Source organism: Anarhichas minor, unplaced genomic scaffold (assembly GCF_050575085.1).
Source record: "Anarhichas minor isolate MPS153535 unplaced genomic scaffold, ASM5057508v1 ptg000068l, whole genome shotgun sequence".
NCBI lineage: Eukaryota > Metazoa > Chordata > Actinopteri > Perciformes > Anarhichadidae > Anarhichas > Anarhichas minor.
This window is the reverse complement of record NW_027466514.1, coordinates 159,948-232,036: the sequence shown is the minus strand read 5'-3', so window position 1 is coordinate 232,036 and position 72,089 is coordinate 159,948. Positions and strand designations below refer to the sequence as shown.

At 43.0% G+C, this 72,089-nt stretch overlaps 3 protein-coding genes and 2 long non-coding RNA genes across 5 annotated transcripts in view; 4 read left to right on the top strand and 1 right to left on the bottom strand.

Moving 5' to 3' along the window:
* LOC142934370 (uncharacterized) overlaps positions 1 to 2,963 on the top strand; it is a 4,601-nt gene extending 1,638 nt beyond the window's left edge. Inside the window, exon 3 of the long non-coding RNA XR_012947720.1 lies at positions 2,642 to 2,963. This is a non-coding gene — a long non-coding RNA (uncharacterized LOC142934370). The remainder of the gene's footprint in view (positions 1 to 2,641) is intronic.
* Positions 2,964 to 23,285: 20,322 nt separating this feature from the next.
* On the top strand, positions 23,286 to 29,360 carry LOC142934344 (protein NLRC3-like). The gene is made up of 5 exons (XM_076078892.1): positions 23,286 to 25,168; positions 25,266 to 25,439; positions 25,589 to 25,762; positions 27,569 to 27,615; positions 27,755 to 29,360. The coding sequence occupies exons 1-5, from the start codon at positions 23,286 to 23,288 to the stop codon at positions 28,357 to 28,359; spliced, it is 2,883 nt and encodes a 960-aa protein (XP_075935007.1). The 3' UTR covers positions 28,360 to 29,360.
* Positions 29,361 to 35,963: 6,603 nt separating this feature from the next.
* LOC142934369 (uncharacterized) lies at positions 35,964 to 40,041 on the top strand. The gene is made up of 4 exons (XR_012947719.1): positions 35,964 to 36,839; positions 36,946 to 37,090; positions 39,871 to 39,952; positions 40,028 to 40,041. It is a non-coding gene; the product is annotated as an uncharacterized LOC142934369 (long non-coding RNA).
* Positions 40,042 to 40,046: 5 nt separating this feature from the next.
* LOC142934365 (protein NLRC3-like) lies at positions 40,047 to 51,315 on the top strand. The gene is made up of 8 exons (XM_076078917.1): positions 40,047 to 40,183; positions 44,717 to 44,795; positions 44,951 to 45,176; positions 45,319 to 47,134; positions 47,231 to 47,404; positions 47,555 to 47,728; positions 49,533 to 49,579; positions 49,719 to 51,315. The coding sequence occupies exons 1-8, from the start codon at positions 40,116 to 40,118 to the stop codon at positions 50,312 to 50,314; spliced, it is 3,180 nt and encodes a 1,059-aa protein (XP_075935032.1). The 5' UTR covers positions 40,047 to 40,115; the 3' UTR covers positions 50,315 to 51,315.
* Positions 51,316 to 55,090: 3,775 nt separating this feature from the next.
* On the bottom strand, positions 55,091 to 69,875 carry gramd2b (GRAM domain containing 2B). The gene is given in 14 exon segments (XM_076078930.1): positions 55,091 to 55,132; positions 57,222 to 57,303; positions 57,742 to 57,846; positions 58,223 to 58,298; positions 58,763 to 58,921; positions 59,118 to 59,214; positions 59,533 to 59,622; positions 60,308 to 60,379; positions 60,481 to 60,576; positions 60,896 to 60,999; positions 61,776 to 61,845; positions 67,653 to 67,740; positions 68,499 to 68,618; positions 69,787 to 69,875. Coding segments are annotated over 14 exon segments (1,290 nt in total).
* Positions 69,876 to 72,089: the final 2,214 nt, after the last annotated feature.

The following is a 72,089-nucleotide window of genomic DNA, read 5'->3' as shown; positions in this document are numbered from 1 at the left end:
ATAGAATTTGTCACTGGTCTTTAAAGGCCTTGTGTATATTTGACAACAATACATCTTGTTTACATATTTATATTGATATTGTAACTTCAGGTTTTTAATATTATCTATGTGTACATCCGTTTCCTGCCACTTATCCAGATTGCATTAGTGGACCACATTATTATTTAACTGTTAGAATTCTAGTAATTCTGCTTTTATAGCTAAAAACAGTTCTCATTAAATCTACATGGAATGTTCCTTCTGAACCCGTTTAACACCAAAACCAGACATAGTTTGTTAAATGAGTGTAAAGTCAGATTAGTTTGAGTTGTTGAAACACATCAGACTACAGTAATGAAAGAACGGTCAACACCGATCAGAGCCTCGTGACATCACTGAGTGAGAAACATGTGATCAAGACCTTTATAGTTCCTAGTCTCTGATCTGTGATCATGTTTCATTGTAAACAACCAATCAGAGGAGAGCTAGTAACGTTAGCAGCACCGCTAACGGCTAACCAACGGGAGGAGAGCTAGTAACGTTAGCAGCACCGCTAACGGCTAACCAACGGGAGGAGAGCTAGTAACGTTAGCAGCACCGCTAACGGCTAACCAACGGGAGGAGAGCTAGTAACGTTAGCAGCACCGTTAACGGCTAACTAACAGGAGAGCTAGTAACGTTAGCAGCACCGTTAACGGCTAACCAACGGGAGGAGAGCTAGTAACGTTAGCAGCACCGCTAACGGCTAACCAACAGGAGGAGAGCTAGTAACGTTAGCAGCACCGCTAACGGCTAACTAACAGGAGAGCTAGTAACGTTAGCAGCACCGTTAACGGCTAACCAACAGGAGGAGAGCTAGTAACGTTAGCAGCACCGCTAACGGCTAACCAACGGGAGGAGAGCTAGTAACGTTAGCAGCACCGTTAACGGCTAACCAACAGGAGGAGAGCTAGTAACGTTAGCAGCACTGCTAACGGCTAACCAACGGGAGGAGAGCTAGTAACGTTAGCAGCACCGTTAACGGCTAACCAACAGGAGGAGAGCTAGTAACGTTAGCAGCACCGCCAACGGCTAACTAACAGGAGAGCTAGTAACGTTAGCAGCACCGTTAACGGCTAACCAACAGGAGGAGAGCTAGTAATGTTAGCAGCACCGCTAACGGCTGACCAACAGGAGGAGAGCTAGTAACGTTAGCAGCACCGCTAACGGCTAACCAACAGGAGGTTCACTTCAGTTACATTATGATGCCTTCAGGCTCTGCTCAGTGAACATGAGTACTGGCTGAAGGTACATTATAACGTTATCATGATGTGTTCACATGTCATCTGTAAAATGTAGTTTTGGTGATGAACTTGAATAAATCCAGTAGTTTGAAGGAGATGTTTTCACATGAATATAAAATAGATATTAGAGATGAATTATGAGCTGTTTAACTTCTAACACGAGCTATAAGAACATTATTATACTTCAGTAAACATAATAATAAAAATATTTATTATAATCAATTCATTTCTTTTTAATTTCCTTCTCAGTTGAATTGTGATAGAGATGACTTTATTGTCCCGAAGGACATTTGGACACAGAGAGTGTCTGCTGTTAAACAAATACAAAAATAACGTGTAGCCAGTCTTGGCTCGTCCTGACTTTAAGAGACTTTGAGGATCTTAAGTTACTCTTCTGTTCCTTAACGTAAACTAAAAGACACGCGATGCTTTACTTTGAAATCCGGACCGGAAGTACTGCTTGGAGGGATGTACGGTAGCTTTAGAGCGGACGATGACGTCATACGGTACCTATGAAACTTCATTTAGATTAGAACCAGAACTCAGTGGTTATATTTATTATTACTGTTATGATTATGATTGTTATGATTATAGTTTTTGTTTTATTATTATTACTAACGTACTTTAACTCCTAGAGATTTAACCTGATGGACTTCAGATCCGATCAATCTGCTCTTGAGACCTTTACAGTGAAAAGTGATAAAAAGATCATAAAGTTATGAACTATGAACAGGTGACATGTCACAATAAAGGATGCACACTACATTGTGACAACACATCAGTAAACATCTGCAGATGAGAGCTCACAGTGTTTCATTGAAGGGTTCAACTAACAGCCAGTTGAGCCCACTTTCCTCTCTCAGCCTCTGGATTCACTGCCGGTCCTTTTCTCTGGACTCCTCACTCGTCTCCTCTGCCAACGTGTTCTACTAGATTACTGTCAGACCTCCAGGAGACAGAGAGTTTAGAGAGCTGCTTTTACTTTGACAGTCTGTTATCTTACAAACACTGAAGCACGTTCACAGCTTACGTTTCTTCCTGTTTGTAGCTGCTTCCTGCTCTGACTGGATGTAGTAGACGTGGAAACAGAGGAACATTTCAAACGTTGAAGAGCTTTTCAAAGTCACTCAAATAGAAGTGAAAAGTGACGTCATCCCCAAAGAAAGGCCAATAAAAAGCCAGATGAAGAGTCTTCCTCTAGTCTTCAAACAAGCCAACAGACTGAAGAGCATTGTGAACGTCATCTCTTAGAGAGGACTCTGCAGCTCAGAGTGACAACAACATGGAAACTGTCCCATGAGTGTCTTTAGTATTGAGGTGAATGAGCTGTGTGTGTTTGTCATGATGAAGAGAAATAATGTTGTTGTGTTTGTGTGAAGGTGTGGACTCTGCTATGAATCAGTGTGAGGACAGAGAGGAGGGAGTCCCTCCCTCTAAGACCAGACACACCAAAGCTCAGAGGTGAGATGACCATCTCTACCTGTCCATGACTCAAAGTCTTTCATTCACTGACTCTGGTTCTACACATGTGACCAGGAGCCATCAGGGACCACACTGTCCTGGACCTGGACCTGGACCTGGACCTGAACCTGGACCTGAACATGAACCTAAATCTGGTCCTGGACCCAGCTGTGTGTCCATGAAGAGTGACCAGTCTATGGGTCATCCTATAGTCTTCAAAGATGGACGCCACTCTGTTGATGAAAGGTGAGAATTTCATACTGATGATGATGATGATGATGAGATGATGATGATGATGATGATGATAACTTTATTTAAATAGCACCTTTTCAAAATAAAGTGACAAAGTGCTTCACAATAAAACGTGAAAGCAAATAAGAAACACAATCAAACCGTAAAATAAGATTTAAATAAATAAAATGCGTCAGATGTAAAATGAGTCAAACAGTAAAAGTGAGTCTTCAGAAGAGGTTTAAAGAGGAACCTGAATGTTCCGGCCTTAGATTAGCAGGAAGAGAGTTCCACAGCTGAGGGGCCGGACAGCAAAGGCCCGTTAGTACGGTGTGGTGTAGAACTATATGATGGTACGAGTGAGGGCTATAATACTGAAATCAGGAAATGTGAGGAGAGAAGGTTTGTCTTTGGAGTATTTATTCTCTGTGCAGAGAAGGTTCAGTCATCCCACTGAGCTCCTGTGTGCAGTCTGAGGGATGAAGAGCCCCGTGTGCAGGTTTCTACATCTTATAGAGGACCAGTGCACAAGGGTGGGGGGGTAGGAATTCTCAAGTTAAGTTTACTTACTAGTAAGAATTGATTTTTTTCCAAAATATTCAAGTAAATTTTACTTGAATATTTCTTCCTTAGACATAAAATGTACTTAGCCTTTGATAGTAATCTTTACTCAGGCTACCTTTGCATCTAATTACAAAACTCCAGTAAAATCAATTCAGTGTTTCATGTATATTTAACTAGCTTTACTTTACTTTTTCTATTGAGAAATATTAAGTAATATTTACACAATATATCTTTTATCTACTACTTCTCTACACAACTGTTCAAATATGAATGTTGCATTTTTTAAACTGGGCTACTGTTATTTAATGAAATCGTCTTAACATCAGGCTTCTACACAACATCTTTAAACTGCAGCAGCTTTACTTGTTAACTGGTGAAAGAGGTCACTGCTGACAGACACACAAATACCAACATATAGAATCTGGTTGGCATTGCCAGACAAAACATTTCTAAATCAGTGCTGCCAATAAGAAATTTAAGGACACAAACGTTTAGTCATTTAACAAACGCTTTTAATTTGATACGATGGGTATTGCTTGACAACACTTAGATACGCAGATGAAGCCCATGAGCAGAAGGCGGGCCTTTGCCACACTTTGACAGTCATCAAGAACCTCTCTTCCCTCCATGACGACGAACACATCGTCAGGAGTGAAGCCTTTCTGTGTTGTGTCGTGTCTTGCATGCGGCAGTTCTGTTGAAGTGATGAGGAAGGATGCTCCGTGGACACTGTTCTTGCTGGTATAATAAAGTTTATTATAAACAAGCAACACATGCCATTACGGACGTCTAGATCGTCCGGAGGTCTCAAGTCGAATCCGAAAGTCCCTGCTTCTAGGGCGCTCGCTTCATCTTTATATAGGGTACATGTCATGTTTACATCTGGGCGGAACGCAAGAGAATGTATGGGGCCTCCTCATTCTACACATCCACCCTTCTGCCCCTGGTCTCCTGCACATCTGGTTTTCATCTAAGACAACTACACTTGGGGTCTTCGCTGTATCGTGTAAGGCCTGAAAATATACCACATATTCCCCCCTTCGAGACTTACACAAAGTCTCGAAAAAATAACAGAAGAGACATACAAGTGTATGATCATGACAAAATTAACAACCCGTCCTTTTTAACATTAAAGCAACGGTACGGAGTATATAAAAGTGAGAGTGAAAAACCTGTTAGGCAGCTAATTTTTCTTGAAATCCATTAAACAATGTAAACAGGAAAATTCTCTCACGGTCCCTCTGCCAAGGCAACCATAAGTAATACTCCAAAACACTGAAATGAGAAATTTAGCAATTTGTGTAAGGAAATGACTTAAGCAAATACATATGGAACACTCAGCAAATCAAAACAAAACAATGTCCAAAGTCAGGCTGGTCGACCCATCGCACCTTTCTATGGACCTTTTCCTGCCTACCCCACTGTCCCTAAACATCGAGAAAAAGAAAACATCCGAGGTCCCATTATATTTAGAAACCATCATTTCCCAAGCATTTAATATACAAAGACGAAAATTCATTTTTAATAATACTAATGTAACATTTCAGTGAAGACATAAGACTGTATAACGCTGCAGTTTCTCAGCAGCCGTGACTCAGGTGTAGTATCGAAGATGTCTTGAATCTGGATGTTGTATCGCCAGTCCACGTTCAGAGTCCTTCAGATTTTCATGTTTTCATGTTTGAAGTGTCTGAATCCATTCAGCCCCTCGGAGTCCCTGACAATCCACCACCCTCACAGTGGTCTTCCCCCAATATGTTCTAGAATGAAAGAAAAGAAGGCCAGTATCTTTTGCATACAGAACAGATACACATTAAAACATCAAACACTGAATAATACCACTTCTATAAGTAAAATGTGAGATTATAACTCATAATGTCCATTAATCATTTTGTTCATTTGTTTCCATACCCCCCCCTTCGAGACTAAATAAAGTCTCGAAAGAGCAAAACCAAATCAACACTACAAACTACGCAAGCAATAACAGAGGTAAATAATAGGATTATAATCATGAGATATTCAAAATGGATATTCCTCCACCACTTCGATCTTTATTGCGTCATCCTCATCCATGTCCGTGTCAGCTTCGTGTAATAATGGCATCAGAGTTTGATCGCCGGGTAGCACAACTCCAACCCATCTAATTATCATTGCCTTTGCAAAGGTCAACAACAGCGTACAAAAACAAAACATCATACACAACGACAGAACGAGCGCTACCACAATCTGAACTAACACTGCTCCTAGTGGCCCCAATTTATCCTGCAACCAAGCATTTGCAGACCATCCTGCGTCTTCTGACGGACCAAACGCATCTCTTATGAGCTTCAATGCCTCTATGACACTAGTCATATTATCAGAACTATCAGGAATCAACGTATAGCAAGCCTCCCCTGTTAAGTTCAAAGTCATACAAAGGCCCCCTTGTTTGGCCAAAATGTAGTCAAGAGCCATGTCATGCTTTAGCAACGTCAGTCTGTGGCTTCTCTGAGTGTTTGACAAAAATTCGAAACCTCTTATGGTTTCGTTCGCAAAGCCCTGCAAGGTGTAGGTAATGTTGTCGATGTGATCTGCCAAGAATGTCACCCCATACCATGGAAATAATCCTATACCCCACTTTTCTCCTATACTTATTCTCCAATGGTAAGATTCCAAATTGTGAAACTGTGCCAACGCACGTTTCATTCTACTATGTGAAGCGACATCAGATTGGCCCCCGTCTGGCCCCACTCCCTTCTGGATAGTAAGAACCTCATATGGAAGTTTCAACAGTGCCATATAACAGCATCCTGTCCACCCATATGGTAGAAATATGTATGCCTTATCACCACAGACCCACCAAATATCCTTAAAATTCCCTATAGTCACATTCCCCGGCAATATCTGGTTATATACCCTTAAAATTGTCTTCTTTTTGTTTTTTGGTATCTGAAAAGATGCTTCATACGAATCATTCCTATTCCCATGTTCCATTGTACCCAAGTCCATCATATATTTATCACAATCTGATAACCCCATAAACGTTCCTGGCCCATTATGAGTTGTATTTGAACAAAAACAGCTGTTAGCTCCCACTGATGTCACCTCCATTATATCAGGGACCGCTGTTCTGATATCTTCATGCTGATCAAGTAAATTTACATATGATAATTCCGTCAACCAAGAACAAGTAAATCTAGGTCTAAACAGATGCACTGACCAAGACATCAGTGCATCTCCTGCTGACTGCTGGTGATACAACAGCCATGATAATGCATAACTTTGACACATAGTGGTAAGTGGTTCTGGTATCGTCTCTAAAATTGAAGGCCATGAATTCGGCGATAGGACTTTCACCAGACATGGACCATCCGTTTTCACAACCGATCTTACAGAGTGGGTTATTTGCTGGAACCATAAGTTCCTACCTGCCCAAGGGTCTGCAATTTGTAACACCGAAGGATCAAATCCAAATGCCTTCCATTTAGTGTCTCTCTTTTGTACTGTATGGTATTGATCCATCATGTACTCTGGTGCCTGATCAGAGTCACCAAAGTTATTATCTACGTTTGAAATAGTCCTCTGAGCTGTCATGGATGACTCTCCATGCTTCTCTTCCATCCTTTGTTCTCTAACTTCAACCATGTCATTACTGTTGTTCACGCTAGGCTCTATTTTTGATATTAGCTTCTGGGTTGCATTAATCACTTCCTTAAATGTCCTAGATGTCATATTATATGTCCGCGTTATGTTTACAAATGTCGTGGGTGCCACAGATGTTGTCACTGTTGTAGCATTCATCCCCTTTGTAGTCATAGCTAGAGTAGTAGTCTGAGTAGTTGTATGAATATTCTTAGTTGTTTCTGGAACTAACGTAACAAGTTTCCTCTGTGTACTAATCACCCTTGGAGTGGTTACTGTAGTAACCTGTTTCTGAACCCCTTTAGTACTTGTAGAAATTTCAATAGGCCCCGAATCTCTTATCTTGAGTGACATTCTACGAGTTACACGACCTTCGATCCAATAATTTTGATATGGAACAAATTTGAACTCCGGTTCTACATAAGAACACACGTATTCTCCTTCGTCTTCCCGAGTAACGTTACGCAGGACAAGGGAACAATCATCTTTAATTTTCACCCACCTCACCTCATTAAACAAAATATACTTCCTTTGTTCACGAGGCACAAGGTCATCTTCAGGTCTTGGCAACAACAAATCTTCACCACGACTATTTTCCCATTTGGGAGGCAAGTTACCACCAGTGTTCCATCTCCCACATTGACAAGGAAGGTAAACTGTTCCTCCTAACCTAGCTCTGATCACAGTACTCAAAGGAGGCGACGTCATAGATACCACCTGAGGCGCCTTTGTAATTACATGTGATGCATTTATACTTTCAATAGCTTTTGCCATTGAAAGAGTAGATTTCTCTTCCATTTTCCCAGCTTTCGTCTGGAGAATTGATGTCCTCGTTGTCAATTCTCTTGTTTCCCCAACATCTTGGAAGTCTATTCTCTTATTCCCCCCTAGTATCACTAGAGACACTATGCGAACTCTAAATTCTACCTCGGACCGCTCACTTCCAATATGTCGATCGTAAAAAGAACACCTGTAATCACCCCGATCTTTCAGTTGAGGCTTATGTACATAGAGACTACAGTCTCCCTCAACCTTCACTCTCCTTTTGTCATTAAGTAATGTATATTTCCCTAATGGTAATGCCTCTGACAGAACTAGGATCCTACCATGACCATCTTCCCACTGAACTCCGAGTTCCCCTTTACCACTATTTTCTTCTGTACACTGACATGGAAGCTGAGCTGACTCCCCCAAGGTTACTTCAACCCTGGTTCTAGTAACGGTCTGGTTTGACTCTTCTCCTAACTGGTCTCGGGCTCCTTTGTCTAACTGGATCCCTGGGTTGTCCTGCAGCGGAGTCACCGCCCTTTGATATCTCTGGCGCTTTGCAGGCAACTGAAATAGGTCCTGCTGGTTCTGGGACATGTTGAAAGACAATGTCTCTAAATCTTCTTTCCTGTCCGTCAACTGCCGAGTCATTTCTCGCAGCATCAGGAATATGTACAGAAACATCAACATTGTCCACAACCTGGACGACCTCTCCTTCTGAATTCTGACTCTGGGGATTTTCATGCATCTCCCTCTCTGATGTGTGTTCTTCCACATTGTCTTCGGGCTCTCTTGAGCCTTCAACATCTTGGATCGGTGATTGTGGCGCCTCTTCACTTGGTGCTTTAACACAATGTGATAAATGATACCACGTGGGAGACCCTTTAACCTGGACCGCGGTCCCGGTACTGCGAACTACTTCAAATGGTCCTTCACGGCGTTCGTTATACCACTTCCGTCTAAACACCTTCACGAACACCTTGTCTCCAGGTAGCACTGTGATCCTTTTTTGCTCATTGAGCTTCTCCTGCACCTCCTCCTTAGTTTGCCTGTCAGACACATATGTGGATATCCTTTTATGTAGATTAACCATGTATGTAACATACGTTTGCATTTCATCTTCTAAAAGGGCCAAACTTGGGCCTTTCCCACTTGTTCGCAGACAAGGCATTGGCATCAGTCTTCCTGTAACCAACTCATGAGGTGTCATATGTAAATCGCGGAGCTCAATAGAGCGACATACCATTAACGCCAATGGAAGCGCTGCTATCCAATTTAATCCCGTGTGCTGGCATATTTTGACAATACGATTTTTCAGAACACCATTCATTCTTTCGCACATCCCTTGACTTTGCGGATGATAGACTGCACCCAGACGTTGTTTAATTCCAAGTTTTTGCAAAATCAATTTCACCGTCTTATCTACAAACTCTTTCCCATTGTCTGAGGATATTCGATCTGGAAGTCCCCACCTGCTTATGACCTCTCTGCATAAGAACTTGGCAACCGATTGAGCATCTTTTCGTTTTGTTGGACAAGCCTCAGGCCTTCGTGAAAATCTATCCACAACGACTAGCATGTACCTTTTCCCTTCAATCGGTTTTATCATGTCAACATAGTCCACAACTAGTTCACGCATAGGACCCCTTGGAGTTGGGATGTGGCCAGGAGGAACCATCACTCCCCTCCGAACATTGTTTTTCAGACAGATAGTGCACCTGCCTATGACATAATCAATCTGTTCAAGCAAACATGGTGCCCAGAAACCATACTCTTTTGTAATTTTTCTCTTAACTTCCCCCCTTGCAACATGAGCTAAACCATGCGCCTCCTGAATCATCAGACCCAACAGGTCTGGAGGTGATAGTATCAGCCCCTCATGATTCCTCCAAAGTCCAGTAGAATCGCGGGTGGCACCTCGGTCTAGCCACAACTGTTTGTCCATTTCAGGAGCGGATTCCTGCATTAAAATCACATCTTTGAACGTAATTTTGTCTTCCAAGTTCACTTCATGTGTGACGAGAAGAACTTTGCCCAATTTATCTGCTCCTGTGACTGCTTTTGCAGCTTCATCAGCCGCTCTATTCCCTTGTGAAACCCTTGATGCATCCTTCTTATGCGCCGCACATTTAGCTATTGCTATTTCTTTAGGCTTCATCATAGCATGCAACAATTTCATGATCTGTGCGTGATGTTGTATCGATGAACCATCCGTTTTCTTAAACCCTCGGTTTTTCCACACTGCTCCAAACAAATGGCACACATTATGTGCATATGCGGAGTCAGTATATATCGTCACTCGCTTCCCTTCTGCCAACAAACATGCTTCAGTTAGCCCCACCAGCTCAGCAAGTTGTGCAGATGCAGGCTGTGGTATCCTTTCAGCCTTCTCAACTGCAAATCCAGTTCCTTGGGCTTTTACTATCGCATAGCCAGCCCTCAATTTATCGCCCACACGATAACAAGACCCATCAGTCCAATACTCCAGGTCCACTACATGCAATGGGAGAGCTTGTAAATCTGATCTAAGTCTAGAGTACCTCTCTGCTTCTTGAACACAATCGTGTGGCTCACCGTCTTCTGGAGTTGGCAAATTCTCAGCTGGATTTACCGTAGCACACCTTGCTAGAGTAACATCTTCCTGCTCTAAGAGCCTATGATAGTCTCTGAGCCTAGACATAGTCAAGTTGTTCTTACCATAATTCAAAATATTTCTGAGACTATGATGTGTAAGAATTGTTACTGGATAACCCATTGTTACAGATGATGCTTTATTGTACATTAGAGAAACTCCCACCATAGCTCTGTAACACAGTGGTAACCCTAGCTCCACTTCTGAATAAGCCGTGGAGTAGTACGAAATAGGTTGAGGACTCATCCCCGTACCCGTTGGTTGACAAAGAACTGCACATGCATGTTTACCCCCAGTAGAAGTAGATACATATAACACAAAATTCTTAGAGTAGTCTGGAATTGCTAGCGCCGGAGCCTCTTGCAACTTCTTTTTCGTCGTTTCAAATGCCAAAAGGCCATCGTGTGTCCAGGTCAGATTACAGTGTAGCTTAGCATTCCCAGTATCTTTAATCATAGCTCTCAATGGCCCTGTCAAGCTAGCATAATCCTCAACCCATGCTGAAGAATACCCTGCAATACCAAGAAATGTCATCATCTCTCGAACTGTTCTGGGTTTTGGAGCCTTGCGAATAGCCTCCACATGACTCTCAGAGATGCTTCTGTGTCCCTGCGTTATTGTTTGACCCAAATAAGTTACCTTCTCCTTACAATACTGCAGTTTCTTCAGAGAGGCCTTGTGACCCTTCTCTGCCAGTATTTGTAGCAATTTAGTTGAGTCCTTATGACATGTCTCCTCATCCGGTGAACAAATGATGATGTCGTCCACATATTGAATTACATTACTTGTTAATACCTGCTCTATTCCCTCCAAATCGTCTTTCACTATTTTATTGAAAATGTGAGGACTATGTTTGAACCCTTGTGGCAGTCTCTCATACTCATAAGATTGTCCATTGTACGTGAACCCGAATAAGCTTTGGCTTTCCCTACTAAGTGGAACACTGAAAAACGCACCACATAAATCTAACACTGTGAAATGTGTCGCATTTGGCGGAAGTTGGGCTAACAAAGTATGTGGATCCGGTACTTCTGCTTGAAAATCAATCACCACTTCATTGACCGCTCTTAAATCATGTGTCAGGCGATATGAATTATCTGGCTTCTTTATTGGCAACAAAGGCGTGTTGCTCTGCGGGTCCTGTGTTATTCTTAAAACACCTGCCTTCAAAAGTCCTTCAATCTGTGGTTCAATTCCTCGGATTGCCTCTTCACTCAGTGGATACTGGTTCTTCCAAGGTGGTTTGACTCCTGGTCGGAGTTCAACTCTTACTGGTTGAGCTGACTTCACAAGACCAATATCAGTACTATGCCGAGCCCACAAACCTTCTGGAACTTGTTGTAGCATCTCTTCTCTCATTGGGTCTGAGTCCATCTTAGTACTGCAGATTGGCTCATGTGTCATTCGCACAGCATGTGGCTGTCCTTGTCCTTGAGCAGAGATCATGATCTTAATGAACCTCTGATCCTCGCTCTTCCAGATGGCAAGATTCTCTGTTACTGGTGTAAAAACAGCTTCTTCTGCCTCCGCCATCATTTCTCCCACTTGCTTCGGCGTATGTTCTTCACACACCCACAAGGTCACATGTGGCACTCTCTTCTCGATATCAAACTCTTTGTCCAAATAGTCATTTCTGTGTATCTTCATAGCTGCTCCTTGTGGTCCCAAAATTATACAGCCCGAATTTAGTTGAACTTGTTTTGGTTGTTGACTCAACCATTCTTCTGCGTATGCTTGAGCATCTTTTTTGAAATACTTGAGCGTGCAGTGAAATGGATACTCTGGAAGCTTCGCGTCGGGCATATTTACGATGATAAACTTTTCCCACAACTTAACTGGCTCAAGAAAATCTTCATTAAGATTTCCGATCCAACATACTGTAGAAGCTTCAGCCTCTGTTGTCATCAATAATTGGTGAACACTCTCGTTTGGCATTTCAACCTGACAGCCGTCTGGTTTACACTTTATTGTACACCCCAATTTACACATAGCATCTCTTCCCAAAAGTGCAATAGGTGTATGTTCTGATACCAATATGGGTAACGTAATCTTCTTCTTTTTATAGCTGAGCTCGATTGGTTTTGTGAGAGGAACTAGCTGTTTTACTCCCTCGAACCCGATTGTCCGAATCAATTGATCAGACATGGGGAGATGTATAGCATCTTCAGGCCGAATACAGGTAAAAGCAGCTCCGCTGTCCGCCATCACTTCCACTGGACGATTATTTACTTTTACCTCTATTGTTGGATCTCTCTCCGGCCCTGATACTACCAGCTGACATCCCCCTCTCGAGTCTTCAGGGCACCCCTAGTAACCAGGTTCCGGGCCTCTGTAAGGGTTCACCGGTCCTCTGGGTGTCCCTCCTTGGCCCCTGAATCCTCCTCTGAATCCTCCTCTGGAGTTTCCTCTGAAATTTCCTCTTGACCTGTTGCACTCGCGAGCAAAATGGCCGTGTTGTCCACAAGTATAACATTCGTTTGATTGCTGTTGAAAGTTTGGATTCAACCTTCCTCCTCTTTCGAAGTTTCGTTGATCTCTTCCTCTCCAGGGTTGCGCTTGATCAAAAGCTGGCTGTGGGTAAGAGACAAATGGACTCACCGGCGGTGGCTGGAACGATTGGAGCTGAACCTGGTTCGGCTGAGGCTGTGGTACTCGTTGATCTAGTGGAGCCTGATTCTGCATAACCAGAGCCTGCTTCTTCTCCATCTTCCTGTTATCCGTCAGTTGTATTTGATTAAGTTTCCTGAGGGTCTCTTGGTCCTGGTCTTTCTGATCATGTTCCTTTTTCCTATACAGCTCCACTTGGTGGGCTATATGATCCGTATAGACACCCTTTGTCATGCTTCCAAGACCAACCACCTCTGCCAACTTGCTTCTCACTGGCAGGGGCAACCCCTTCTGTATTCTGGCTCGCAAAATTGACCGCTCCATTTGATTCAAATCCGGGTCATTTCCTGTGACATTTCTCCACACTTGATGAACTCTCGACACATAGGCCCTCGGGTTTTCTTCTTGTCCCAGTGGTTCAATAAAAATATTGTCAGGATGTACATTTGTCGGAAATGTGTCTTTCAGCGCCCTGCACACTTGACCTCTATTTGCAGCAAACAGCTCTGAATCATTCACAGCAGTTCCCACATATCGATTAAGTCCAGCTTTCTGTAGAATCTCTCCCATAGCGTGAATTCCAACGAGGTTGGCCAAGAGTCTCTTGATATCTCCCATGGCTGGTTGCTCTCCCACCAGGATCTCTTCCAACTTCGAAATCCAAGGATGTGCTCCATCTTGAAGAGTAGGTAACTTTTCAAGTATGTTTGACATATCTGCACTCTGCCAAGGCTTATACTCCAAATTCTGTCCTCGGATGACCACGGGAGTCATCCTGCTGGGATTCAACTGTTTTCTAGAGCGCACTCTATCTTTTGCGGCAGATTGGTTGAAATTTGCATTCTCTACCTCTTCCTTCCGAAGCCGCAATTCTTCCAGCTGGTACTCTAGTTCTCTTCGTTCTTCTGGCCTATCAGTTTTTTGTCGTTCACGGCGGCATCGGTCTATGCTTATTTCGACCTTTCTTAAAGTCTTCCGGGTTTCCTCTTCATGGCTCTCTTCATCCTTGCTGTCATCAGAGCTAACATTTCCTTTCCTTTCTGCTCTGGCCAGCATCCGCCTGACTTCAGGGTCATATCCTCCCCTGCTCCCGTCCTGGTCGCTTTGGTCACTCTCGTATCCATGGCTCCACCCTTGCTTCCCTTCTTCAAACTTTGTTTTCTTCTTACTTTTGGATCTTGGATGCATCGTTATAGTTGTCTCCGCTCGTCCTGTTTCTATTATTATGTCCTCCTCGTTTCTGATACGGTAGTCACCCTCCTGACTGATCACTGGGATCTGAGGATAGATTTTCTTGGACTTCGTCCCTACCTCATAAGGTGGCGGTCCCTTCACTGGGTTCATATGTGAGAACAATGAATTGGTGGCTTTCATCAGTTTTTCTGTTTGTTCTGTATTTTGTTTTATTTCTTCTGCATCTTTATCCCTCTTATCGTTTGCAGCTTTGATCAGTTTCTGTCCCTCATTTTCAAACAACTGGAGAATGCCAAGCTCCACTTGCCTCTTCTCCTTGCGTTTTCTCCCCTTTTTTCCCTTCTTTTGCTCTGCCTTGTATGTTGATACAAGTACCCGCATTATTTTAATTACATCTGGGTTAAGAGTCCCCTCCACTGGCCATGGTTGGTCAATTTCAGGCCAGCGTTTATGCCATTTTTCCGATATTTTTGAAATGTTTGCAATGCCTCTAATTAGAGGATTATTCTTCTGTACCACTTCAACAGGAGTGATTACTTTTGGATTTTTAGTGTTCTTTTTCCCCATTATAATGACTTCCTCTTAGGTTCCGTTATTGTACTTTTAAGAATGAATTGCTACAATTAAAACTACTCAAGGCTATTTAGATTACTTCCCCCTTCAATTAACCAATTAACCAATTATCAATTAACAAATTATCAACGTATTCAATTAACCAATTAACCAATTATCAAATTAATCAATTATCCAATTAATCAATTGTCCAATTATCCAATTAACAAATTAACAAACCAATCAGTCAATAAATCAACAAACTAACAAATCAATCAATTATCCAATCAATCAACAAATCAATCAATTATCCAATCAATCAATCAACTAATCAAAAAATTATCCAATCAATCAATCAATCAACAAATCAATCAATTATCCAATCAATCAATCAATCAACAAATCAATCAATTATCCAATATTCAGCTCAAATCATCAGACAGTCACCATATTGATGTACACCACAGCACAGATCAGAACAAACCACGCACAATGACAAAAATGGACATCTGCAATTATCAGCAGAGGTTAGACCAAACAACCATATGCCATTACTTAGTTAAATGCATTAACTGGTCAATCAGTTGCCAAGTTTTCTATTTATTTATTTATTTATTTATTTCTCCTATCTGCCTAGAGCATGTATTCTTTCATGTGTATAGGATCAGGTCAGTATCCTCTTAGGCTTATAAATGAAAGCAGGTTTATATGTGTACCATCAATATTACCTACGACTGAGAACACATACCACTATGGAAAATGCATAAAGAGTCTGTAGATAAATTTGTACCGGCCTTTAGTAGATTGAAACGGAAGCCTCCCCTTGGACGTCAGCCAGCCACACTCCGTGATGTGCCGGTCCACTTCCTTGCCTCCCCTTGTCAATTCTCATTCACCGTAAATGACATAACAGACAAGAAACAGGCAATGATTTAGTCTCTTATGAACCCCTTCGGTCCCGTTAACAGCATACATGAATATTATTCCTAACTTGAACCCCTTACCTAAACATTGTAGCATTTAGTGAACTCCACCTGAACCCAAACAGTTCAAATGGCAAAGAAATTCTCTGTATCTCCCAAGAGCGTTTTATCATCACCGAACGCTTTTCCATTCCCACATTCCGACCTCCATCTGGAGGGAATTTTGAGACGAGTGAGGGGGGGTGTCAAATTCTACCCTTCTTAAACGAAGTTCATTGTGCATTTAACAGCTCATTTGTTATTTTACGTCTCTTTTAAGAAGAGCTCATGTTTTATTTACTGACTCGTTCAATTCATTCCGTCTTCTCAGACGAAGCTCATTGTTTTATAAAATACATCGTTCAATTCATTACGTCTTCTCACACGAAGCTCATTGTTTTATAAAATACATCGGGCCACATATCTGTCCTTTCAAATTATTAAATGTCCGGTTCCAAAATCACCACCTATGTACGTTTATTCAATCATAATATGTTTTTTCATCTATTCTCATCCTATGCATTTTTACAGTACACATCTGGAACACATCAGCAGCTAAGTTACACACACACATTTTTTCAGCACTTTTACGCACACCCATTCTTCCTCTCTGCTCAATCCCAAAGTAAACACACACACACTCATTTTCTTAGCCTTCTACGCACACCCATTCTTTTCGCCTTCATTCACACAGCATGCTTTTTGCCGCTATATTTCCTTTTTCTTATAAAATTGATGCTACCTCTGAGGTGTAAATATTCGATGAGAGGCTGCATCAGACACCGTTCGTCAACAAATGTCAGAGTGGTAACAGTCAATCGAATTTGTGAATTTACACTCTCCAGTTATTAAACTGACCATAAGATGTCGTTTCAGGTTTTACGCGGCCCGTATTACGCACCTACACTTGAGGGCTCTACCTATCTGATTTGCGGCTCAATCATATGATCATTTCCTTTATTTCCTTATCACTCTTTCCTTTAACCTTTTACATTTATTTATTCAAATTACCTGGATCCAGGTTTCTCCCCTTTTTGTTTTTCTAACTTAATTCCGGACTATGTCAGAGCCATCGTTATGCCGTGACTAATATGCATGTGTCTTACCGTTAAGAAGTTGAGGGCCCCTCTTCATTAATCTTGCACGATACTATTTAGCACACCTTAACGTTACCATGAAGCTATTCTAAACTATTCCTTTTCCTTTTTCATCTTCCCCCTTTTTTTTTTTTTTTTATTTAGCACGGAGCCTCACTTTAAACATCAAATCAACAGGACATGTCCATAACAAGAAGGTTCTTAATTTACGGTGTGTCCAAGCAACTCCACATAACAGCCCCAATTAATGACCAGCATTCAATCGAGAGAGCTCACCGTATGTGAAGTCGTAGGAAACTGCCAGATCACTGCCGATCCTGTTCGAACGCCATCTTTGTCGTGTCTTGCATGCGGCAGTTCTGTTGAAGTGATGAGGAAGGATGCTCCGTGGACACTGTTCTTGCTGGTATAATAAAGTTTATTATAAACAAGCAACACATGCCATTACGGACGTCTAGATCGTCCGGAGGTCTCAAGTCAAATCCGAAAGTCCCTGCTTCTAGGGCGCTCGCTTCATCTTTATATAGGGTACATGTCATGTTTACATCTGGGCGGAACGCAAGAGAATGTATGTGGCCTCCTCATTCTACACATCCACCCTTCTGCCCCTGGTCTCCTGCACATCTGGTTTTCATCTAAGACAACTACACTTGGGGTCTTCGCTGTATCGTGTAAGGCCTGAAAAAAGGACAATAGTGGGGGAAACTATTGAATGTGTTCAAATGCGTCATTATGTATCTATTCTCAGTGTATATGAGCCCAACATCATTTTATATAATGTTAATATATGATATCTAAACTTTACCAGGCTGGGTGAATCCAGCATGGGTCTTGGTTCCTGCAGCTCCGCCCTTTGTCCCAAGTATCTCCAGAAAGTTGGTCGTGCAATTGTCCAATTTCGACAAGAAGGTTCGCTCCAGATGAACTGTGGTTATTCTTCTGAACTCCTCATTGATCTGAAACAAAAGACAATAAAACAACATGATCAAGATGAGGTACCTAAAACAATGAATGCAGTAGTCCTCCCAGTATAATGCAGCAACACAAACTACGACTTCAAATGTATACGTCGAGTTAAACTATAACAGCACTAAGTTGAGTTTACTTTGCGTCAACTGTTGATGTCAACTTGCTGAGAGTCAACGTCCTTTAATATCCTGTGAAATATATAGAGAATTATGTTAAAACATGAACATTAAATCTGAATTTGGCTTCAGTCTTCATATCGATAGCATGTTTTATCCCCACACAAAAAACCAGCACATGAACAAGTCACCATGAGGTTCATACTGAGATACACAGCAGGTCTGGTCATGTTGATATGTGACACTAACTCAACACAGTACTGGCACCTTGTTTCATGCCCAAAGCCTTCATCATCAAGGACACCGCACTGGATAGAGACATAAGAGACCAGTTTGAAACTGATGACAGAAATATAAGTTACTGTAAAAATATGTCAGAATATGATAGTGACAAAATATTGTTAAGTGTATTAGACTCGCTCTAAAGTCACTAACTCCACCACACATGGGATATGTGTCAGCACAGGACCAGAGTGTGCTTGTTGCTGCTCAGCTATGACTCCCCGTCTTGTCACATTTCCCTCATTCGACCTCGGCTGCACTTGAGGATGTGAGAGAGCGCGCTGTGTGCTGACTCAGCACAGCAAAGCACCTGTGTGGCAGAAGTGAGCTTCACTTAACTCAGTGGTTCTCAAACTCTTTCTGTCGCGCCCCACTTTGGAGGAAGGATAATGTTCATGCCCCACCGCCCCAACAAAACTGTAACAAAATGGTCCATGTTGAACTTTTATTGAAATAACATTTTGTGACTCCTCCGTCTGTGCTTTTTCAAATAATAGAATAAAGAAAATTGTAATTACTTTCAAGTAAACCAGATCGCTCCATCAGACAAAAACAAACACAATGTGCATCACTTTGTTAGAACAATGCAAATAAAGTTCAATCTGTGCAAGAAATAACTAATATTTGGCAAAAAATAGCTTATTGTGAATATCTTTCTAAGATAATAACAATAAACTGCAACCTGTGAAAAACTAAACAAAATGAGTGCAGATATGTGTCACACATACCAGCAGCATTTTATTTTAAATATGAGCTTTAAAATGTAGCATTCTAAAAGTAAAATAACAGCTGTGATAATAATAATAGCTGCAGTGGGACTGTTGGGACTGTTGGTCCACTGGCTGTGGTCATCACAGTGAACAGTGTGATGAGAGGACATGTGAGCCCTTGTTGCTGTAGTTCATCTCATGGAGCAGAGGCTGCATGTAGCATACCTGCCTCATCAACGCATTTAAAACACTGTGACAGCAGGAAGCTGTACTCACGTCTGTTTAGACCTCCACCTTTATCCAGGCCCAGCTCCACCTTTATCCAGACCCAGCTCCACCTTTATCCAGGCCCAGCTCCACCTTTATCCAGGCCCAGCTCCACCTTTATCCAGGCCCAGCTCCACCTTTATCCAGACCCAGCTCCACCTTTATCCAGACCCAGCTCCACCTTTATCCAGGCCCAGCTCCACCTTTATCCAGACCCAGCCCCACCTTTATCCAGGCCCAGCTCCACCTTTATCCAGGCCCAGCTCCACCTTTATCCAGGCCCAGCTCCACCTTTATCCAGACCCAGCTCCACCTTTATCCAGACCCAGCCCCACCTTTATCCAGGCCCAGCTCCACCTTTATCCAGGCCCACCTCCACCTTTATCCAGGCCCAGCTCCACCTTTATCCAGGCCCAGCTCCACCTTTATCCAGGCCCAGCAACACCTTTATCCAGGCCCACCTCCACCTTTATCCAGGCCCAGCAACACCTTTATCCAGGCCCAGCTCCACCTTTATCCAGGCCCAGCTCCACCTTTATCCAGGCCCAGCTCCACCTTTATCCAGGCCCAGCTCCACCTTTATCCAGGCCCACCTCCACCTTTATCCAGGCCCAGCTCCACCTTTGTCCAGGCCCAGCTCCACCTTTGTCCAGGCCCACCTCCACCTTTGTCCAGGCCCACCTCCACCTTTATCCAGGCCCAGCTCCACTCACAGCCCTGCGTCAAGCTGCGCTACAGACAGCCTCCTCTTCATGAAGCTCTTTGACCTCATCTCATCATCATCATCCTCATTCTACTTTGAGTTAAAACAAACAACCTGCAACCAGATGCGCCGGTGTTCCGGTTTAACGTTAACGAGTGACCGCGTGAACTGAACCGGAACACGGGAGGAGGGGGGGGGGGGGGGGGGCTGCATGTTTCGTCACGTTACGTTTTTTCCTCCTAAATCGTGATAATGACGAACGTTAACAGTCAACAAAGTTCCGCATGCAGTGGACGTTAACTTAACCCAGCAAGTCTGAACGGTAACGGAACATAACGGAACTCAAACTGTAACGGAGTGAAAGACGGTGTAGACATCTGAAAGGTGATTGGCCAAGACTCCACACGTCACATCAGAGATGTTTTATTGTGAAGATCACGACATCACCTTTTCTCCTCGTCTCACTCCAATCTGAGAAACGCTGGCTGGCCAGTTGACCCCCTCCCCCCCCCCAAAAAAAAAAAAAGCTCTACGGATCTACACGATGATATATTTTGATTCAAAACGGCGAATTTCGCCGAAAAGCGACAAGTTTGCAGGTATGAATACAGTTCTTGAAATAAAAACATTCTGCATTTCCCCCTGCGCCCCACCTGCAATACCGCCGCGCCCCACTAGAGGGGCGCGCCCCACAGTTTGAGAACCACTGACTTAACCGAAGTAATTTGGCCCTCCCCTCCCCCCACGCGGACGGAGCGCAGCTGGTCGAGCAACGTGTCCCCAGGCCAACAACTTTTCAAGGGAGAACCCTGTAACATCGTGACCAAAACCACCAAAAACAGCCACAAAATGTAGCGCGTGAGCCATGTCTGTAATGCTGCCCCAAGTTAGCTAGCACGATAGCCTAACTAGCTAGCACGCTAAACTGACCAGTTCACTACTCTTCAGTGTTCACGACTCAAACACAGACTTGACCGAAGGCTCAACAGCAACGTAGAACATTAATTAAACATATAACCTACCCCACTGGCTCCCGTCCATGAAGTTCCTCTCCTCAGGTGAAACTCTGCCGTCTTTGTCCAGGTTAGGGTTAGGGGTTGTCCACCCCCTGAGACACGCTATAGGTTGCCAGGTTTCACTCGTATTACCCAAGTACAATTTACTTTGTTGTGTCAGGTAGTGCATTCAATACAGTAGTTTAGTAGATATTACTTGGTGTGAATGATTACAATTTACTTATAAAAATGAGGATACATATTTACAAAGAAACACCAAGTAACACATTAAATAAAAGGTAATATTTCAGTAAAGGCACTGAAATGATAATTTCTGGTAAAATTTACAAAAATAATCGAGGTAATAATTACAGGGCCAAAAAGTCTTTATTTTCAGTGTGTTATGCATTGAAGCACACAAGCTAAGTCACAGTAGAAGAGTACGAGCACAGGGAAGATTATCACAAAGGCTCTGCCTGAAGATCTCAGGCAGCAGCTCATAAGGAATCATCAGATCAGATAAAAGAAGGAGCCAGGTCGTTCAAGGCTTTCAAGACGAGCTGTAACATCTTTAAGCATGAATGACTCTCTCCAGGTTGACAGAGAGATTTCACTAAAGTGGGTTAGTGGTGAAGGTAAACAGGAGTCAACATCAGGCTCAACAAGGTCAGTATTAAAATGCTGCAGAATCTCCAGGATTTTATTTTGAAATGATTTATAAACTCCTCACATATCTGGTGTTGAATCAACTTGTTGGCTAAGATCAGAGTTTATGGTTCTAAAGAGGATTGTGACTCTGTTTAGTGACCAGATTGTAGAAATATGAGTTCTTTGCTTCTTTAATTGTTTGCTGATCGGTCGACATTAGATGTTCTCGCGATGCAACGGACCCACTGAGTTTATCTTGTTTCCACTTTGGTTCTGCCTTCCTGTGTTCTTTAAGTTCCTCTCATCTTCATTAAACCATGAGAGAGAAGAAGGATTCAACTTCTTACATCTGAATGGAGCTCTGGAATCTAAAATGTTTGTGCAGGAACTGTGAGACGTACCGAGGAGCTCCTCTGTGGAGAGGCCAAGTTGTTCATTGGTGTTAAAAGCTGTGCGTGATTCAGTGAAAGCAGAAGTTTAGGGGGCAGGAGTGAAGCATTGTGGGGGTTTGTGATCAGGAGAGAGGAGTGGAACCTGGATAAGCACTGCCTTGTGATCACTTAGATTCACATCATCCACACAGAAACCAACCCAGAGCACAAGGTCAAAGATGAGTCCTCTGTCATGCCTCGGTTGATTCACAAACTGTCTGAAACTAAAAGAATCTAAGAGTTTGATAAAGTCAGAGGTAAACGAGGAAGAGGAGCAGCAAACATGGATATGAAAATCACCAAGAATAAGAACTCTGTCATATTGTTCCATAATGAAAGATCAACAGTAAGATTAGTGGGTCTGTAAATAAAACTAAGATATTCAAAGCAGGAGAAGCAGCCGATCCAGAGAGAGGAACGACTGAGAACATTTCTGTGAATCACAGCATGACTCAATAAGAGGTGCATTCCTCAGAGCTAGTCCAACATTCTGTGATCATAAAAAAGTCAACATTGTCGTGATAATTGGCAAAAATCATGCGATTAATCGCGATTCAAATTTTTTATCGTTGCCCAGCACTAATCATGACAGAACACAACATCTTTAACTGATTGTTGTATTTGTGTTAATGGTACAAACACAATGTGAGCTGATTGTTCATGATTCCTCCACAGAGAGGACCAGGAGAGCTCAGACGTTCCCAGAGGTCAGTCTGCCCAGCAGCATCAAACACACCTGGACTCCATATTTATGGTCTGTACATGTACAACTACTGTTACATCTATTGTGTTCACAATCATCTCCATGCTGCACTTTGTAGACCAGTGGATCGTCAGTCTGTCCAACATGGATCTGATGTTTGCTTCCATGGTTTTAGTTTGTGTCATTCATAGAATATTCTGTTCCAGCTGCTGGAGGAGAACATCGTCACTTTTGTGAAGAACGAGCTGAAGAAGATCCAGAAGGTTGTGAGTTCAGATTACCCAGAATGCTTAGAGAGTCAGAGGGAGGATGAGGAGGTGTTGGACGGTGAGGATGAAGAGCGGAGGAGGAGCAGCAGAGAGGCATTTGTGAAGATCACAGTAAACTTCCTGAGGAGAATGAAGCAGGAGGAGCTGGCTGACTGTCTGCAGAGCAGTAAGAGGATTTCTCTAAAGATTTAACATGCTGGATCAATGGGACATTTACTAACGTCTCAAGAGATGGACCAACATGTATTCAGATATGTTGACATATTTGTCTAATAATTTATTCATTGATGTTCTTTGTTTTTATTCAGGAAGTCATTCAGGACTTCCTGCAGCAGATTGTCAGCGTGAACTCAAATCTAACCTGAAGAAGAAGTTTCAGAGTGTGTTTGAGGGGATCGCTAAAGCAGGAAACCCAACCCTTCTGACTCAGATGTACACAGAGCTCTACATCACAGAGGGAGGGACTGCAGAGGTCAATGATGAACATGAGGTCAGACAGATTGAAACAGCATCCAGGAAACCACACAGACCAGAAACAACCATCAGACAAGAAGACCTCTTTAAAGCCTCACCTGGAGGAGAGGAACCAATCAGAACAGTGATGACAAAGGGAGTGGCTGGCATTGGGAAAACAGTCTTAACACAGAAGTTCACTCTGGACTGGGCTGAAGACAAAGACCACCAGGACATACAGTTCACATTTCCATTCACTTTCAGAGAGCTGAATGTGCTGAAAGAGAAACAGTTCAGCTTGGTGGAACTTGTTCATCACTTCTTCAGTGAAACCAAAGAAGCAGGAATCTGCAGGTTTGAAGAGTTCCTGGTTCTGTTCATCTTTGACGGTCTGGATGAGTGTCGACTTCCTCTGGACTTCCATCACAATGAGGTTCTGACTGATGTTACAGAGTCCACCTCGGTGGATGTGCTGCTGACAAACCTCTTCAGGGGGAAACTGCTTCCCTCTGCTCGCCTCTGGATAACTACACGACCTGCAGCAGCCAATCAGATCCCTCCTGAGTGTGTTGACATGGTGACAGAGGTCAGAGGGTTCACTGACCCACAGAAGGAGGAGTACTTCAGGAAGAGATTCAGAGATGAGGAGCAGGCCAGCAGGATCATCTCCCACATCAAGACCTCACGAAGCCTCCACATCATGTGCCACATCCCAGTCTTCTGCTGGATCACTGCTACAGTTCTGGAGGATGTGTTGAAGACCAGAGAGGGAGGAGAGCTGCCCAAGACCCTGACTGAGATGTACATCCACTTCCTGGTGGTTCAGTCCAAACTGAAGAAGGTCAAGTATGATGGAGGAGCTGAGACAGATCCACACTGGAGTCCACAGAGTAGGGAGATGACTGAGTCTCTGGGAAAACTGGCTTTTGATCAGCTGCAGAAAGGCAACCTGATCTTCTATGAATCCGACCTGACAGAGTGTGGCATCGATATCAGAGCAGCCTCAGTGTACTCAGGAGTGTTCACACAGATCTTTAGAGAGGAGAGAGGACTGTACCAGGACAAGGTCTTCTGCTTCGTCCATCTGAGTGTTCAGGAGTTTCTGGCTGCTCTTCATGTCCATCTGACCTTCATCAACTCTGGAGTCAATCTGCTGTCAGAAGAACAAACAACCTCCCGTTGGTCTGAAGTCTCTAGAGGCAAACCTGAACTAACACATCTCTACCAGAGTGCTGTGGACAAGGCCTTACTGAGTCCAAATGGACACCTGGACTTGTTCCTCCGCTTCCTCCTGGGTCTTTCTCTGGAGACCAATCAGACTCTCCTACGAGGTCTTTTGACACAGACAGGAAGTAGCTCACAGACCAATCAGGGAACAGTCCAGTACATCAAGAAGAAGATCAGTGAGGATGTGTCTCCAGAGAAAAGCATCAATCTGTTCCACTGTCTGAATGAACTGAATGATGGTTCTCTAGTGGAGGAGATCCAACAGTCCCTGAGGTCAGGATGTCTCTCCACAGATGAACTGTCTCCTGCTCAGTGGTCAGCTCTGGTCTTCATCTTACTGTCATCAGAAAAAGATCTGGACGTGTTTGACCTGAAGAAATACTCTGCTTCAGAGGAGGCTCTTCTGAGGCTGCTGCCAGTGGTCAAAGCCGCCAACAAAGCTCTGTAAGTACAGAGAGAGTTAGATTCATATATCATAACTTAAATACGCTGCTATCTTTTCTACTTATTGTTTATTTCTTCTTCATCATTGTCTCTTCAGACTGAGTGGCTGTAACCTCTCAGAAAGAAGCTGTGAAGCTCTGTCCTCAGTTCTCAGCTCCCAGTCCTCTAGTCTGAGAGAGATGGACCTGAGTAACAACAACCTGCAGGATTCAGGAGTGAAGATGCTGTCTGGAGGACTAAAGAGTCCACATTGTACACTGGAGACTCTCAGGTGACCCTGTGAATTACTTTTATTGGACTAGTACTAAGTTTAAAGTTTACACACAAACAGATTTGTGATGACAGTAATAAACATAAACCTTCCAGCCCTCACAGTTCCCTCAGATCATGTGACATGTGTGTTGTTTTGTGTGTTTGCAGCCTGTCAGGCTGTCTGATCACAGAGGAAGGCTGTGCTTCTCTGGTCTCAGCTCTGAGCTCCAACCCCTCCCATCTGAGAGAGCTGGACCTGAGCTACAATCATCCAGGAGACTCAGGAGTGAAGCTGCTGTCTGCTGGACTGAAGGATCCTCACTGGAGACTGGAAACTCTCAGGTATGAAGATGCCTGCTGCAGCCACAGACAATCAGTCTGATGGAGGAGGTAGAGCTGGAGACCTTTTCTCTGTCACACTGTCAGCCTGGTTAATATGACCCTGACACACCAAGCTGACCTCAAACTACCAGAGACTCATCAAACTGTTTGTGTCCCACATCAGACCATCAATACAGACAGAAGTAGTCAGGGAACAGTAGCCAGGATCAGCCACAACAGGGAGGGAAGGTGATGAAACAGTTGTTTTTCTGGAGCGTTGTCTTGTTTCAACATTAGAAAATAGGACAGTGGTGTATCCTGACACGCTGACGGGCATCATGGTGGGTTGACATGAGTCAACGTCGTCACGCTGCAGGTTTGTGGGCTCATATCAAACAATAGTTGATGTTTTGATGCTCGTGTGTGTTGTCCTTTAGTCCAGACATTATTGTGAGAAGACAAACAGACAGAAACAATCTGTTTAAAGCGTCTCGATGAATCATCACAATAGGAATGTTTTTCTGTTTTAAAGGAATTCAGCTTTACCTGGTTGTGGTTTGTTTTGCACTGAGAGCCAGTTCCCTGGCTGATAAGAGTCGACTTGTTGAAACTACAGGTGACAGTCGGCCACAGACGCTCGGTGAAGAACCAACAGCTGGTTGTGGACATGGTGTGTCAGAGCCCAAAGAGGTTTATTGAGGACTGGACCAAAGTTCTAGGGGTACACAGGCAGTGCTCTGTGGCTGCAGACGGACTTGAACTGTAATATTTTCACCCCCAGATCACAGATGATAGAAACCAGTGTTGACTGTTGCTAGGAGACGGGATGTGAACAGCTTTGTACATCCAACCATCCCCCCCGACCTCCTCCATCAGAGGGTTTGTGGCGCTGTCGTGATTTCAGGATACTTCCTCCTTTACTTCTGAGAGACAACAGTCATTATTACACAAACACAAGAGGTCGCTTGTCAGGACCAAAACATCCAACAATCAATACTTCTATATTGACAACGGATCAGCTGACTCTGTGTGATGGTGAAGAGTCGTGTGGTGGTGATGAACCCACAGAGAACTGTCTCCATCTCTGCAGCTCTACACAGCTTTTTAGCCTCTTTTAGCTCCTAGTTTTGGTTCTGCAGCACATTTCCTGTTTGGTTGAGTCTCAGTGTTTCCAGCAGCAGCTGTTTTCATCCAACAAGCTGTGATGAAGCCACTGTTCACTACCTGCTCAGCAGCAAACAGCAGACAGACTCAGTTAGAGACGAGCTGGTGAACATAGTGGAGCATTTAGCAGCTAAAGAGACAGATGTTTCCCTCAGGAGGTGCTGGAGACCAAACACAGAGCTACAAGAGAGAGTAGTGGACTTCCATTCATCAGGAGACACAAACACAAAGACTCCTGATGAGTCATCATGTTGATGTGTAACTGCTGGATGTGGAAGCAGCTGTTGATATCATGTGAGACACAACTACTTTATAAGCTGATAAGATGTCACATGTTGTGTTCACTGCTTGTTTTCACTGAACCACAAGTGGACAAAGAAATCAATAGATGGTTTAAACATGTGATTCACTGACTGACTGTAGAGGAAACTGAGTGTGAAATGGATGATGATGGTCAATATAATACTGATAATAATACATCATGAATAAGTGAACATAATGAGCTGTCGTCATGGGCCAATCAGAAGAAGCTCCAGTGAAGTCAAAGAGTATGAGCTGATGAATAATAAGTGCTCCATGTGAACATGAATAACAAAGCTCTGTGTGTGAGAGCGATGTAATGTCCATGTCTCCATGCTGCTCTGACCCCCCTCCTCCTTTCAGGGTGGAGCCTGCTGGAGTCCGATGGTCCAGACCAGGTCTGAGGAAGTGTAAGTGTGCTTTGAGTTTGATTCATGGAAACAAAGCATCTTCAAACTGTGACATCACTCATTCACATCTCTGATGTCATCATCAAACACATGATAGATTAATAACTGCAGCTGTATTGTGTCTTGTTCTCTCCATCAGATTCCTGTGAACTCACACTCGACACAAACACAGTGAACAGAAACATCAAACTGTCTGACAACAACAGGAAGGTGACACGTGTGGAGGAGGTTCAGTCATATCCTGATCATCTAGACAGGTTTAACTACTGTCATCAGCTGCTGTGTAGAACTGGTCTGACTGGTCGCTGTTACTGGGAGGTCGAGTGGAGAGGAGAGGTTTATATATCAGTGAGTTACAGAGGAATCAGCAGGAGAGGAGACGGTGATGACTGTGTGTTTGGAGAGAATGATCAGTCCTGGAATCTGAGATGTTCTGATGGTCGTTACTATGTCTATCACAGTAAGACAAGAACACCCATCTCCTCCTCCTTCTTCTTTTCTGGTAGAGTAGCAGTGTATGTGGACTGTCCTGCTGGCTCTCTGTCCTTCTACAGAGTCTCCTCTGACACACTGATCCACCTCCACACCTTCAACACCACATTCACTGAACCTCTTTATCCTGGCTTTGGGTTCTGGTCCAGGTTCTGGTCCAGGTCCTGGTGTCCTTCCTCAGTGTCTCTGTGTTCTCTGGAGGAGGGAGAGTCTCCTCCTGCTAGAGGAACCTCCTCTCTGCTGACCAGATAGTTCAGTGTGTACAGGATCACACACAGCTGATGTGAGTTGGTACCAACCTGATCTCTCAGTGGTTGTAGATGCAGTTGGAGCAGGTGAGGGGTACCTGAGCTGGTCTGGACTCTGGGGGGTTGAGAGCTCTCTGGGACTTGTGGTGTTGCAGATGGATGTGTGAAAGAGCTGAGCGAGGTCCATGTAATGACCTGAAATGATGTGTTGTCTGAGAGAAGCTGTGAAACATCTTTGACTTTGTGTAGAAAACTGAACTTTGTTGTCTTGAAACATTTGTTTGTGTTCAGAAAAACCTCCGAATGTCAAACAAGAGTCTTTCTGGATCAAATTCAGCATCTGTGGAACAAGAACCACAAGTTGTGAAGAGTTGTTTTGATTTGAACAAACTAAATTCATCTTCTTTGATCATCGTGTAACAAATGAACAAACTTAGAGAAGTGACGTTGAGATCAAAAGAAATCAAAGTTTTGGATGATTCTAGATAATAAAGCACATAAACATCACGTCAAAGCAGAAATGTCCAAATCCATCAGAACACTATCACATGAAGGATTAGTTCAATGCAGCGTCGTTCTTCACGTGGTGTTGTTCACTTTGACTTCATTCATCACTGACTGTGTGCTAGTTTGATGAAACTCATAGAAACAAATCAAAAGAGACAAAAGAAGTTTGAACCAAAGTACTGATCAAGAACCAACTCAGCTGTTGATTCAATGAAGATATATTATAATGCAGAATGTGTCATGATTTAACTTTTCATTCTTTGGTTTGTATTCTTACTGATCATGTGTTCATTTAATGATGATCATGTTTCACTGATCTTCATTCATGTATTCATGTGTGATGTGTGACGAGGCTTATTGGTGATCTGAACTTTTGAGGTTTTTGACATTTTATCTTTTATTTTCTTTACTTTTCACATCATCTGTTTCTGTAACCTTTAATCTTTTTATTGTATAAACCAAATAAAACTGGTTTGTATTTTGTACATTCCAACCAAAGTGCAGTGTTGCTGGTCTCTGAGGGAGTCTGCGTAGTCTCCATGAGGTCTGAGAGCTCTTCTCCTGAGAGGCTCACAGCACTGAATGATTGAGATATCAAGGGGACATTTCTTTGCTATAGCAGCAATTATGATACAGGTAAATATAAATGATTAAATATCAAATGCACAATATATACCATGAAATAGAATAATATTAAATTAACTAACTAAACAGTAGTGCAAAGATTTAACCAACAACAAACAAACAACAGAGTAACAGAGTTATAGTTGTGTGATTGATCTGTTCAGAGGTGATTTATTATAGAGTCTTATAGCAGAATGTTCTCCTGTATCTGGATCAGTCTGTCCCTGCAGTAGGTGGTGCAGAGGGTGGTCCTGGTTATCCAACATGGATAATAGTTTCTTCAGTGTCCTCCTCTCCACCACCTCTTCCAGATAGTCTTGTTTGCAGCCAATGATGGAGCCGGCCTTCTTAACCAGTTTGTTAAGTCTGTTGGTGTCTCCGGCTCCAATGCTGCTCCCCCAGCAGACTACAGAAGTACAGTGCACTGACCACAACAGACTGGTAGAACATCTCCAGCATCTTGCTGCACACGTTGAAGGATCGAAGTTTCCTCAAGAAGAAGAGTCGACTCATCCCCTTCTTGTACACGGCGTTGATGTTGGTCTTCCAGTTCAGTCTGCTGTCGATGGAGACACCCAGGAACTTGTACTCCTCCATCATGTCCACATCCTCTCCCAGAACTCTCAGCGGTTGTGGAGTCGTCGTCTTCCTCCTGAAGTCGACCACCATCTCTCTGGTCTTGGCCACGTTCAGACGCAGGTGATTTCTACCGGCCCACTCCACAAAGTCCTCCACTACTGCCCTGTACTCCTCCTCCCGTCCGTCCCTTATACACCCGACCACTGCAGAGTCATCAGAGAACTTCTGCAGATGGCATGACACAGAGTTGTACTGGAAGTCAGTGGTGTACAAGGTGAACAGGAAGGGAGACAGGACAGTTCCCTGTGGGGCTCCAGAATGTTTTATTTTGTGTTACTTACCTCTCCTCTCGTTTCAGATCACTTCACTTCCTGCCTTTGTTTGTTTTCCCGACACTGTTTTTCTGCCCCGCCCCTGATTGACTCCACCTGTGTCTAATCACCTACACCTCCGCAGTGGTTTTAAACCCTGTGTTCCCCGTCTCTGTGCCTGGTCATCATAGTCCTCTGTGTCTACGGTCCAGAAGTTTTCCTAGTGTTCATGTTCCTGTTTTTTTCTCTTAGTCAGCTAGCCTCAAACCTGATGGTTCCCACTCGATTAGCCTGTTACCAGCTAGCCACGAGTCCGCTAGTCTCCAGTCTGCTTCTCAACCTGTCCCAGCCCCTGACTGCACAGACCCGACTCCAGCTTCAGGTTTCCTTTCAGAGGTCCGGTCGACTCCTGAATGGGCCTCAGCGACCCCGTTTCTTTTCCTGCTGGCTTGCAGCGACCACCCCTGTTCCTGTTCCCACTGGGCCGCAGCAACCTCCTGTTTCAACAGAGCTCCACGCCACAGAGACCTCTTGGCGAGAGCTCCAGGCCGCAGAGACCCATTGGTGAGAGCTCCAGGCCGCAGAGACCCCTTGGTGAGAGCTCCAGGCCACAGAGACCCCTTGGTGAGAGCTCCAGGCCGCAGAGACCCATTGGCGAGAGATCCAGGCCACAGAGACCCATTGGCGAGAGATCCAGGCCACAGAGACCCATTGGCGAGAGATCCAGGCCACAGAGACCCCTTGGTGAGAGCTCCAGGCCGCAGAGACCCCTTGGTGAGAGCTCCAGGCCGCAGAGACCCCTTGGTGAGAGCTCCAGGCCACAGAGACCCATTGGCGAGAGATCCAGGCCACAGAGACCCATTGGTGAGAGCTCCAGGCCGCAGAGACCCAAAGGTGAGAGCTCCAGGCCACAGAGACCCATTGGTGAGAGCTCCAGCTACCAGAGCTCCGCCCTACAGGTCGTCCTCCAGCTTGACCCCTCAGGAGCAGCTCTGTTCGCCTGGTCATCGTCCTGCCAATGCTCTGAAACGGTTCTGCTCGGTTGCTCACCCCCCCATTCTCCAGCTCTCTGACTATTTTGTCCCATTCATCCGTCCTCTAGAACCCCACCATCCACCCCCGGGTCTTGTTTGACTGTTGGAATGTCTGGGATTCATCCCTTGCAGGGATGGTACTGTCATGATCTTGGTTTTGTTAGTTTCCTGTTTTATTTTGAAGTTCCCTGCCGCTTGTGTCCCGTGTTTGTTTGACACGGGACACTGTTTTTCTGCCCCGCCCCTGATTGACTCCAGATGTGTCTAATCACCTACACCTCCCCAGTGGTTTTAGACCCTGTGTTCCTCCGTCTCTGTTCCAGTTCATCATAGTCCTCTGTGTCTACACTCCAGCAGTTTTCCTAGTTTTCATGTTCCTGTTTTTTCGGATCTCTGCCTGTGTTTTCCTCGACCAAGTTCTTTCCTCATTCATATATACTCTGCATAAATCATCAATACGATCTTGGTTTTCATATAGGTTTTGTGAGTAAAATTGCTGCAATAAAAACAACTTTATGAATTCATTGATGGTTTATTACATAGTGACAGATACAGCATACTGTACACAGACTAAATAAAGCTCTCTGATGAACTATCAGAGCCCACTGGAGTCACCACTGTGACTGTAACACACTCCAGTCACCTCACCTTCATCTTCTTCACCTGCACATAAGGATTGTGCAAGTTAATACAGTGTGGACATGAAGCCAGTAACAGTCTCCATATCCTCATGAGTCATAATCATAATGCAGGACAAGTTCACCATGAGAGGACTTCAATAAAGTCATAAATAGTGTTCACCTCTCATACTTCCTTTGTTAAATGATATCCAGGGTGGTGGATCCACTGATTGTCTCCATCATTGTGGAAGCATCAGTGTGATTCCTGTGAACATGTAAATACTACAGTGACACTCGTTATGTGTAATGCTGCACGATGGAAGCTCTGGAAGTGTTAGGATGACACGAGTAGAAGAAAGGAGGGAACCAGTGTTCAGGGACCACCTCACCCATTTAAAACTCCTTTTCTTGGTCTTCCTCTTGGTCCGTGATCCACTGTGAAGACTCGTTGATCAGCAGCTCATTTCTATACATCAACATTCATGAGGTGCTTTGCTTTCACCATTGATGGTTGAATGTGGGCGTGTAGAGGGAGGGATGTGAGGCTGAACCAGCTGCTCACATTTACAGCTTGATTTAAAACAGGAAGTAGCTCACTAACAGGAGCACACAAGGTTTTATGGATCAGAATATTTTTCATGTGCATTTCCTCATTTCAACGTAAACAAACATTCAGTGTGGATCCTACACTCTGGTTCATAAATGAGACCTCTGGTCTTCCCCGACCGTCTCCTCACCTGCAGCTCATCCTCTCATTAGTCCCTCAGTATTGTTACAAGTCTACTTTCACTCGGTCCTTGTCAGGTTGACTTGTATGTTTCTGTCAAACTCTCCAGTGTTTCCTAGTCCGTGTTATCTGATCTGCCTGTTCTGACCCTGCTTGTCTGCTTCTTGGACTTTGGATTTTCTACCTGAAACTTTTCAGATTTGGTATCCTGAGTGACTGATCTCCTGGTTTTGATCTCGCCCGACCTGATGAGTAAACTGAACTTTCCTTCAACTGCCTCATTGTCAGGCTTTTTGATTCAAGTCTGCCTGAACCAGTGAAAGTTCCACAAGACAACTACAAAGAGACTCAAAACAACTACAAAGAGACTCAAAACAACTACAAAGATACTCAAAACAACTACAAAGATCCTCAAAACAACTATAAAGAGACTCAAAACAACTACAAAGAGATAAAAACAACTACAAAGAGACTCAAAATGACTACAAAGAGATAAAAGAACAAAAAGAGGCTAAACAACTATAAAGTGTGTGTCTTGCTCCTATGAAGGAGAGCTGCTGAGATATTTTAGGGGCTGATTTTCTCATAATCCACCATATTGTAAAAAGAAGCTGCTCCTATATTATTAATAAAGTTAGTTTTGTTCACTCTGACTGATTTCACAGCTGATGGAGAATATGTAGTGACAGATGTCAGAATGTGTGAATCTAACGGGGCCAAGTTAGTTGAGATCTTCTGAATGATTTAGTGAGGAAAGACCTCTGCTGCCCTCTAGTGACCAAATCTGAGAATCTTGTTGTGAGTTGTGATTGTTGTGAGTATAGATTGTGTGAAACCTTACTAACTGACACTTTACCAACGCAGCATGTTTGAGCTGATGACTGGTTTTATAAAGCAGAGTGTCTGTCTCCTTAAAAACACTTTAATATCAGGTTCACTAGTGTTATGGACATGTGTTCCCTTATAGGGGGGGGGGGGTCCTATCAGTTCTTCACGTGGTGTTGTTCACTTTGACTTCATTCATCACTGACTGTGTGCTAGTTTGATGAAACTCAGAGAAACAAATCAAAAGAGACAAAAGAAGTTTGAACCAAACTACTGATCAAGAACCAACTCAGCTGTTGATTCAATGAAGATATATTATAATGCAGAATGTGTTTATGATTTAACTTTTCATTCTTTGGTTTGTATTCTTACTGATCATGTGTTCATTTAATGATGATCATGTTTCACTGATCTTCATTCATGTGTTCATGTGTGATTTGTGACGAGGCTTATTGGTGATCTGAACTTTTGAGGTTTTTGACATTTTATCTTTTATTTTCTTTACTTTTCACATCATCTGTTTCTGTAACCTTTAATGTTTTTATCGTATAAACCAAATAAAACTGGTTTGTATTTTGTACATTCCAACCAAAGTCCAGTGTTGCTGGTGTTAGGTTCATGGAACCTCTAGACTGTGTGGAAACCGCATGTAATCCAGCCTCTTACACAAAGAGAACCGGTTTCAATTATAAACAAAGCATTTAATACCTCTCATGCTAAAACAATTGCATAGTGGAGTACATCATTTACAGTTACACCGAATATGACCTGCTCACCCCAAAAGTCGTTACCACCCACCCAGTGGTACAGGAGCAAGAGACCGGAATTTCTTTATCCCCCGCCTTACATAGTTCAAAAAACCTCCCATAATGTCCGTAGTTCCTATTGGCTAAATCCAGTTGGCTCCTCCTCCTCGCAGGACCCTCGCACGGGTATGACCTGTAATTGCCTGTCTAGAAATCTATCTGTCCCTTACTCCCAACACACTATTCTTTACAGTTTAAAACATTCAATGACTGTCTTTTATGGCTTAACACTTCTATGGTAAACATTCTATATAAAGATAAAGATTTGCAACTTTTGGCAAAAACCTTCATAAGTTTCACAAGCATAGAGCTAAAGGTGCTACAAATTCTACTAAGATACACTTCTAACTACAAATCACTTGTAACTACAAATCACTTGTAACTACAAATTCTAAAACACTTCTACAATTATGAATCTTCTAATTATGTATTCCAAGACACTTCTAATTATGATTTCTTATTTATGAATCATTAAACACTTCTATTATAATTTCCTAAAACATAGTTCTAAACCCAAATTTCCTACACTGGTCTCTGAGGGAGTCTGCGTAGTCTCCATGAGGTCTCACAGCACTGAATGATTGAGATGAATAACAGAGCTGCTACAAGCTGAGCTTCAATGCTGTTCTTCAGTCTGATGTCAGTCACTAACTTGGTTGGCTCAGATAGTGTTGATGCTCTGCTGGTTTATCATGCTTGGTGTTCATGTGATTACAGGACTTAGACATCAGCTGTTGTGTTTTTGATGAAGCAGTAGGGGTCAGATTAGCATCTAAATGTAGAGTGATAGGGTCAATTAACTTTATACAAAACATAAGGCAAAAGAAAAGGAACATTGATTGAAACATTAAAAACAGTCATTAAAACACTAAAAAGCAGTGTAAGAAATACAATACAGAAGTGAAATGCAGAAATTGATTAATATCCGTGAATCTGGTTCAATTAAAGGCAGCAAACAGAAAGTCTTCAGTCTTGATTTAAAAAAGTCGTGCATGACTTCGCGATGGCTGCTGCGACTACTGAATCAGTGTTGAAAAGGTTTCACAGCCAAGCTGAGCGAGGTAATGCTAGCTTAACATGTTGGTAAGAAAACAAAACGATTAATTTGAACTCCACGAACTAACTAGTCAGTAAGTTTGATCAACAACTAATAGCGCAAAAGTGGTATTTACATAAGCGTTCTCATTTTGGCCTTCAGAAATCTGCAGCCACATTATCTACTCTATGTATTTATTATAAACTATGAGGGCATTACCTGAACTGACAGATTTGATAGTGACTGACTGTCAATGGGTATGTTATCAGGGCGGCTGGACATAACTTATGTCTAAAGAACTCTGCTGCAAGTTACAGTCCTGCTCTCAAATGACCAACTCACTTTTTGCTTTTACTTTTGCGTAACAATGAACGTAGGATTGGGATTTTGGGAAATAGTTTAGTCCTTCCAATTGCTAGTGGTCATTTAGATTTTTGGGGAAAAAATGGCAGATATGTTATATATTATATATTATATATTATATACATATATATTGAAAGAGCAGTTCTGTGTAGCACCAGGGAGAAGAATATGTTCCAGCAAAAGAAGACAACTGTTGATCTTTCATCAGATGTGAAGAAGATGTGCTCTCTACTTCAGATCAGGTGCGTTGTTGTAGCTCACTAGCTTTGGTCATGGCTAACAAGCACTATGTATACGCCTTACCAGCATCAACAGGACACCTTTACAAAGTACTGCTTGAATGATTGCTAGTACACAGTACTGATGTCATTGCATAGACAGGTTATAGGTTTTGTCTGAACATGCTGTTGGTCTTTTGTGCATTCAGAGCAACAACAACTAAACTAATTGCTTGTATGTGAACACGTACAGTACTTTGTTAATAAAGCTGACTCTGGTAAAGGTGACATTGTTCCTCAAGTTCTCCAAAAACATATCTTTGACATTTCTGTTCAGCATTCTCCTGTTCTTGTCAGCATACATACATTATGCACAATAATACTATTTTGAATAGTTGTCGTGGCATTCTGGTGTAGGATTACTACACCACCTGAGTTTGGTTCCAATATACAATATAAATATGAGAACCAGGACATGGAGCCAGATGGTAGCATCATTAAACAAGAAGTACTTCATGAGATCAGGAGTCTGTATGCTTAAGCAGTAATACTTGTTGGATGGTTTAACCTCTTAAAGGATTTACTACCTTCAGTAGACTCTATAGGTCTATGCTCCATGAAACATGCTTCCAACCTGGAGGTGGAATAAACCCACTGTGTGTTATTAACAATGTGACGTACTGATCTGCAGCAGGCCTCTTAGTGTGTGTGCAGCTTGTTAAACATTAACTGATATCAGGTGAGTGTCACACAGAGCAAAGGTTGACTCAGGTGAGTCCGGCTTCATTGGGGAGTTTTTAACGTCACAGATGGCAGCACAGAGGATCTCACCTGGTGAGTAGAAACAACTGGAATATCAATTAAAACAACCAAACGTGTGTAATTGTAAAGAAGTCCACATTGTCAGATTGATGAGTAAAGACTGATTATTACTCCTCAGGTGTTTGCTGACTGTTCAGGTGATCAGCTGGAACACAATCACTGTTTGTTACCAAAGTCACCAGCTGACCTGAGCTGAACACAATCTATTCCACCAGTAGAATCTGTGACGGGAGACCGTCAACCCACGAGCACACACACCTCAGGTGAGTAATGACACGGAGGTTACTGTTGGAAGTGTTTCATCATGATGCTGAACTCTAAACAATCTGCTTTAAAACGCTGTGAAGTCTTCTACAGTGTAAATCATTGATGCTGACACTGAGAAACATGTTGATGCCTTTTATGATTCTAACAACAGACTGAAGGGTTTGAAGATCAGACTAAAGGTGAACGAGGAAGTTAGATCATCCTCCGATAAATATTACAACGGCTATAAAAACAACACGAGTACAAGTTTTACCAGCGTTGATAAAACATTAACTTTGTACCACCGTCAGCTCTGTTACTGCTGCTACTCAGAGTACAAGCTCCTACAGGACATTTATATTCAGAGAAGATTAAAGATGAAATGCTGTTTATAGCTCACCAGCTTCAAACTTAATCATTATATTCAAATGTATTTATTTTGTCTGAGAGTTACGAAATGCTTTTGAGAACATTAAAAATGTGTTTAATTCTATTGAACTCATGAAAAATTAAATATAGAATTTGTCACTGGTCTTTAAAGGCCTTGTGTATATTTGACAACAATACATCTTGTTTACATATTTATATTGATATTGTAACTTCAGGTTTTTAATATTATCTATGTGTACATCCGTTTCCTGCCACTTATCCAGATTGCATTAGTGGACCACATTATTATTTAACTGTTAGAATTCTAGTAATTCTGCTTTTATAGCTAAAAACAGTTCTCATTAAATCTACATGGAATGTTCCTTCTGAACCCGTTTAACACCAAAACCAGACATAGTTTGTTAAATGAGTGTAAAGTCAGATTAGTTTGAGTTGTTGAAACACATCAGACTACAGTAATGAAAGAACGGTCAACACCGATCAGAGCCTCGTGACATCACTGAGTGAGAAACATGTGATCAAGACCTTTATAGTTCCTAGTCTCTGATCTGTGATCATGTTTCATTGTAAACAACCAATCAGAGGAGAGCTAGTAACGTTAGCAGCACCGCTAACGGCTAACCAACGGGAGGAGAGCTAGTAACGTTAGCAGCACCGCTAACGGCTAACCAACGGGAGGAGAGCTAGTAACGTTAGCAGCACCGCTAACGGCTAACCAACAGGAGGAGAGCTAGTAACGTTAGCAGCACCGCTAACGGCTAACCAACAGGAGGAGAGCTAGTAACGTTAGCAGCACCGCTAACGGCTAACCAACGGGAGGAGAGCTAGTAACGTTAGCAGCACCGCTAACGGCTAACCAACAGGAGGTTCACTTCAGTTACATTATGATGCCTTCAGGCTCTGCTCAGTGAACATGAGAACTGGCTGAAGGTACATTATGACGTTATCTTGATGTGTTCACATGTCATCTGTAAAATGTAGCTTTGGTGATGAACTTGAATAAATCCAGTAGTTTGAAGATGTTTTCACGTTAATATAAAATAGATATTAGAGATGAATTATGAGCTGTTTAACTTCTAACACGAGCTATAAGAACATTATTATACTTCAGTAAACATAATAATAAAAATATTTATTATAATCAATACATTTCTTTTTAATTTCCTTCTCAGTTGAATTGTGTGTTTTTATGAAAACAACACAAGAGATGACTTTATTGTCCCGAAGGACATTTGGACACAGAGAGTGTCTGCTGTTAAACAAATACAAAAATAATGTGTCGCCAGTCTTGACTCGTCCTGACTTTAAGAGACTTTGAGGATCTTAAGTTACTCTTCTGTTCCTTAACGTAAACTAAAAGACACACGATGCTTTACTTTGAAATCCGGACCGGAAGTACTGATTGGAGGGATGTACGGTAGCTTTAGAGCGGACGATGACGTCATACGGTACCTATGAAACTTCATTTAGATTAGAACCAGAACTCAGTGGTTATATTTATTATTACTGTGATGATTATGATGATGATGATGATTATTATAATTACAAGTATTATCATTATGATTATATGATGATGATTCTTATAATTATTATCGTTATTATTATTATCGTTATTATTATTATCGTTATTATTATTATTACTAACGTACTTTAACTCCTAGAGATTTAACCTGATGGACTTCAGATCCGATCAATCTGCTCTTGAGACCTTTACAGTGAAAAGTGATCAAAAGATCATAAAGTTATGAACTATGAACAGGTGACATGTCACAATAAAGGTTGCACACTACATTGTGACAACACATCAGTAAACATCTGCAGATGAGAGCTCACAGTGTTTCATTGAAGGGTTCAACTAACAGCCAGTTGAGCCCACTTTCCTCTCTCAGCCTCTGGATTCACTGCCGGTCCTTTTCTCTGGACTCCTCACTCGTCTCCTCTGCCAACGTGTTCTACTAGATTACTGTCAGACCTCCAGGAGACACAGAGAGTTTAGAGAGCTGCTTTTACTTTGACAGTCTGTTATCTTACAAACACTGAAGCACGTTCACAGCTTACGTTTCTTCCTGTTTGTAGCTGCTTCCTGCTCTGACTGGATGTAGTAGACGTGGAAACAGAGGAACATTTCAAACGTTGAAGAGCTTTTCAAAGTCACTCAAATAGAAGTGAAAAGTGACGTCATCCCCAAAGAAAGGCCAATAAAAAGCCAGATGAAGAGTCTTCCTCTCGTCTTCAAACAAGCCAACAGACTGAAGAGCATTGTGAACGTCATCTCTTAGAGAGGACTCTGCAGCTCAGAGTGACAACAACATGGAAACTGTCCCATGAGTGTCTTTAGTATTGAGGTGAATGAGCTGTGTGTGTTTGTCATGATGAAGAGAAATAATGTTGTTGTGTTTGTGTGAAGGTGTGGACTCTGCTATGAATCAGTGTGAGGACAGAGAGGAGGGAGTCCCTCCCTCTAAGACCAGCCACACCAAAGCTCAGAGGTGAGATGACCATCTCTACCTGTCCATGACTCAAAGTCTTTCATTCACTGACTCTGTTTCTACACATGTGACCAGCATCCATCAGGGACCTGGACCTGGACCTGGTCCTGGACCTGGACCTGAACATGAACCTGAATCTGGTCCTGAACCCAGCTGTGTGTCCATGAAGAGTGACCGGTCTATGGGTCGTCCTATATACTTCAAAGATGGACGCCACTCTGTTGATGAAAGGTGAGAATTTCATACTGATGATGATGATGATGATGATGATGATGATAACTTTATTTAAATAGCACCTTTTCAAAATAAAGTGACAAAGTGCTTCACAATAAAACGTGAAAGCAAATAAGAAACACAATCAAACAGTAAAATAAGATTTAAATAAATAAAATATGTCAGATGTAAAATAAGTCAAACAGTAAAAGTGAGTCTTCAGAAGAGGTTTAAAGAGGAACCTGAACGTTCCGGCCTTAGATTAGCAGGAAGAGAGTTCCACAGCTGAGGGGCCGGACAGCAAAGGCCCGTTAGTACGGTGTGGTGTAGGAACTACACTGAAAAAAAAAGAAGTGACATTTACTTGAAAAAAGCTAGGTAACAATTTTCACTCAGGAATTCTCAAGTTAAATTTACTTACTAGTAAGAATTGTTTTTAACTTTTACTTGAATATTTCTCCCTTAGACATAAAATGTACTTAGCCTTTGATAGTAATCTTTACTCAGGCTACCTTTGCATCTAATTACAAAACTCCAGTAAAATCAATTCAGTGTTTCATGTATATTTAACTCGCTTTACTTTACTTTTTCTATTGAGAAATATTAAGTAATATTTACACAATATATCTTTTATCTACTACTTCTCTACACAACTGTTCAAATATGAATGTTGCATTTTTTAAACTGGGCTACTGTTATTTAATGAAATCGTCTTAACATCAGGCTTCTACACAACATCTTTAAACTGCAGCAGCTTTACTTGTTAACTGGTGAAAGAGGTCACTGCTGACAGACACACAAATACCAACATATAGAATCTGGTTGGCATTGCCAGACAAAACATTTCTAAATCAGTGCTGCCAATAAGAAATTTAAGAACACAAACGTTTAGTCATTTAACAAACGCTTTTAATTTGATACGATGGGTATTGCTTGACAACACTTAGATACACAGATGAAGCCCATGAGCAGAAGGCGGGCCTTTGCCACACTTTGACAGTCATCAAGAACCTCTCTTCCCTCCATGACGACGAACACATCGTCAGGAGTGAAGCCTTTCTGTGTTGCATTTCCATGGATCTTCATGATTCAATGACATCTTTGAAATTCAAATTTACTAATGTTCATTTTTACGTCATCGAGTCTGATGTGTTCTCAAAAAAGGACAATAGTGGAGGAAACTATTGAATGTGTTCAAATGCGTCATTGTGTATCTATTCTCAGTGTATATGAGCCCAACATCATTTTATATAATGTTAATATATGATATCTAAACTTTACCAGGCTGGGTGAATCCAGCATGGGTCTTGGTTCCTGCAGCTCCGCCCTTTGTCCCAAGTATCTCCAGAAAGTTGGTCGTGCAATTGTCCAATTTCGACAAGAAGGTTCGCTCCAGATGAACTGTGGTTATTCTTCTGAACTCCTCATTGATCTGAAACAAAAGACAATAAAACAACATGATCAAGATGAGGTACCTAAAACAATGAATGCAGTAGTCCTCCCAGTATAATGCAGCAACACAAACTACGACTTCAAATGTATATGTCGAGTTAAACTATAACAGTACTAAGTTGAGTTTACTTTGCGTCAACTGTTGATGTCAACTTGCTGAGAGTCAACGTCCTTTAATATCCTGTGAAATATATAGAGAATTATGTTAAAACATGAACATTAAATCTGGATTTGGCTTCAGTCTTCATATCGATAGCATGTTTTATCCCCACACAAAAAACCAGCACATGAACAAGTCACCATGAGGTTCATACTGAGATACACAGCAGGCCTGGTCATGTTGATATGTGACACTAACTCAACACAGTACTGGCACCTTGTTTCATGCCCAAAGCCTTCATCATCAAGGACACCGCACTGGATAGAGACATAAGAGACCAGTTTAAACCTGATGACAGAAATATAAGTTGCTGTAAAAATATGTCAGAATATGATAGTGACAAAATATTGTTAAGTGTATTAGACTCGCTCTAAAGTCACTAACTCCACCACACATGGGATATGTGTCAGCACAGGACCAGAGTGTGCTTGTTGCTGCTCAGCTATGACTCCCCGTCTTGTCACATTTCCCTCATTCGACCTCGGCTGCACTTGAGGATGTGAGAGAGCGCGCTGTGTGCTGACTCAGCACAGCAAAGCACCTGTGTGGCAGAAGTGAGCTTCACTTAACTCAGTGGTTCTCAAACTCTTTCTGTCGCGCCCCACTTTGGAGGAAGGATAATGTTCATGCCCCACCGCCCCAACAAAACTGTAACAAAATGGTCCATGTTGACCTCCACCTTTATCCAGGCCCAGCTCCACCTTTATCCAGGCCCACCTCCACCTTTATCCAGGCCCACCTCCACCTTTATCCAGGCCCAGCTCCACCTTTATCCAGGCCCACCTCCACCTTTATCCAGGCCCACCTCCACCTTTATCCAGACCCAGCTCCACCTTTATCCAGGCCCACCTCCACCTTTATCCAGGCCCACCTCCACCTTTATCCAGACCCAGCTCCACCTTTATCCAGGCCCAGCTCCACCTTTATCCAGGCCCAGCTCCACCTTTATCCAGACCCAGCTCCACCTTTATCCAGGCCCAGCTCCACCTTTATCCAGGCCCAGCAACACCTTTATCCAGACCCAGCTCCACCTTTATCCAGGCCCAGCTCCACCTTTATCCAGGCCCAGCTCCACCTTTATCCAGGCCCAGCTCCACCTTTATCCAGACCCAGCTCCACCTTTATCCAGACCCAGCTCCACCTTTATCCAGGCCCAGCTCCACCTTTATCCAGACCCAGCTCCACCTTTATCCAGCTCCACCTTTATCCAGGCCCAGCTCCACTTTTATCCAGGCCCAGCTCCACCTTTATCCAGACCCAGCTCCACCTTTATCCAGGCCCAGCTCCACCTTTATCCAGGCCCAGCTCCACCTTTATCCAGGCCCAGCAACACCTTTATCCAGGCCCAGCAACACCTTTATCCAGGCCCAGCTCCACTCACAGCTCAGCCCTGCATCAAGCTGCGCTACAGACAGCCTCCTCTTCATGAAGCTCTTTGACCTCATCATCATCATCTCATCATCATCATCTCATTCTACTTTGAGTTAAAACAAACAACCTGCAACCAGATGCGCCGGTGTTCCGGTTTAACGTTAACGAGTGACCTCGTGAACTGAACCGGAACACGGGAGGAGGGGGGGGGGGGGGCTGCATGTTTCATCACGTTACGTTTTTTCCTCCTACATCGTGATAATGACGAACGTTAACAGTCGACAAAGTTCCGCATGCAGTGGACGTTAACTTAACCCAGCAAGTCTGAACGGTAACGGAACATAACGGAACTTAAACTGTAACGGAGGGAAAGACGCTGTAGACATCTGAACGCTGATTGGCCAAGACTCCACACGTCACATCAGAGATGTTTTATTGTGAAGATCACGACATCACCTTTTCTCCTCGTCTCACTCCAATCTGAGAAACGCTGGCTGGCCAGTTGACCCCCTCCCCCCCCCAAAAAAAAAAAAAGCTCTACGGATCTACACGATGATATATTTTGATTCAAAACGGCGAATTTCGCCGAAAAGCGACAAGTTTGCAGGTATGAATACAGTTCTTGAAATAAAAACATTCTGCATTTCCCCCTGCGCCCCACCTGCAATACCGCCGCGCCCCACTAGAGGGGCGCGCCCCACAGTTTGAGAACCACTGACTTAACCGAAGTAATTTGGCCCTCCCCTCCCCCCACGCGGACGGAGCGCAGCTGGTCGAGCAACGTGTCCCCAGGCCAACAACTTTTCAAGGGAGAACCCTGTAACATCGTGACCAAAACCACCAAAAACAGCCACAAAATGTAGCGCGTGAGCCATATCTGTAATGCTGCCCCAAGTTAGCTAGCACGATAGCCTAACTAGCTAGCACGCTAAACTGACCAGTTCACTACTCTTCAGTGTTCACGACTCAAACACAGACTTGACCGAAGGCTCAACAGCAACGTAGATTCACATCGTAGATTCGTAGATTCACATCATCCACATAGAAACCAACCCAGAGCACAAGGTCTAAGGTGAGTCCTCTGTCATGCCTCGGTTGATTCACAAACTGTCTCAAACTAAAAGAATCTAAGAGTTTGATAAAGTCAGAGGTGAACGAGGAAGAGGAGCAGCAAACATGGATATGAAAATCACCAAGAATAAGAACTCTGTCATATTGTTCCATAATGAAAGATCAACAGTAAGATTAGTGGGTCTGCAAATACAACTAAGATATTCAAAGCAGGAGAAGCAGCCGATCCAGAGAGAGGAACGACTGAGAACATTTCTGTGAATCACAGCATGACTCAATAAGAGGTGCATTCCTCAGAGCTAGTCCAACATTCTGTGATCATAAAAAAGTCAACATTGTCGTGATAATTGGCAAAAATCATGCGATTAATCGCGATTCAAATTTTTTATCGTTGCCCAACACTAATCATGACAGAACACAACATCTTTAACTGATTGTTGTATTTGTGTTAATGGTACAAACACAATGTGAGTTGATTGTTCATGATTCCTCCACAGAGAGGACCAGGAGAGCTCAGAGGTTCCCAGAGGTCAGTCTGCCCAGCAGCATCAAACACACCTGGACTCCATATTTATGGTCTGTACATGTACAACTACTGTTACATCTATTGTGTTCACAATCATCTCCATGCTGCACTTTGTAGACCAGTGGATCGTCAGTCTGTCCAACATGGATCTGATGTTTGGTTCCATGGTTTTAGTTTGTGTCATTCATAGAATATTCTGTTCCAGCTGCTGGAGGAGAACATCGTCACTTTTGTGAAGAACGAGCTGAAGAAGATCCAGAAGGTTGTGAGTTCAGATTACCCAGAATGCTTAGATCAGAGGGAGGATGAGGAGGTGCTGGACGGTGAGGATGAAGAGCAGAGGAGGAGCAGCAGAGAGGCATTTGTGAAGATCACAATGAACTTCCTGAGGAGAATGAAGCAGGAGGAGCTGGCTGACTGTCTGCAGAGCAGTAAGAGGATTTCTCTAAAGATTTAACATGCTGGATCAATGGGACGTTTACTAACGTCTCAAGAGATGGACCAACATGTATTCAGATATGTTGACATATTTGTCTAATAATTTATTCATTGATGTTATTTGTTTTTATTCAGGAAGTCATTCAGGACTTCCTGCAGCAGATTGTCAGCGTGAACTCAAATGTAACCTGAAGAAGAAGTTCCAGTGTGTGTTTGAGGGGATCGCTAAAGCAGGAAAGCCAACCCTTCTGACTCAGATGTACACAGAGCTCTACATCACAGAGGGAGGGACTGCAGGGGTCAATGATGAACATGAGGTCAGACAGATTGAAACAGCATCCAGGAAACCACACAGACCAGAAACAACCATCAGACAAGAAGACCTCTTTAAAGCCTCACCTGGAGGAGAGGAACCAATCAGAACAGTGATGACAAAGGGAGTGGCTGGCATTGGGAAAACAGTCTTAACACAGAAGTTCACTCTGGACTGGGCTGAAGACAAAGAAAACCAGGACATACAGTTCACATTTCCATTCACTTTCAGAGAGCTGAATGTGCTGAAAGAGAAGAAGTTCAGCTTGGTGGAACTTGTTCATCACTTCTTCAGTGAAACCAAAGAAGCAGGAATCTGCAGGTTTGAAGAGTTCCTGGTTCTGTTCATCTTTGACGGTCTGGATGAGTGTCGACTTCCTCTGGACTTCCACCACAATGAGGTCCTGACTGATGTTACAGAGTCCACCTCACTGGATGTGCTGCTGACAAACCTCTTCAGGGGGAAACTGCTTCCCTCTGCTCGCCTCTGGATAACCACACGACCTGCAGCAGCCAATCAGATCCCTCCTGAGTGTGTTGGCATGGTGACAGAGGTCAGAGGGTTCACTGACCCACAGAAGGAGGAGTACTTCAGGAAGAGATTCAGAGATGAGGAGCAGGCCAGCAGGATCATCTCCCACATCAAGACCTCACGAAGCCTCCACATCATGTGCCACATCCCAGTCTTCTGCTGCATCACTGCTACAGTTCTGGAGGATGTGTTGAAGACCAGAGAGGGAGGAGAGCTGCCCAAGACCCTGACTGAGATGTACATCCACTTCCTGGTGGTTCAGTCCAAACTGAAGAAGGTCAAGTATGATGGAGGAGCTGAGACAGATCCACACTGGAGTCCAGAGAGCAGGGAGATGACTGAGTCTCTGGGAAAACTGGCTTTTGATCAGCTGCAGAAAGGCAACCTGATCTTCTATGAATCCGACCTGACAGAGTGTGGCATCGATATCAGAGCAGCCTCAGTGTACTCAGGAGTGTTCACACAGATCTTTAGAGAGGAGAGAGGACTGTACCAGGACACGGTCTTCTGCTTCATCCATCTGAGTGTTCAGGAGTTTCTGGCTGCTCTTCATGTCCATCTGACCTTCATCAACTCTGGAGTCAATCTGCTGTCAGAAGAACAAACAACCTCCCGTTGGTCTGAAGTCTCTAGAGGCAAACATGAACTAACACATCTCTACCAGAGTGCTGTGGACAAGGCCTTACTGAGTCCAAATGGACACCTGGACTTGTTCCTGCGCTTCCTCCTGGGTCTTTCTCTGGAGACCAATCAGACTCTCCTACGAGGTCTGTTGACACAGACAGGAAGTAGCTCACAGACCAATCAGGAAACAGTCCAGTACATCAAGAAGAAGATCAGTGAGGATGTGTCTCCAGAGAGAAGCATCAATCTGTTCCACTGTCTGAATGAACTGAATGATGGTTCTCTAGTGGAGGAGATCCAACAGTCCCTGAGTTCAGGACGTCTCTCCACAGATGAACTGTCTCCTGCTCAGTGGTCAGCTCTGGTCTTCATCTTACTGTCATCAGAAAAAGATCTGGACGTGTTTGACCTGAATAAATACTCTGCTTCAGAGGAGGCTCTTCTGAGGCTGCTGCCAGTGGTCAAAGCCTCCAACAAAGCTCTGTAAGTACAGAGAGAGTTAGATTCATATATCATAACTTAAATACGCTGCTATCTTTTCTACTTATTGTTTATTTTTCTTCATCATTGTCTCTTCAGACTGAGTGGCTGTAACCTCTCAGAGAGAAGCTGTGAAGCTCTGTCCTCAGTTCTCAGCTCCCAGTCCTCTAGTCTGAGAGAGATGGACCTGAGTAACAACAACCTGCAGGATTCAGGAGTGAAGATGCTGTCTGGAGGACTGGAGAGTCCACATTGTACACTGGAGACTCTCAGGTGACCCTGTGAATTACTTTTATTGGACTAAGTACTAAGTTTAAAGTTTACACACAAACAGCTTGGTGATGACAGTAATAAACATAAACCTTCCAGCCCTCACAGTTCCCTCAGATCATGTGACATGTGTGTTGTTTTGTGTGTTTGCAGCCTGTCAGGCTGTCTGATCACAGAGGAAGGCTGTGCTTCTCTGGTCTCAGCTCTGAGCTCCAACCCCTCCCATCTGAGAGAGCTGGACCTGAGCTACAATCATCCAGGAGACTCAGGAGTGAACCTGCTGTCTGATGGACTGAAGGATCCACACTGGAGACTGGAAACTCTCAGGTATGAAGAGGCCTGCTGCAGCCACAGACAATCAGTCTGATGGAGGAGGTAGAGCTGGAGACCTTTTCTCTGTCACACTGTCAGCCTGGTTAATATGACCCTGACCCACCAAGCTGACCTCAAACTACCAGAGACTCATCAGACTGTTTGTGTCCCACATCAGACCATCAATACAGACAGAAGTAGTCAGGGAACAGTAGCCAGGATGAGCCCAAACAGGGAGGGAAGGTGATGAAACTGTTGTTTTTCTGGAGCGTTGTCTTGTTTCAACATTAGAAAATAGGACAGTGGTGTATCCTGACACGCTGACGGGCATCATGGTGGGTTGACATGAGTCAACGTCGTCACGCTGCAGGTTTGTGGGCTCATATCAAACAATAGTTGATGTTTTGATGCTCGTGTGTGTTGCCCTTTAGTCCAGACATTATTGTGAAAAGACAAACAGACAGAAACAATCTGTTTAAAGCGTCTTGATGAATCATCACAATAGGAATGTTTTCATGTTTTAAAGGAGTTCAGCTTTACCTGGTTGTGGTTTGTTTTGCACTGAGAGCCAGTTCCCTGGCTGATAAGAGTCGACTTGTTGAAACTACAGGTGACAGTCGGCCACAGACGCTCAGTGAAGAACCAACAGCTGGTTGTGGACATGGTGTGTCAGAGCCCAAAGAGGTTTATTGAGGACTGGACCAAAGTTCTAGGGGGACACAGGCAGTGCTCTGTGGCTGCAGACGGACTTGAACTGTAATATTTTCACCCCCAGATTACAGATGATAGAAACCAGTGTTGACTGTTGCTAGGAGACGGGATGTGAACAGCTTTGTACATCCAACCATCCCCCCCGACCTCCTCCATCAGAGGGTTTGTGGCGCTGTAGTGATTTCAGGATACTTCCTCCTTTACTTCTGAGAGACAACAGTCATTATTACACAAACACAAGAGGTCACTTGTCAGGACCAAAACATCAACAATTAATACTTCTATATTGACAACGGATCAGCTGACTGTGTGATGGTGAAGAGTCGTGTGGTGGTGATGAACCCACAGAGAACTGTCTCCATCTCTGCAGCTCTACACAGCGTTTTAGCCTCTTTTAGCTCCTAGTTTTGGTTCTGCAGCACATTTCCTGTTTGGTTGAGTCTCAGTGTTTCCAGCAGCAGCTGTTTTCATCCAACAAGCTGTGATGAAGCCACTGTTCACTACCTGCTCAGCAGCAAACAGCAGACAGACTCAGTTAGAGACGAGCTGGTGAACATAGTGGAGCATTTAGCAGCTAAAGAGACAGATGTTTCCCTCAGGAGGTGCTGGAGACCAAACACAGAGCTACAAGAGAGAGAGTAGTGGACTTCCATTCATCAGGAGACACAAAGACTCCTGATGAGTCATCATGTTGATGTGTAACTGCTGGATGTGGAAGCAGCTGTTGATATCATGTGAGACACAACTACTTTATAAGCTGATAAGATGTCACATGTTGTGTTCACAGCTTGTTTTCACTGAACCACAAGTGGACAAAGAAATCAATAGATGCAGGTTTAAACATGTGATTCACTGACTGACTGTAGAGGAAACTGAGTGTGAAATGGATGATGATGGTCAATATAATACTGATAATAATACATCATGAATAAGTGAACATAATGAGCTGTCGTCATGGGCCAATCAGAAGAAGCTCCAGTGAAGTCAAAGAGTATGAGCTGATGAATAATAAGTGCTCCATGTGAACATGAATAACAAAGCTCTGTGTGTGTGAGAGCGATGTAATGTCCATGTCTCCATGCTGCTCTGACCCCCCTCCTCCTTTCAGGGTGGAGCCTGCTGGAGTCCGATGGTCCAGACCAGGTCTGAGGAAGTGTAAGTGTGCTTTGAGTTTGATTCATGGAAACAAAGCATCTTCAAACTGTGACATCACTCATTCACATCTCTGATGTCATCATCAAACACATGATAGATTAATAACTGCAGCTGTATTGTGTCTTGTTCTCTCCATCAGATTCCTGTGAACTCACACTCGACACAAACACAGTACACAGAAACCTCACACTGTCTGACAACAACAGGAAGGTGACATGTGTGGAGGAGGTTCAGTCATATCCTGATCATCCAGACAGGTTTAACTACTGGCCTCAGCTGCTGTGTAGAACTGGTCTGACTGGTCGCTGTTACTGGGAGGTCGAGTGGAGAGGAGAGGTTTTTATATCAGTGAGTTACAGAGGAATCAGAAGGAGAGGAGACAGTAAAGACTGTGTGTTTGGAGAGAATGATCAGTCCTGGTGTCTGAGATGCTCTAGTGATGGTTACTATGTCTATCACAATCAGACAAGAACACCCATCTCTTCCTCCTCCTCCTCCTCCTCCTCCTCTGGTAGAGTAGCAGTGTATGTGGACTGTCCTGCTGGCTCTCTGTCCTTCTACAGAGTCTCCTCTGACACACTGATCCACCTCCACACCTTCAACACCACATTCACTGAACCTCTTTATCCTGGCTTTGGGTTCAGGTTCAGGTCTGGTCCCTCAGTGTCTCTGTGTTCTCTGGAGGAGGGAGAGTCTCCTCCTGCTAGAGGAACCTCCTCTCTGCTGACCAGATAGTTCAGTGTGTACAGGATCACACACAGCTGATGTGAGTTGGTACCAACCTGATCTCTCAGTGGTTGTAGATGCAGTTGGAGCAGGTGAGGGGTACCTGAGCTGGTCTGGACTCTGGGGGGTTGAGAGCTCTCTGGGACTTGTGGTGTTGCAGATGGATGTGTGAAAGAGCTGAGCGAGGTCCATGTAATGACCTGAAATGATGTGTTGTCTGAGAGAAGCTGTGAAACATCTTTGACTTTGTGTAGAAAACTGAACTTTGTTGTCTTGAAACATTTGTTTGTGTTCAGAAAAACCTCCGAATGTCAAACAAGAGTCTTTCTGGATCAAATTCAGCATCTGTGGAACAAGAACCACAAGTTGTGAAGAGTTGTTTCGATTTGAACAAACTAAATTCATCTTCTTTGATCATCGTGTAACAAATGAACAAACTTAGAGAAGTGACGTTGAGATCAAAAGAAATCAAAGTTTTGGATGATTCTAGATAATAAAGCACATAAACATCACGTCAAAGCAGAAATGTCCAAATCCATCAGAACACTATCACATGAAGGATTAGTTCAATGCAGCGTCGTTCTTCACGTGGTGTTGTTCACTTTGACTTCATTCATCACTGACTGTGTGCTAGTTTGATGAAACTCATAGAAACAAATCAAAAGAGACAAAAGAAGTTTGAACCAAACTACTGATCAAGAACCAACTCAGCTGTTGATTCAATTAAGATATATTATAATGCAGAATGTGTCATGATTTAACTTTTCATTCTTTGGTTTGTATTCTTACTGATCATGTGTTCATTTAATGATGATCATGTTTCACTGATCTTCATTCATGTGTTCATGTGTGATGTGTGACGAGGCTTATTGGTGATCTGAACTTTTGAGGTTTTTGACATTTTATCTTTTATTTTCTTTACTTTTCACATCATCTGTTTCTGTAACCTTTAATCTTTTTATTGTATAAACCAAATAAAACTGGTTTGTATTTTGTACATTCCAACCAAAGTCCAGTGTTGCTGGTCTCTGAGGGAGTCTGCGTAGTCTCCAATATGAATATCACATGACTGATGAACAATGAGGAGGCGTGTCTACTGTTAAAACACTTCCTGGAAGTCTGTTCCCGTGCGTCCTCGCTCATGTCTCCTCAGAGATCCCTCCTCCATCCTCTCTCCTCTCTCCTCGATCCTCCGAGCTAAGTAAGAGCTTTAAGTCAGCCGTCAATAAGGAGGAGCAGAACAACTTCCGGTTCAAGCGAGGATCGAGGAAATGACAAATAAGAGACTTGGGATGTACCCAGGAAGTGTTTTAACAGAAGACACGCCCCCTCATTGTTCATCAGTCATGTGATTGGACGCTGCAGCCGATCGGACTGATGAGATGTTCAACATGTAAACAGTGAAGACGGATCACAGATTAAACTCTAGTTTATATTTGATTAGTTTTCTGATTCAACATCTGGTTTAAATAAATGTTCATTGTAGTCTGAACAACAAAAGGACCACAAACAACTTCATTTATTAGAAAGATTTGTGTTTTCATGATCTGATGTTTCCCTCAATAACTATTATGGAAACAATTAAAGTCAGAGAGCTTTTTACATCATTGATCATTTCATTCAGTCACGTGAGGATCATTCCTGAGTGTTTGATGAGTTTCATCATTTAAGTTTAACCTGAAACATGGAGCCGAATACAATAACTCCAGTGTTCAAGAGAAACTATCATCATATTCTGAGTTATTTAATATCGACGTCACAATCTGCATTTATATAAATACAGAGGCAAATAGTTCATAAATATAACAAACGCATTCTCCCGTTAGAAATCGGTCCTACGCTTATTAACAGGACACAGAACACAGTATAAATACCACAGACTGTGTATAAATACCACAGACTGTATAAATACTCAATGCAGTTTGTTAGAGAGGTAACAGGCTACAGAGAGGAAACACCTCTACAGTGATGACTACTGTGTGTCTGTAGTTGCCCTCACATCTCATGTGATGAAGGTGATGGAGAGGCTGGTCTGGGCCCACCTCCGACCGCAGGTGAGATCCTCACTGGACCCTCTGCAGTTTGCGTACCAGCCTCATGTGGGGGTGGACGACGCCATCATCTACCTGCTGCAGCGAGCTCAGTCTCACCTGGATGAACCGGTGGCTCTGTGAGAATCACTTTCTTTGACTTCAGTGCATTCAACACCATCCAACCACTGCTGCTGAGTGAGAAGCTGTGGGTGGTGTTAACGCGTCCACCGTCTCCTGGATCACTGACTACCTCACAGGCAGACCACAGTTTGTCCCACTGGGCCGTGTGCTGTCTGATACGGTGGTCAGTGATACTGGAGCCCCACAGGGAACTGTCCTGTCTCCCTTCCTGTTCACCTTGTACACCACTGACTTCCAGTACAACTCAGGGTCATGCCATCTGCAGAAGTTCTCTGATGACTCTGCAGTGGTCGGGTGTATAAGGGACGCACGGGAGGAGGAGTACAGGGCAGTAGTGGAGGACTTTGTGGAGTGGGCCGGTAGAAATCACCTGCTTCTGAACGTGGCCAAGACCAGAGAGATGGTGGTCGACTTCAGGAGGAAGACGACGGCTCCACAACCGCTGAGAGTTCAGGGAGAGGATGTGGACATGGTGGAGGAGTACAAGTTCCTGGGTGTCTCCATCGACAACAGACTGAACTGGAAGACCAACATCAACGCTGTGTACAAGAAGGGGATGAGTCGACTCTTCTTCTTGAGGAAACTTGGATCCTTCAACGTGTGCAGCAAGATGTTGGAGATGTTCTACCAGTCTGTTGTGGTCAGTGCACTGTACTTCTCCGTAGTCTGCTGGGGGAGCAGCATTGGAGCCGGAGACACCAACAGACTTAATAAACTGGTTAAGAAGGCCGGTTCCATCATTGGCTGCAAACAAGACTATCTGGAAGAGGTGGTGGAGAGGAGGACACTGAAGAAACTATTATCCATGTTGGATAACCAGGACCACCCTCTCCACCACCTACTGCAGGGACAGACTGATCCAGATGTGATCATCAGCACCGTCATCAGAAACAGACGTCGCTTCACGTGACGCAACTGAGGAAAGGACTTCTCATATCTCTTAAAACATATTTCCTCGTTTCCTCTCTCCTCGCATGGTTTCCTCCATGCATCCCTGGTGGGAGGGACTAAGACGCAAGGAAAGGACCCAAGTGAGGGAAACGGGGATGCAATTAAGAGACTTGAGAAGTACCCCTCGTTTCCTCTCTCCTTGCGTGACGGCCCCTCCCTTCCTGTTGCCTTTAGTTTCACTTCTGGAGCTCGTGGTGTCGCAGCTTCTTCTTCTCTGCTTCTAAAGGTTAGTGAGCGACTCTTTTCACTGAGGGACTCTCGGAGGACTCTTTGGTCCTTCAGGTCCAGCAGAAACTAGTTCGACTGGACTTCAGAGGACCAGTGAAGAAGAACAGAGCAACACGTCAAGTCTTCAGTGCGCGTGTCGCTCCTTCTTTCCTCGTGAAGGAACCAAAGTCACGTTTGACTTCAGTCTCGCGAGAAGAAGTTACTGAAATACTTGATGTTTTTCTTCAGTCAGCTGAACACAAATGGATTTAAAGTGAAGTTTAGTATGTAAAGTATGACGTCATCGTCCGCCCTAAAGCTACCGCACATCACTCCAAGGAGTACTTGGAGTGATGTGTGTGTGTGTATATATGTGTGTGTATGTATGTGTGTGTGTGTGTGTATATATATGTGTTTATATATGTGTATATATATATATGTGTGTATATATATGTATATATATATATATATGTGTGTGTGTATATTGAACTATATTGGTTCAGAAAATAAAAACAATGCTGAAACAATACAAGAAAAATAGAACTTTATTCCCAGACAGAGGAAAATACAATCACATCATTAAACGTGTATGATTTCTATATTTACAGAGTCAGTCATTCACATCTCTGTAACAGTCTGCTGTGTGAAGCTCACAGTGGAAAAGTACTGCGAACAACAAGTTTTTAAAGCTACTACGTGAGTTTTAGAATTACATTACTGCGCCATCCGCTGGTCGAATAAAGAATGACACCGTGGAAGGCGGCCGTACAGGCTGCTGGGACTGTCTGATGATTGTCAAACACATAAAGATAATAAACATAGTCACTTTAATAAACCTCCTTCTCATATATCATTCACTGTCAGTAACAATATGGTGGAGACACTGACCATGGTGTGTTCAAGGATGCTCCAAAAAACAAGTGTCGGTTTCTGAACAACTGTTTAGTGCTGCGAACACAACCTCGATCCCAGAAGTGAGTTCAGTGTGACCGAAGAACAGCCGAGGTCAAAAAACCTTCACCGGTTTAAATGTAAATACAGCGACATGAGCGGAAAATATAAAGTAGCGTTACTGCCTCCTTAAAGAGATCACCTGATGTCAGAGCCTTCAAAATACTGCTGTTTCTACTACATTTACATCAAGCAGATGCAGTACTATTGTAATACTGTTGTATTTAAAATGATACCAGAGAGTTTGGTATTTTTGTTTTTGATTTTGCTGACCTCCAGTGATGTAGAAGTGTACCTCAGGGCGTGTCAGTACACTGTGACATCACTGCTGGGGGTGTGGCTACAGGTGAAACACTGCGCTCTTTAACGGTTTGTTTTGTGTATATCATTTTCAAGTCCTTTGTGTTAATGCATTAACACATCTCAGTTCATAACCTCTGCCACAATAAACTACATATTTACAGAACTGTAACCGGCACATTTATACTGGTCTCCAGTACATTCAGGCAGCTTCGTCCAGCAGTCTCTGCAGGTTCTTCTGCACCTGAAAGGACAGACGTGGTGCGTTAATGTTACTGCTGCTGTATGACATCAATCAATCAATCAAGTGTTATTCACATATCACCTTTAAAACAAATAGTATGCAATTCAAAGTGCTTTACAAATGATTGACAAGACGAAAACGAGAAGAAAATGCACATCAAATAAAGTTAAGAAAATTGATCGTGGTGAAACAGTAAAAAAGTTAAATTAGAGCAAAATAAAATAAGAAATAAAATGTATATAAATACTAAAAACACTAGCATAGAAACACATACGATAATTAGACGTAATAATAATGAACAATAATAATAAAAATGCCCACATGCACATTGCTATAATATATTTTGATAATGTATGTTTTTAAAGCTCCTGTAATCTGGTTTAATGTCCGGCACTGGAGATGGGAGGCAAATAGCCTAGCTTAGCATAAAGACTGGCAGCAGGGGGAAACTGTTATCATGGCTCTGTTCAAAGACAACTTGTGGTTTTAGGGGGACTATTTCTTGACAAAAAAAAAAAACTGTGTATACAAACTTCTGTGCTATAGTGCAGGGACGGAGTACAGTTTTTTTATATAAATTATATTTCTAGATTTTAAATACAACACAAAAACATCATCAGCATCAACAGTGTTATTCCAGACAACAGAAATGGACGTTTTTAGGGAATATTCGAAATCATAGTCATAATGGAAGTACATCAACATATAGAAAGTTAAGTACAGATATTGGACAACAGGAATAAATAAATAATGACAAAAAAAACATGAATCTAAATGTTCAGTCCAACATACGTAGGTTTTGATCCAAACCTGGCAACCTCACTGTGACGATCAGACATGACTCACAACAATCACGTCCAATCATTATCTATATTCATATTTATTTTCATGTGCACATGAAGAAACAAAGGAGGTCCAGGTGTTTGTTAGAGGTGTTTTTTTGGGCACTTTATGCTAAGCTAAGCACGCCCTGACTCCAGATCTGTACGAAACACATATCAATCTTCCATCTCACTCATAAGCATCATATACAAATATTGAACTATTCCTCCATGACATAAAAGTATTAGTTGTTTATGTTCTGTATTTATTAATCTATAGAATGTTTATTCTTTTCGTCTCACTTGTGATTTGTCCCGGTCCACTCAGTTTATTTCTAATATTTCTAATATTTCTATAATCTTTTATATTTTTTTATGGATTACAAAGGAACTCTCCAGACTTGCCGTCCTCCCTCCGTCCACCAGAGGGCCTCAGACTTTCCCACCAGACTCCCTCATCCACCTGCTCACCTGTTCCTCATTTCCCAAATCACACCCTCAGTATTTATAAGAGCCCGTCTCACCTGCTGCTGGCCGCATTCTCAGTGATGCTTCTACCTTCACCTCCGCTTGACCAGGCGCCCACTCTTTAAACTGTAATATTTGCAGCAGGTTCAGGATCTAGAGGTGGACTAGTCGGTGACATTCTGTCAGCTGCTGCTGTCTGTCAGCGAGGAGACGAGCGTCGGCCTGAAACGTTAATGACGAGCTCTCCTTACAGACCGACGGATCTCTGACTATAAATGTTTGATTAACGCCGACGAGCGTCCGGTTACGTTCTGTTTCTGTTCCTCACGCACGAAGAGAAACATCCTGAGCACCAGCGTCCTGTTCAATCTGAGGAGATGAGTTCATCGAGTAGGAAACACAGGCGACTAAAGGATACTCTGACATAATGGTGTTATGTCAAACAACAACTATCATTTCTTTGGTAATAGACAATGAATGGATTTTGGCAGCTGAGTATTTGATATTTACAGACTTTTTACTTTTTGCAGAAATCTTTGTAAACTGATTGAAAAGCCTTTTTGCTTGAATTAAACCTCGGAGACGGACGGACTGACTGACTGACTGACTGACTGACTGACTGACTGACTGACTGACGGACGGACGGACTGACTGACTGACTGACTGACTGACTGACGGACTGACTGACTGACTGACTGACTGACTGACTGACTGACTGACTGACTGACTGACTGACTGACTGACTGACTGACTGACTGACTGACTGACTGACTGACTGACTGACTGACTGACTGACGGACCTTCTCCAGCTTCATCAGGTTGATGGTCAGAAGTTCAGAGAAGAGCTCCGTGTTCACGTCGCTCCTCGTCACAAAGTCGTGTCTGGGGAACAAAAAGACAAACAAAGCTCATTTTTAAATATTGAAAAAGAGCAAAATCTCAAAGCCGCAGTCCACAAACCAATGACGTCACGGTGATGCGTTCATTTCTTATTCACAGTATATGGTTCATAATCATATTTTAGTTTTATCTATATACAGGCTCACTATGAATATGTTCCTCCTCCTTCTGCTGCTCTTCAGTCTCTCTCTCTGGGACAACCTTCTCAACCTTCTCAACCTTCTCAACCTTGGAGACCGAAGTTTGGGAAGTTTGAAACTACTTCTAAAGTTGTGTCGATATGAAAGTGTGAACAGGTTGGCAGCTGAAGTGTTTCAACTAGTAAAACATATGAATAATCATATTTTCTCAGGCTCTGTCCATTATATTTCTAAGTAAAAGTTTTTTTAACTTTTCTGTCTCCGCCGGGCTGTGACTCACTCCTGGTGGGTGAAGTCGGTGATGGAGCCGAGCGTCGTCAGCCTCTCCTCCAATGAGATGATCTTAAGAGCCAAGTAACAAGAGGACAAGAGCAGGACACACACTCTGAGACCACACACACACACACACACGCACACACACACACACACGCGCACGCACGCACGCACGCACGCACGCACACACACACACACAAACACACACACAGATGATCAATCTCTAGATGAGTGAGATAAAGTTGTTCAGAAAACAAAAATGAAATAAAGTCAATCCATGAATGAAGATGGAGTTAGTTAATGAATGCATTAATACATGAATAAACAGCTTCATTAGTGGATCATTGTGGCACGAATGTGAAGAATGTTTCATGAATAAATGAATGAATAAATAAACAGCTGTATGAACGAGTGGAGATGAATAAATACATGACAACTCTCTATGAATGAATGAATAGATGGATGCATGGATGAACGAATGAACTCACAGTAACAGGTAGACAAACAGCAGAGTGTTGAGAGAACCTGGTCTCAGAGTCCGGCCGTTGATCACCAGCTGTGATCCTGCAGACAGAGAGAAGAACCGCCGTGTTAAACTCACTAACATGTTTCATTGATCTGAGGTTTAAGTCACCAATTCATCACAAAGTTGAATTTGATGGCATTGTGTACTTTTTTCACCTTAATATTAATATTAACTTAATTAACTCATAATTAACTCATTATGCATAGTACTAATAATAGATCCATAAGGACAGTAAATAACGTAGGATATCAGAAACAAACTGTTCTTAAAGTCAAATGAATTGAAATTCGGGGATCTGGTGGAATTCAAGAGTGAACTAATCTACTAATTTACTTCCTGGCAACAAACAAAACCAGTTAAAAACAAACTTGATGAAGTCGGACGTGTTCTTTGTGCTCAAAGTTGAATGTTGTAAATGAGGTTCATCAGTCCAGTGCTGCATAACTAAACTAAAGACTAAAGAAGGTTTTTAACAACGTTGGAGGATTACAGACATTCGTACCAGCGTGGTGTTTGTCCTGCTGCTTGTTGTCTGAGCTCTGCTGGTGCTGCTTCTGGTTCTGGTTCTGGTTCTTCACTTTGTGCTGAAGGTCTGGATGCTCGGGCGGAGCTGCACTGCTCGTGTGCTTCAACGCATCCAGAAACGGAGGAACAGGGAACTCTGCAGAGAGACAGGACGCTGTGTGAAGAGGAGGAATTAAATAAAGATCAACTTCCAGCAGCAAAGGTTCTGCTGCTGGAATACAAACGTTGCTCCTTTAGTGAAAAGCTGTTGTCATGTTTGTGGATCTCCAGACGTACGAGCTCATCATGTGATGTGCTACGCTGCAGCTGATTGGTTGGCGGGTCGGTGGTACCTGCTATCTTGTCGGAGTCCGAGCTGCTGCTCTCCTCCACCTCCTGCCTCCTCTGTCTCACGGCGACGTCAAGCTCACAGAAATCAGCGGGAAAGCTCTGCAGGACACACGGACAGTTTGACCGGTCGCTCGTTATCTGAAGAGAACAGGAAGTCAGAGAGGAAGACACTGACGGGACAGTCACACGTCTGTTAGGCGTATAAAACAAAAACACCCGCCAAATCAAAGTTATGAAGAAGAATACAACTCATAGAGGTTTTCTTTCTTTAGTCTTTCTGAAAAGCTGAAAAGTCTTCCTGCTGTTTTATGTCCATATTTTGATATAAATTTCTCCATAAATCAAGCATTTTGTTCGCTTATAACAACAAACGGCTCCTACGTCTCCCCGCCGTGTTGCAGTGGTTTGTTGACCTACCAGAGGACAGCGAGGCGGCAGAGGAGACCTCTGACTTCTGAAGCTGCTGGCAGCCGAGGACGGGACGGGGCTGCTGCACGGACTCTTCTCCTGGACATGAGACATTCAATCATTATAGTTATTATTCAAAAGTATTAATCAGATCAGATGTGCAGCGTTTCTTCCTGTTTTAATGCTGACATGGAAGAAATACCACAAACAATACGCTTTACGTTCATGTGAGCAATCTGTAAGAAAATGACACAGTTTCTCCTTTTGGGATAAAACTCCACAAATAATTAGTCTTCGCATGTCGGCGAGACCGTAGAGCTTCTTAAACAACAGATTTAGATTAATTCATCACAGAACACAGAAACATACAAAAAGACAAAAGAATTTAAGAAGCTAAAAGCTCAAGAGGATCAATCACATTCCTGGATTTTAGGGGTTAAAACCTTTCATCCAGTTTAAGTTAATTCATCTTTATAGACCACTGTAACATACAATGTCTCTAAATGGGCTTCTACACATTAGTGTTCGTGACTCAGCTCGAACACTTAAAGAAGACACCGAAAACAAAAACCAGACAAAAACTTAAACATTTAAGAAACAGAAAAGCTGAGTAGATTTTAACTTCGTCACCACGTGTCTCTGAGTTCATGTGTGTGCGTTTGATGAGACAGAAAAGGTGAAAGACTTTCATTTTAAGATCAAGAACACTATGAAAATAGTCAAAAATCTGCATTTTAAAGGATTTCTACTTGTAACAAGTGATCATGTGTGAAGTCTGTCCTACCTCCAGATGAAGACAGATGGACATCAAGAACTTGTAGGTGTTGTCTCTGGACATGAAGGACACGAAGACGTACTGCAACAAAAAGAACACAAAGGTTCTACAGGTTGTTCTTGTTTAAAGTCTTCTGTGGTTTAAAGCAGACAGAACATGTCGATGTGCTCACAGGTCCTCACCCTGTCGTTAGCGGTGGCGATCACCAGGGCGTTGGGCAGCAGGATGGCGGTTTTGGTCTTCTTGATGTGCGTGACGGACATCACTGGGATGGCGATCTGGGACGGACAAACACCAGGATGAACAGATGAGGCCTGCAGGGACTACTTTAAGAACCTACTGTTAGAATCACTCCTCCTGATTATTGTGTAAACTGTGTTAGCCGTGACTCTCAAATAGAGAACGGACTCGTATGTTTTGATAAGAGTCTGTTTTCCGTGAAGCTTCACCAGGTGAATGTGAATCATTTAGGCCAAACATCTCTCATTAAATCAAACCTTTGAGACTTTTTGTACAGAAATGTTGCAGACGGAAACAAACCAACGGTATGTTTGAGATGAAAGAGGTAACAGTGACCTCTGTCCCAGGGTACGGTACCTTTGTGTCTTTTCCAAACACCTTGGAGTGGAAGCCGATCCAGTGGTCAGAGACAAACATCCGTCCCTGGTAGAGGATGTCTTTCTGCAGAGCACAGGTGTAACCTGACAAACAGGTGAATAGCATCACCCTACTGATGGGAACATGAATAAAACAGACCTATAGAGTTTTAAAACAATACTGGCATGCCCACATGTACACTTGAATAGCTTTCGGACACTGAAATTATTCCTCCTGTCCATACTGACTGAGAGAGATCCCTTTATAGAGCTTTTTCAGTAATCGTTCTGTGGGGGCAAAACAACCACAAAGACAAACAAAACAACTACAGAGAGACACAAAATGTCTTTAATGAGACTAAAACATACTCAAAGAGAAACAAAATAACTATAGCGAGATACAAAGCAACAACAATAACACAAAATTACTTCAAAGAGACACAAAACTACAACACTACTCAAAATGAGAGCACAGATGCCTAAAACAACTACAAAGAGACACACAATGACTATAAGGAGACATATAGAAATGACAGAGATACACAAAATGACCACAAATAGACACAAAACCACAGAGAAATACGTAACGACTTCAAAGAGACACAAAACCACAACTAAAGGAGCCTAAACAACTATAAAGTCTCTGTGTCTTGTCTCTTAGTCCGCCCACGATCATCACACTAAAATGACTTGAGGAAGGGATCTCTCTGTGGCCAGGAGGAACAGTTACATCCATGTGAGTATGTCTTTAAGCCGGTGAACCCGTCCTTTAGATCTTCACTTCGTGTGGAACTAACAGCTGTGCAGGTATCAGATGTCTCATCTAATCCCTCACCCAGTATTCAAGGGGAGCAGAAGAGTTGTGATCATTGATGACTTACTCTGTGTGAGCTGTTCCTCTTTGCTGATGTCCTTGAATATTTTATGGTACTGGCAGTTGCTCTTTGAAAGCTGAAACACACCCACACACACATATGATACATAATGCAGAGTGATGCTTGCACAATGTGAGTATTGATTATATTGCAAACGCTGTAGAAACTACTGAGACTTCAGATATGGGGTTTTGAAAGCTGTTGATGTTCAGTTTGATATTCTGTGGCATTATAAAATAACCATGAAGAAGTTCATTTTTTTTATTCAATTTTCGAAGAAACCACCAGAGTGGGTCAATTGGCGGAACGAATGAAAAACAACCTGGACGGCAGAATCAGAAACCCTTTACATCTACATTACAGACATTTCTGTTATTTATTTTGGATATTTATTTCTCTATTATTGACAACATGCCAGGCAGCAACCCACGAATTTGCCGAGTGAAGCCGATACTAAAGTGCCTTAAAACCTGCATTCTCTCTAGTGTCCACCAGGGGGCGACTCCTCTGGTTGTATAGAAGTCTATGAGAAAATGACTCTACTTCTCTCTTGATTTATTACCTCAGTAAACATTGTAAACATGAGTTTATGGTCTCAATCTCTAGTTTCAAGTCTTCTTCAATACAGCATGATGTTCATTTAGTACATTATGGTCCATTTAGAGTCAAACAGACCATAATGCAGGGGATGCTTTAGGGCGGGGCTACACGGTGATTGACAGGTCTCTGTGTAATGTAATGGTACTACTTTATCGACATGCAGAGCGGAGTGATCAGGTGTGTGTGATGTCAGATGTGGGCGTGTACAGTCCGCAGTCCGGACTGGGAGTTGGATGAATCCAGTCAGTCAACAGTCTTGGTGTTATGCTAATGTTGAGCTAATAAAGTTAGCCAAAGATACTACGGTCTCCTAACTTACTTTACACATAACACTACATGGTGTCAGAAGATGGCCAAATTCCCACCTCCCGAAAACTTCGACTTCTCTCGTCCGGATCAATGGCCGGAGTGGCGCCAGAGGTTTCATCGCTTCAGGATAGCAACGAAACTCAATAAAGAACCTGGAGAAGTACAGGTCTGTACGCTTCTCTACTCGTTGGGGAAAGAAGCCGAACATGTTTTCAAAACGTTCACGTTTATGGAAGAGGACGAGGAAGATGCAGATGATTATGAGACTGTAATGGCGAAACTTGATGGGTATTTCGTACCGAAGGTGAATACGATTCATGAAAGAGCACGTTTCCATCAGCGCACTCAAAAGCACGGAGAAACCTCGGAGGAGTACATCAGAAGCCTGTATGAGCTAGCTGATACCTGTGCATTTGCAGATGTGAAAAATGAAAATATCCGCGACAGGTTAGTCATAAGGATATTAGATAAAGACCTATCAGAGAAGCTACAGCTAATGCCAGACTTGACGCTCGATAAAGCGGTAGAGTTAGTGCGGCAGTCTGAGCAAGTAAAGGGGCATATTAGCCAGCAGGGAGCTAATGCTAACTGTTCTGAATTGAGTGAAGTAGCTTACAAGCAGCGTGTGCAATACAATGAAAAACAGAGAAACGGACGCTGGCATACAAAAGAAGCCAGAGCGAAACAAGGTGATAAGGGACACAAATGTTCTAGATGTGGCAGAGTGCACGCTAAAGAAGACAATTGTGCCGCACGTGATGCAGAATGCCACAAGTGTAAGAAGCTAGGACATTTTGCAGCAGTATGCCGTTCCCGCGTGATCAACGAGGTCACAGCACCCTACAAGGGGGGAGACGGGAGAGACGTTCAATTCCTGGGGGAAATTACAGATGTGGACGACTCAAACAAAGCATGGACGGTAAAACTGCCGGTGCAAGATATTAAAATAGAATTTAAAATCGACACAGGGGCAGATTTAAGTGTCATTTCAGAAAAGACTTTTAACCTCCTGACAAATAAGCCACGACTGAAAACTGGTGTAACCAAATTAGGCAGCCCAGGAGGTAGAGTGAACTGCAAGGGTTACTTCACAGCTACTACTGAGTGGAAAAAGCAAACATTCAGGTTTAAAGTAAATGTGATAAAGGGGCCACATGGCAGCAACCTGCTGAGCCGTAATGTAGCTATTGCTATGGGCCTAGTTAAGCGAATAGAAGAGATCAAAAGCACAGAGTATTTGAGTGAGGCCAGCCCAGCAGACATAGGCAGACTGAAGATAAAGCCAATCAAAATCAGACTGCAGGAGGATGCTGTACCCTACAGTGTGACTATGGCAAGGCGCGTGTCAGTGCCTATGCTCCCTAAAGTAAAAAAAGAACTGGACCGCATGGTAGCTAGTGGCGTGATAGAGCCAATCAAGGAGCCCACGGAGTGGTGTGCTCCGATGGTTGCTGTACCCAAGAAGAACAAAGAGCAGCCAAGGATTTGCGTTGATCTAAAACGCCTGAATAAATCAGTAAAGAGGGATAAGTTTATTATGCCCACAATAGATGACATCCTACCTAAACTCGCAGGTGCAAAAGTGTTTTCCCTTTTGGACGCAGCAAGTGGTTTCTGGCAGATACCACTAGACAGAGAGAGTGCCAAACTCACTACCTTCATAACTCCCTTTGGAAGGTATTTCTTTAATAGACTGCCATTTGGAATCACAAGTGCACCAGAAATCTTTCAACGTGAAATGACGGAGCTCTTGCAAGATCAAGAAGGCCTGGCGGTTTACATGGATGACATCCTTATTTATTCAGACTCGGAAGAAGTCCATGAAGTGAGACTCCAAAAGACTCTGGACACACTGGAGAAAGCTGGTTTAAAGCTAAACCACGACAAATGTCTCCTGCGTCAGCGACGACTCAACTACCTTGGACACTGCATCGATGAGCATGGCATTCGGCCAGATGAGGCTAAGGTCAAGGCCGTCACTCAGCTTGAGCCACCAAACAATGTCACTGATCTGAGAAGGATCCTGGGGATGATACACTACTTAGGCAGGTACCTGCCAAACCTGTCTGACGTCACCAAACCCCTCAACGACCTACTCAAAAACGACTTGACATGGGCATGGAGTGCAGTGCAGGAGGAGGCCTTTAAGAAGGTAAAACAACTCATCACAGAGTCACCTGTACTAGCATTCTACGATGTGAGTAAGCCTACCATTAGCAGTGCAGATGCTAGTAGTTATGGCTTAGGTGGAGTCCTGCTACAGAAACATGATGAACAGTTGAAACCAGTAGCGTTTTGTTCCAGAACACTCACTGATGCTGAGCAACGCTATGCGCAAATTGAAAAGGAGTGTCTTGTTGCAGTGTGGGCCTGTGAGAAGTTTTCCAGGTACCTCTATGGACTAGACTCCTTTACTCTACAGAGTGATCACAAGCCACTTATTCCCTTGATCAACTGTAAAGATCTCGACTCAGTGCCTATGAGGTGTCAGAGACTTTTACTACGTATGATGCGTTACAACCCTACAGCGGTGTATGTGCCAGGGAAACAACTTATCATAGCAGATACACTGTCTAGACATCCCCAGGCTACTGTCACACAGGAAATCGCGGAGCTGACCAGTGAAATCGAAGCCTATGAGAAAGCAATCCACGAGTCATGGCCCATTTCACCCACCAAGCTCGACATGGTCAAACAACAGACCCTACAGGACGCAGAACTGCAGATGGTTCAACACTACGTGATGTCGGGATGGCCCAAATATGCTGTTAAAGTGCCTAACAAGGTAAAAGACTACTACACTTCCAGACATCACCTCACGGTTTCAGAAGGACTGGTGTTGTATAATGATAGAATAGTAGTACCACGGATGATGAGGTCTGAGATATTACAGCGCATACATGATGGACATCAAGGCATAGTGAAGTGCCGGGAGCGGGCTAGGTGTAGTGTGTGGTGGCCTGGAGTAAGCAAGCACATCCAGGACATTGTCAGCACATGTAAGGACTGTCAGGAGTCCAAGCCAACCCAGAAAAGAGAACCTCTGATCACTACCCCGCTACCCAGTCGCCCATGGGAAAGAGTAGCAGCCGACATATGTGAGCTGAACAAACAGAACTTCTTGGTAGTTGTAGACTATTTTTCACGATATATAGAAATAGCCTACCTCAACGACATGTCAGGTGAAACCACGAGAGCTAAGCTGAAGAACATCTTTGCTAGATGGGGGTGCCCAAATTAACTTGTCACAGACAATGGCCCCCAATTTTCAGGCAGAGCTTTCGTGCAGTTCTCTAAGGAGTATGATTTCAGACATATCACCTCCAGTCCTCACTACCCTCAAGCAAATGGTGAGGCAGAGAGAGCTGTGCAGACAGCCAAACGGATCCTGAAACAAACTGACCCTTTCTTAGCCCTCTTGGTCTACAGAGCAACCCCGCTTCAAGCCACAGGCGTGAGCCCAGCTCAGCTCATGCTTGGCAGACAAATCCGTACTACAGTTCCTACACTGGAGGCTAATCTACAACCTGGATGGCCAGACCTCCACAAAGTGAGACAGAACGATGAGAGGATGAAACAGAGCTACAGGCAAGCCTACAATGACAAGAATAACGTCAGAACTCTACCAGACCTTCAGCCTGGAACCAGCGTTGCTGTGAAGCTGGATGATGAGAGAGGCTGGACAAAGTCTGCTTCGGTCATTAAGCAAGGTGACACACCGAGGTCATACCTAGTCCAGACGGATAAAGGAGTACTGCGCAGGAACCGGCGCCATCTGAGACCTCTCCAAAGCCCTACAGAGACTTTCCAGGAGGGAGGGGACGGATGTATAGTGAACGATGGAGAGTTAAGTTCACCTGGTTCTGATGCAGACACACCTCCTGTTACATCTCAAGATACTATGACACAGACTGCAACACGCACAACCTCCAGCGGCAGAGTTGTAAAACCACCAGACCGATACGGAGAGTATGTTAAGTAGTTAGGACATAGTCTGCATCAAGTGGCAGAATAATCCACTGCAGCTATGTTGGTGGCTGGTAGTCCACCCAGATCACAATAGTTCAGGATTGGTTTATGTTAAATGACTGTTTCATTAATACAAAATAAAACTGTTAAGTGCCAGTGTAAGTGCCACAAGAAGTTTAAATCCTGAAGAGATTTTGAAAAGTAAATGTATGTTGTTATGATACTGTGTTACTTAATAGAGCATTCGTTCTGAGTTTTACAATGACCAGTTAGACGTACAGAAGATGTTGACAGACGACATTATGCCTTTTTGCAGCATGTCTTAAATGACTCAAAGAAAGGGTGATGTAATGTAATGGTACTACTTTATCGACATGCAGAGCGGAGTGATCAGGTGTGTGTGATGTCAGATGTGGGCGTGTACAGTCCGCAGTCCGCACTGGGAGTTGGATGAATCCAGTCAGTCAACAGTCTTGGTGTTATGCTAATGTTGAGCTAATAAAGTTAGCCAAAGATACTACGGTCTCCTAACTTACTTTACACATAACACTACACCAGAGCTGCATTCCAAATATGGTCATTTCCGTTCGTTGATTGCAAAAAAGCCAAGATGGCAACTCAAGAACTCGAGGCTTCATACCGAGTGACATCACGATAACTACGTCCACTTCTTATATAAAGTCTGTATATATATATATATATATATATATATATATATATATACATATATATATATATATAATGCCTGAACTGTTAAAGTAAGACGTATTGTGTAATGAACAACTGTTAATCATTTTCAAAATAAATGAACAAAAAACTTCCATTTTTTGCATTTTCTTTGCTTTTCTAATTACGCCGAAAACAAACCGAACTGTGACCCAAAAAACGATGTACGTACCAAAACGTGACTTTTGTGTACCGTTACACCCGTGATGAATACATTCCATCATACATGACGTCACTGATGCAGTGCTGTTTGCAGGTGTGATGAGACATGTAGCTCACCTGGCTGTAGTGAGACTTCTTCCTCTCTATCTTGGAGTCCGTGTCCGTCTGGACCTGAGTCAGCAGAGAGTGATCGAAGGTCTTTGATCTGCAGACGGAGAGGAAATGATGTCATACATTATATCACAGCCTATGACACGGCTGCTTCTCAGTGAACCTCTGTACTCTGATGTATTCATACAACACTATTAATTCACCAGGTAAGATCACCGACGTTTTAACGAAAGAGCTTCTGTCTGTCCTTTCATTTTTACGACAACCGTTCATTCGATCAACTTCACACTTGGCAGGTGTGCTGCTGAGAACCCGATGAAGTTCAGTGTCGAGTGTGAGGTTGTTCGGATGATCGGTTCTCCAGAAAGCTGCAGGCAGCAACACCGGAGGACACGCAAAAAACTCAACGGGTGAAATGAAATGAAACAAATGCAAAACTAAAAAGCTATGAAATCAGATAAATTAGAAAATATAGAAAGATATTCTCTCTCTCTCATATTTATATAGGAGATATAGATATATATCGATATATCTATATCTATATAAAATGAAATACACTAGTGATAAAATAAATAAAGACGTCAAAATCACCAAACTCGAAGCTTCAAAACATCAGTTCACAAACCACTGGGTGACGTCACGATGACTACGTCCACCTCTCATGGACAGTCTGTGGGATTCATTGGTTGACATGCTGTGTGAAGCGTTTTCATGTAAAAAGTACCATAAAATGTAAATACTCAAGAAAAGGACAGCCTCAAACTTGTAAAAAGAAGTACTTGGTTACTCTACACAGACTGTCTGCACAGCAGACTCTGGCTACGTGTTGCATGTGGTGGTCTGTCTACAGACCTGACTAACGCCGGCTTCCTCCGGACCGACAGCTCGTGTTGCTCCGGATCGACGGCCTGCAGAGGCTCTCTGACCGTCCGTTCACTTCTCTGACGCTCCTCCATGTTTTCTGCATCGGAACTACAGACGGCAAGAAACCAACATTCAGAAAGCTGAAACAGAAACGACCAAAGATACACAGAGAGGACACGCGTACGCTGCACAAGCAGCAGGAAGGTTTTAAAAGAAATACACTTTGATGACATAAAAGATCAAATCAAACAGAAGAACTCAGTTTGCTCAACCGGTATTTTACATCTTTTCTGTTATTGATATTTAAATTAAAAACATATCAAACAATCATCAGTGTTACTGCAACATAAGATCTCAAGAAGCTGAATAACATACGCTAAAATGAATTACAGATACTTCACTGATTTCAGTGATATCTCACTAAGACTGCGTTTTTGAGTCTGATACTAATATTTGAGGGTTTAAAGAAATCCAATAATTTCATTTCATTTATTAATTCATAAAGACAACATTTAATCAGCATGTCTGTGAAAGAGCCAGTGTGGCCGGCTGTTTAATATCCAGGAACAAAATAACAACAAACAAACAGGAAGCAGCAAAACATGAGTTCACTAACACAGCAGCAGTAACAGCCAATCACAGGAAGCCGTGCAAGAACACAAAACACAGCGAGCAACACGGATCATAGTTACTGTAGAGACACGCAGAGCAGCAATAAGACATCAATAATACACGACAATCCTCATGTTAATATTGATAAAGTGTTTAAAAGGTGCAGTTATGACACATATATAGAAGATCAAACACGTCTGATACCAGTTCTTTAAATCTGATTCTTAAAGAATCATGTTTTTCGTGCTTTCTGAGGATAAACTATGAAACTCTGTTTCTAAATGAACTCAAACATTCAGTGACTTGTTCTCTTATCGGTCAACAGACTGTAAACACAGATAAGGATTCATATTATCTGTGATCAGCTAATGATCAGTATGAGCCGGCGTGACGTCTCACATTTAGATCAAAATACAAATATGTCTCATTTAAAATCATGTGTGACGAAGAAAAAGCAGCACATTTGAGCATCTGGTGCTAAAACAATAGAGTTTTACAAATACAGTTGTTGTTTCAGCACTTATAGAAACACCAGTGCTGCTACAACTACTACTATACTCAGACCAGCATGCAAATACTACAAGTAAAACACACTTCAACAACTAGTACCAGTACCTCCAGTATTTGGCTGTACTCATCTCCTCTGTCCTGTCTGCAGTCACACACTCACTGGTAGTCTCTGTCCTCGTGCTCTGAGGCTCCTCTGTTACGCTTCCTGTCGTCTTCCTGCTGCTTCACTCGCGTCTCTGTCATCACCACCGAACAGCCTGAGACCTGAGCGGTGGACTGACCCCTGCTGCTCCGCTCCCTCTGCTCCCTCACCTGCCCTGTGGGCGTGTCCGCTGGGCCTCCTGCTCTCACATGTCACAGCCAATCAGACGGCAGGACGGTGTGTGTGTGCGTGTGTGTGTGTGTGTGTGTGTGTGTGTGTGTGTGTGTGACCATTTAAACCTTTGATCGGTGACATTTTACCAGCTTTGTTTGGAGAGTAACGTCTCATTTTCTTCTCTCTTCCACGTTGCTGTTCTCTTTGAAATCTTGGTTTTTAGTATTTTCTTCTCTATTCACAATAAAGTCGTGACAATCAGAACAATCAGAACAATCAGAACGTATCTGGTGTCAGTGGGAACACAGCGATCTCCCACGAGTCTCTCTGGCTCAGTTTACACAGAACTACACTTTCTTCTCTTCCTTCTTTACTTCTCACGGCTGCACTAACAGGATGAAATCTGATCGGTTTGCCTTTGTTGATAAAACATTTATTAAATGTAGAATGTGTAGATAAGTGCAGGGCAGGAGGAGGAGCCAGAGAACACCTCAGGAGGAGGAGCCAGAGAACTCCTCAGGAGGAGGAGCCAGAGAACACCTGCTGCATCACTTCACAGTGAACGATCTGCACGATGTGCATGAAGTTAGTGATTCAGAGAGAGAGTCACCACCAGACTCCATTCTGCCTTCTTAACATCAGATATTATACATGTTTAAATACTCTCTACAACTTTACAATACATCAAGTTTCCTTTGTCTGAATACAACTATTTTATTTAGGAAAATGTGCCAAAAAGCTCAACATAAACTAAAGTAATTAAGGTGTATTTTATTCACTGCTGTTCTTTAAGACAAGGCTTCACTGTTGTTGATAGTTCTTTGTACTTTTATAAGATTATTGCTCTTCATATTATCAATTGACGAGCGCACAGTGACCCCAGTTTCTCTTATTTCATCCAGACATGTAACCTCAGCTTCTGATCATTTACTGCATACGTTCAGTGAAACTTCTGTCAGATAACGTTTAAAGCTTTATTCACTCTGGAGCAAACTAAATACTGAATAAATACTTATTACTGTGTGGAAACGTTTCTGAAAACATTTCCCCTGCAGACGCTTTTGTGTAAATTCAGCCTGAATGAGGATTGATGACACAGCTATTATCCTGTGTGTGTGTGTGTGTGTGTGTGTGTGTGTGTGTGTGATCTTGTGTGTGCAAAGACAGTCAACAAACACAAAGTTTCTCTCTCAGTGATTATACATCAATCTAGTCGTCTCTCTGTCCCTTTAGGATACACAGATACACACTTATATCACGTACACACACACACAGCCCAGCATGTGCTTATGCATAAACACACACACACAATTACACAGCTATCCTTGTGAGGACCCTCGTTGTCATGATACATTTGCAGGCCTGTAAGTCCAAACCTTAAAGGGACAGTGCAACATTTTGGGAAATCAAGAAATCTGTCAGAGAGTGGTTAGCCTAGCTTAGCATAAAGACGTGAAAGAATTCACCGCCCACGAAGCTCACTAATTAACATGCATGTTGTGTAAAAACAACAGGTGACTTTCTGCAGCTTCCTGCAGACTTTTCATAAAGTATCTTTATTAAAATATACTTAAAATGCCCAAAAATAAAATGGCACATTTCAGAATATATCATCGTATTATAATTATTGATGCAGACTATCAATCTGTCTCCAAATTCTAACAAAGTACTAATGAATCTCTTGTTGTCGTACTTAATGTCCCTCATTACTCTCTTGGTGTTCATATTATATGATTCCTTAAAGTACAATGAATACTCATGAATACTCCAACAGTCAGTGCTGGATGATTTAACTCATGCTGATTTAACTAAGCTGTTGACTGTGATGTACTCTGGTTGGTATTGAGACACAGTGATCAGAGTAAACAGAGCGTCCTGCATGAGGTGGAGAGTCAACACGGACCTTTGAAACACAAACACAGACGAGTGAACCGCAGCTCACATTCTGCCAACTCCACCGTCTACATTCTGACCATTTCAACATCTGTCCCTCAGGTTGTGAATAGAAATACAATAATACGTCCCTGGAGTTCCCCCTTTAATACCAGACAGTATTCATGAAATATTTGTATCTGCAGAAGGAAACCCTGAGAGAAGAAGTTTAGGACCCACGTCTCCAACAGGACAGATGTTTCTCGTCC

Coding starts and splice junctions, on each gene's coding strand:
- LOC142934344 (XM_076078892.1), top strand. CDS start 23,286: ATGTATTCAGATATGTTGACATATTTGTCTAATAATTTATTCATTGAT. Junction 25,169..25,265: donor AAAGCCGCCAACAAAGCTCT/GTAAGTACAGAG, acceptor TTGTCTCTTCAG/ACTGAGTGGCTGTAACCTCT. Junction 25,763..27,568: donor TGGAGACTGGAAACTCTCAG/GTATGAAGATGC, acceptor TCCTCCTTTCAG/GGTGGAGCCTGCTGGAGTCC.
- LOC142934365 (XM_076078917.1), top strand. CDS start 40,116: ATGAAGAGTGACCGGTCTATGGGTCGTCCTATATACTTCAAAGATGGA. Junction 40,184..44,716: donor CGCCACTCTGTTGATGAAAG/GTGAGAATTTCA, acceptor ATTCCTCCACAG/AGAGGACCAGGAGAGCTCAG. Junction 45,177..45,318: donor GGCTGACTGTCTGCAGAGCA/GTAAGAGGATTT, acceptor GTTTTTATTCAG/GAAGTCATTCAGGACTTCCT.